Source organism: Helianthus annuus, chromosome 17 (genome assembly GCF_002127325.2).
Source record: "Helianthus annuus cultivar XRQ/B chromosome 17, HanXRQr2.0-SUNRISE, whole genome shotgun sequence".
NCBI lineage: Eukaryota > Viridiplantae > Streptophyta > Magnoliopsida > Asterales > Asteraceae > Helianthus > Helianthus annuus.
This window is the reverse complement of record NC_035449.2, coordinates 36,792,541-36,853,488: the sequence shown is the minus strand read 5'-3', so window position 1 is coordinate 36,853,488 and position 60,948 is coordinate 36,792,541. Positions and strand designations below refer to the sequence as shown.

Here is a 60,948-nt window from a genome sequence, read left to right as displayed (position 1 = left end):
ATGAAGATGATGAATATGGATGCGGTTGCGACTCAAAATTGGAACCGTGATGACTCGAAACCGTGGATATGATAGCTTTGGTTGCGACTCAGAAGATGTCGGACTTCAAATATTTGACTTCCAAACAATCACCTTTTTTTTTTTAAATTTTAACCGAACAATTTTCCAATATTTTTGGAACTTTAAATCTTTTTCAAAACAGAAAGATATATCTTTTAAAATTCAAAAAAAATTCGGATATCTTTAACACTATCAAAAGCAATTAACAAACCAAACTATAATGATTTTTGATAGAAGTTTGATGAACACAACCAAGAACACGAAGAACGCGATGAACACAAAACCAAAAACAACGAATATCTTGAATAATTGATATCAAACTGAGCCTAGAAATAGGTTCTAAAGGCTCTGATACCACTTGTAAGTCCCGTTTAACCGGATCTTTCAATGATATCAAACAACACCAAGTTTGTGCGGAATCCAAACTTGATGTGATTCAAGAACAAATCGAAAAATATGAAAATACGAACCGAAAATATGGAAACGAAGAACAAACCGAATCACTTTCAACACTTGCACACGATTCTATTACTATCAAGCAAAACCGTCTGGTACAAGTGTTCTTCACCACAATCGAATCGCCTCTCTCTAACTCTAGAACTTTTTCGTAACAAGAGGCTCCAAGAGGTTCAAACCCTAAAACAAGTAGAAAACTTGTTTTTATACCAAGTCAAGCCCACTTCCCTACATGGGCTCCCCTTGGACCTGCTTGGCCCACATGGCCTAAAGCTTGGCCCAAATGACCTATAAAGGTCCACAACCTAATATAAACTAACCCGGTAAAGCCCAGTTCGTAACCATAACCCGTTGTGTTAATTTGATGCGTCAGTCTCACACTTCAGGGCCTAACAATAAATGAGGGTATTTTTCTTTCATTGTGGACTCTAACTCCCATGTATAATCGGGGCCTCTGAGGGCATCCCATTTGACCTTGACAATAGGCACGTGCTTCCTTCAAAGCTTCTTTACCTGTCGATCCTCAATCGACACAGGTTTTTCCACAAATCTCAAGCTCTCATCTATGTGCACATCTGTATGTGGTATTCATCAGCTAGACATTTCTTTAGATTGCAGATGTGGAATACATTATGTATACCACTGAGCTCTTCAGGTAAGTTTAACTTATAAGCCACTGACCCTACACATTCGATGATCTCGAATGGTCCTATATACCTCGGGCTTAACTTACCTTTCTTACCAAATCGCATCACCCCCTTCCAGGGTGATACTTTGAGCAAAACTTTATCGCCAATCTCAAACTTGAGAGGTTTTCGCCTTTTATCAGCATAGTTCTTCTGCCTATCCCGGGTAGCTTTCAGACGATCACGAATCTGGACAATCTTGTCCGTCGTTTCAAAGAGTAGATCGGGACTTGATAATTGAGTATCTCCTACTTCTGCCCAACAGATGGGCGTCCTGCACTTTCTACCATATAATGCCTCAAAAGGCGCAGCCTGAATGCTGGTATGATAGCTATTGTTGTAGGAGAACTCGACCAAAGGCATGTGCTTATCCCAACTACCTCCTAAATCAATCACACATGCACGAAGCATGTCTTCAAGAGTTTGTATGGTACGCTCACTCTGCCCATCCGTCTGAGGATGGTAAGCCGTACTGAAGTTTAAGTGCGTGCCCAAAGACTGTTGGAAACTTTTCCAAAAGTGTAACGTGTATCTGGTATCTCTGTCAGAGATAATAGCCACTGGTACTCCATGTAGAGACACAATCTTATAAATGTACAGTTGGGCCAACAAGTCTGAACTGTAAGTCTCCTTAATGGGTAGGAAATGCGCTGACTTAGTCAGTCTATCAACTATGACCCATATAGTATCATTCCCTTTCTTTGTCTTTGGTAATTTGGTGATGAAATCCATCGTCACCATTTCCCATTTTCAAGTGGGAATCTCTGGCTGTTGTAGCAAACCTGACGGTTTCTGATGCTCCGCCTTTACTTGAGCACACGTCAGACATTTAGCTACATAGGCAGCTATAGACTTCTTCAAGCCTATCCACCAATAATTTGCCTTTAAATCCTGGTACATCTTGTCAGCTCCAGGATGAACGGAATATTTGGAACTGTGGGCTTCCTGGAGGATGACGTCTCGAAGTCCTCCATAAACAGGAACCCATATTCTTCCATTTAATTTCAGGATTCCATCCTTGTCATAGGATAACTGTTCTTCAGTTGCTCCTAGCTTTTCATTGGGATAGTTAGCTTCTAACACAGCTTCCTTTTGTGCAGCCAACAACCTTTCATTCAAGCTATTCTTGATCTCAATGCTCTTGGCATTGATTCTTATTGGCTTTATTCTCTTTTTTCTGCTCAAGGCATCTGCGACTACATTAGCCTTTCCTGGATGGTATCTTATTTCACAGTCATAATCATTCAGAGTTTCCATCCAGCGTCGCTGCCTCATGTTCAAATCCTTCTGATTGAACAAGTGTTGAAGGCTTTTGTGATCAGAATATATCACACACTTAGTTCCATGCAGATAGTGCCTCCAAAGCTTTAGTGCAAATACCACGGCGCCTAGCTCCAAGTCATGGGTGGTGTAATTCTTCTCGTGCACCTTTAGTTGACGTGAAGTGTAGGCAATGACCTTGCCTTTTTGCATTAACACACAACCTATCCCGGTGTGTGATGCATCACAATATACTACAAACTCATCAATTTCATCAGGCAATGTTAGTACAGGAGCATTGCTCAACTTCTGCTTCAAAATATCAAAGGATTCTTGCTGCTTAGGCCCCCAGTTAAACTTGCTATTCTTGCGAGTGAGAAGAGTCAGGGGTGCTGCAATTCTTGAGAAGTTCTCGGTAAAGCGTCTGTAGTATCCTGGCAATCCTAAGAAACTACGAATTTCCATAGGCGTTTTCCGCTCTTGCCAATTCATGACAGCTTCAACCTTAGCGGGATCCACTTGGATACCATGCTCACTCACAACGTGTCCAAGAAATTGGACTTCTCGAAGCCAAAACTCGCATTTAGAAAATTTGGCATAGAGCTTTTCTTGTTGTAGCAGTTTCAGAATACATCGAAGATGTTTCTCATGGTCAGCTTGACTCTTCGAGTAGATGAGAATGCCGTCGATGAAGACGATGACGAATTTATCTAAATAAGGCTTGCAGACGCGATTCATGAGATCCATGAATGTGACAGGTGCGTTAGTGAGCCCAAAAGGCATCACTAGGAACTCGTAATGACCATAACGAGTCCTAAATGCAGTTTTGTGTACATCTTCGTCTTTAACTTTCAACTGATGGTAGCCTGACCTTAAATCAATCTTGGAAAAGTAGATCGCTCCTTGAAGCTGGTCGAACAGGTCATCGATCCTGGGCAAAGGATACCTATTCTTTATAGTAACCTTATTAAGCTCACGGTAATCGATGCACAAACGCATCGAACCATCTTTCTTCTTGACGAACAAGATTGGCGCTCCCCATAGAGACGAACTAGGTCTAATAAAACCTTTGGCTAGCAGCTCATCTAGCTACATCTTCAATTCCTTCATCTTTGTTGGTGCTAGCCTATAAGGCGCTCTTGCAATAGGTGCAGCTCCTGGAATGATGTCGATTCTGAACTCTACTTGTCTATCTGGTGGCAAACCAGGTAGTTCTTCCGGGAAAACTTCGGGGTATTCAGAAATAACGGGGATATCTTCAATCTTGGGCTTCTGCTCATCAATGGTCTCCTGTGCCATATAAATGACACAGCCCTTCTTCAAACATCTGGATGCCTTTAGCATAGTCACTTGCTCAGGCAATCCATGCTGAGTATCTCCTTGAATGGTAAGTGGTTCACCAGACGGGGTCTTGATCACCACTTGCCTCTTATTGCACATAATCTGGGCTTGGTTATGCGATAACCAATCCATACCTATCACTACATCGAAACCGGCTAACTTAAATGGAAGGAGGGACAAGGGAAAAGAGTGGTTCCTAATGGATATGACACATCCATCTAACACAGTCGAAACTGTTTCCTTGGTCCGATCAGCTAATTCCACCTCATAATTCACACTTAAGGTTTTAACAGGCAGTCTTAGCAACTCACAAAACTTATTATCTACAAAGGATTTATCTGCTCCAGAATCAAACAATACTCTTGCGAAAACATCATTAATGAGAAACGTACAGGTTATAACATTGTCGTTCTGGATGGCCTCCTGAGCATTCATTTGAAAGACCCTGGCGTTGGTCTTCTTCCCTTCCTTAGCTTTCTTTGCCAATTTTGGGCAGTTGGTCTTGATATGCCCTTTTTCATTGCAACTATAGCAAGTTGCATCCTTCAGCTTTTTGCACTCAAGGGTCCTGTGCTCCGAAGACTTGCAAATCCCACATGCCTTCGGCTGGGATTGGGATTTCTGCTCATACCTGCACCTCCCGAAATGGTGCTTCTTGCAAATCTTGCACTTGGGCCTATTACCCGATTGTTGATCACCCTTCTTAGTTTCAGATCCTTTCTTGCGGTCATGGTTTCCTTTGTGCTTCTTGCTTGACCGACATGAATTATCATCTTCACGTTTCCTTTTCCCCGTGTCAGTATTTCTCAATGATCTCTGTCTCACTGCATCCAGTGTGAGGGACAGAGATATATCAGCTGCGGATCTAAATGTAGCGGGCCGAGAGGCCTTCACGCTTGCTTTTATTTCTGGGGCCAAACCCCCAATGAAACGTGCGATCCTTTTGGGTTCCGGGGTCACAAGGTACGGAACCAATCTTGACATGGTGTTGAAACTCGTGAGATAAGCCTGGCAATCCAGGTTCTTCATGACCAGAGATAGAAAATCAGACTCTATCTTTTCAACCTCATGCCGAGGGTAGTAATTCTCTTTGATAAGAGCAACAAATTGCTCCCATGACATGTTGTACAATGGAATTTTCCCAGTAGCCTGAATTAACGACCTCCACCAGGCCAGGGCTTCACCTTTAAATGACTGGGATACAAACTTTACAATGTCCCTTTCAGCACAACCACTGATGTCCACAACAGTGTCCATTTCATCCAGCCAAGTCATGCAATCCACAGCGCCCTTCTCTCCAGTAAAATTTCGGGGCTTGCATGAAACAAAGTACTTGTACGCGCATCCCTTAGCGCGAGGTGCATTATCGAACACTATCTTCTTGGGGTGAACACTGTTCTCATTTGAAGAATGTCGATCATCATCTTTCTTAGACTCATCCTTCTTAGACTTGGGTGGGGTAGGTGGTGGTTTGCTGTGAGCCTCAGAATGGGTCTTAGGCTTAGAATGTGGTGTAGACAGGGTTCTACTGTGGGTCCCAGAGGACTCACTGTTCTGCCTATCCAAAGCTTTTGCGATAGCATTATCAACTAGCGCTTGCAGCTCCGCACCAGTTAACTGTATTCTAGCGTTATCGTGGTTTCCCACCGGATGACTATTCGCTTCATCCGACCCGGCCATGTAGTTTCGATTGCTACATGTAAAAATAATGGGCAAGGTTTTATTTATAAGCTTTTACAGTAATTTATATTTTATTAACCATGGTTTTAAATTACCATTTTAGGTTAATTTGTTAAAATTTTAGGATCTTTATTATTATTACCCTAAATTTTAAATTAATAACAACACATAAGGCCTAGTCCAAGGACAATTTAATCTAATTATGAACCAGGATTTTACAGTATCCAGGTATTTAGGTTTGAACCACAGTTCATCACCTTTTCTTGACAGGGAGTCGTAAGCTACCATTGTCCTTAGTCCCAGAGGACATTTAATTATTGCCCACATGCACTTCGTCCCCAAGGGGCGGTTATATATAATTAAGGGAATTTAAATTAACCCTTTTCAAAGGATGGCCTGTGTGACTTTAATGATTCACAGTTTGCCAAGAATGCTAACATACTCACAGATGTTAACAAGAATTGGAATCTTTTGTGTGGATTCTACCATCTTGGCCAGGTATGCAACGACACATTAGCTAGGTTTTATCTCCAAGATTCTTTTAATAATTAACGCAGAATAGTCCTAGATTGAGATGTTATTATGGATCTTAATCTAATTATGGAACTACCATCTTGGCCTTGTTTTATGATAACATATGGCTAGGTCTTGTCCTTTTTAGATTTTTGCCATTTTAATATAATGGTAGATCTCTTTAATAAAAAGTTAATTTTTTTAATTATGTTATATTTCATGGTTATGCACATAATAATTAATAAGCAAAAATGAAAATTTTAAATTAAACATCTCATAAATAATTCTTCAAACAAGTACATTTTGCCCTAAACGGGACTTCTACAAAAGACATGCCCACGTAGGGGCGAAATAAACAACAAACAAACCCACGCAGGGGTTAACTAAAAGACATGCCCACACATGGGCAGAGTACAAAAAAAGATAAGCCCACACAGGGGCTGAGTACAGAAACAAAAGTCCACGCAGGGACTTGGTTACAACTAAATAAAATAAACTACAAAGGTCTTCAATGACCCCTTCTCTTAGACTTCCCTTTGATCAAGTCTGACAATCCCTTGAAGAAGCCTCGAGTGTTACTGCTCTCGGTTTAAATCTCCCGTCCACATCGGTCCAATCTTTCAAGGACCTCTTGCTGGCGCTCTGGCGGGATCAATTGCGGCTGCGGCGGCTGGTACAGAGGTTCAGGGGGTGGCTGTAACAACTGTCACGAAAATCCATAATTAGGATGATAATTAAGTAATAAGGAAACCCTAATTGAGAAACCCAAGTAATTCCGCATAAACCCTAAAATTTTCATAACAATCGGAATTAGGATCAGGGCCCCTAAAACTCAGAGGGAGTTAAACCCTAGTGACATTTATCTTCAAAACTTGCTGGAGAAGTAAAATTTTCGTTGATTAACAACTCATCCAAGCTACTGGGACACGAACCTACCCTACCCTAAATTGTTACCCGTCGCGACACGCGACAGGACCAGGTCTCCCTGTCGCGACACGCGGGGGAGTCAAATTTTCAGTATATATAGAGGGGGTTGGGACTTGAATTCAGGTGTTCGTTCGACGTTAAAATTCATAATATACGTCGAGTTATAAGCAACACAGTCCAACACACACACACTAATTATCGAAACGCTGCCGCAATCAGGGTAATAACTCGATCGCTATTACGATTCAACGTCCGATCGATTATAACTATCCAACGATAGTCCGGGTGCTGCTCAATTGAGCTTGTACTTTGATTATTCGTCGTGATTTCGACTTGAATATTTGAGTGCTGTTCGAATTCGGACTATGCTCTGTTATTCGTTGTGAATCCGACTGAATTATCGAGTATTGCACTGATTAATCGTTGTGAGGGTTTAATCTCGTGAATTGACGTAACTGCTGTATTAGTTACTAACCTGTCTGTGTGTGCATTGTGTTAAACTAGGTGTAATCAAGGCTAATCAGTAGGCTTATATCTATTGCTCGTTAATCTGCAATGTGAGTCATTCTTCTTTTTAAATTGTTTTCTCACAGTTTGTGAGTAAGTATTACAATACCTCAAATTATTTTCAAGGTTATAATTACAGGGATTAAGTCTTTGTAATCACCAAATTACAGCTGGTATGTGGGGTATTGTGCACATTACTATTTTTATCACTCTATGTGAGTGAATATTACTCTATGTGAGTAATTATTACTCTGTGTGAGTACACCGTCACTATTAGGGCAACAGGACCCAATAGTGGTATGACCACAGTCACAGAAATGAATCGAGTGACAAATACCCATTCTTGATAATTGGTTGATAGAAACATTGTAATCGCTCTTAATACTGCAAATTATAACTAATGGGTCGTTTTAGAAAACGGAATGATTCACTCAGTATTTCCCCGCTGACAAAACCATTTTCAAACATGTTTCAGGTGATCTGTGTGATCCAGGAAAAGTGCAGTAAAGCACTATCAAGCTCAGAGAAGTGGCTCAGTGTAAATAAACCAATAAAACGTGTTTTGAAAAATAAAGATTTCTGTGTGAAATCAACTTATTGTAAATTATGGGAATTATCCCTTAAACTTTGTGTAATATATTAAACGAGCATTTTCCGGTGAAAAGATCCTGTTGTAAAAAGACTTCCGCTGTCGCATAAATTAAATACCACGGGTACCACGGAAATCTGCACCGCGGGCCCCGACTCCGTACAGGGTGGGTCGGGGGCCGCGAGAGAAAAGGTGGTATCAGAGCTAATAATTAAATTGAGCCACTGATCGAGCCACTGATTAAGCCTAAATTAAGTATTTTGTCCAAATACTTAATTTTACTAATTGTTGTTCGGTGATTATATGTTTTGTTAACTGGTTATTTTTAGTTACAGTATGGGTAAGCAAAAGCTGTCTGCTATCTACCACAAATTAGATGTGGCATCTTCTTCTAGAAACCCAGTAAACCTAGAAGAAGGAATCTTTGTCCGCAAAGCAAACTATGAGAATCCTCTTTCCACAGAGAAAAGGGATTCGATACTTAAAAAGAGTCAGAAACCCCGAACCAAGAGAGTTAGGTTTAACCCAGAAGTTCAAGAATTGGGTAATAGTGCACCTTGGGAAAATAAAATAGATGGGAAATGGGCAAATCTCTATATGCTAGCTACTGTAGCAGAAAATGCAAATCCCTAAAATAACCGATAAGTTGGGGCTAGTAAGAAAAATCACTATCCAGTAAATAAATAAAGTCCTAAGTGTGTTTATTTCTGTTGTTCTTTGTATAAATTAGTATGCAATAAAACTTCAGTGTTTGTTTGTTAAACTTTGTTCCAAAGTTTTAACATTACATTCTTGTATTTTGCATATATACTATGCAGCATGAATGAGATGTCGGAAGCATTCCAGAATCTCAACTTATATCCAGTGCCTATCGAAGTCTCTCACGACTTTACTGGTTACATTGCTGACATAGAAGAACCTGTGGAATTCAAAGCTCCACCGCTGGAAAAAGCCAAACCTAAAAAGAAGAGAAGATACGTAGGGTGGAGGAAAGTACGCCGTAGGAAACCTGCCACTAGGAGACTCCCTAAAATAGAAAATCCTGTGATCATGAGCAAGGGAAAGGAAATAGAAACTGGAGAAAGTCCAAAACCACCCGAAAAGGAAATAGGAATAGATCTAAAACAAAAGGGAATAGAGATTGGCGAAAGCTCTAAACAGTCTGAGGAAATCACGTTCCAGGATGAAATAGATCGCCTACTGGAGAATTGTGATGTTTTAGAGCCTATCAACGATAATCTCTTTTCTTACCCGGCTACAGTTCAATTCCCACTAAACCTAGGACCAGCTATTCCAGACCCACTAGTTCATACCAGACCATTAGGCCAAATGGAAGAATGGTGGACCAATGACTGGCAATTCCAAAACATAGTCAACAGTCCTTATAGCTTACTTCCACAATTTGACCCAGAACCACTCCCAAATCCTCCCATGAGTAATGAAAACCTAGCTGAACTCCGTCAGTTCGGTGAAGAACTGATAGGTACAGGTAATAGGATCAGAGAAATGGGGGAGCATCTAACTTGGAAGTACGATGAGAGGGAGCATCGTTACTAGAACCGTCAATTAAACCACAGAAAGCCGTATTGTATGATAGTAACTTAAAATTCTGTAAAATGGGCAATAAAACTCTGTAAAATACGGTGTGTATGGATGCATATACAATATCCTAACAAAGTAAAAGTCGAGAAATCGACAATTTTGGTTATATTCGTATGTTGTGATAATCTATGTGTATCTATGTGAATTTTGTCATTTGATAAGTTAGACACTAATAATTTTACCAATTAGCAGATGGAAAACGCTAACAATGAACCAATTAATGAAGTAAATCAATCTGAGCAAGAACAAGAAGATCAATATATAACTCGACAAGATATCGAGCATTTTATCGCCCAAGGGATAGCTCATGCTATTCCAGAAATTGTAGCTGTTGTTCAGAAACCTGCCGAACCACAATTAATTCCTAGTAAACGTATTCCAGAAGATAACGGCAGTAACAGCATAAATGGAGGCGGCAATCATGACGATCATGATCCACAGCAGGCCCCACTCCCTAAAAGAATGAAAGCTGCAACGCCTGGTTGCACTTATAAAGAATTTCTTGCTTGCAAACCCGCTGAATTTGCAGGTAACGTAGGGGCAACTGCAACACTGCGTTGGTTAGAGAAAACCGAGGCAGTAATTGCAATAAGCAAATGTGCCAAAGAGGATCAAGTAATGTATGCATCAAATCTGTTCAAAGAAGGAGCACTCGAATGGTGGAACACGGTCCTCCAGGCAAAAGGAAGAAGGGTAGCCTATGCAATGAATTGGGAAGAATTTAAGAGTCTTGTTGAAAGAAAATTCTGTCCCGAATACGAGAAGGAACAAATGGCAAACAAGTTCCTAAGTCATCGTATGCTAGGAGTAGATTGTCGGGGATATACTTCGACATTCTTTGAATACGCAAGGGTAGTGCCATCACTGGCTTCGCCAGAACCGGTACTTATTTCTCGTTACATCTGGGGTTTAATTAGTGAAATCCGAAACATCGTTAAAGCTGCGAGACCTCGTACTATTGACGATGCTGTAGAATTAGCTAATACCCTAACAGATGAATTGGTACGCACAAGAGAAGAAGATCGCAAGAAGGAATTAGCTCAAAAGATTACCCAGGGATTTCGTGTGGGTAATGCCAAGAAAAGAGGAACCGGGCAATCCTCATCATCTCCTTTCTGCAAAATTTGCAAAAAGAAGCATTATGAACAATGCAACATGGTTTGCAATTTTTGCAAAATGAAAGGACATCGGGAAGAAGACTGCAGGAAGAAAACAAAAGTTTGTTATAATTGCAGAGAAAGGGGACACTTTCAATTTGAATGTCCTAAGTTAGCTAAACCTGTAGTTAACCAAGCCAAACCAGCTGAAGGAACAACCAAGAGAAATGCGCGAGCATTCCAGCTGACCACTCAAGAGGCCGAACTCATCCCCGATGTGATAGCTGGTACGTTCTTAGTTCACAACGTATTTGCAAAAGTATTATTTGACTCTGGTGCGAACCAAAGTTTTATAAATACTTTATTTTGCCAAGATCTTAAGTTACCAATAACCACTCTTAGACAAATCTTCACAGTAGAAACCGCAGAAGGAAATTCTGTGAAAATAGATAAAATCTGGCAAGAAGGAAAAATAGAATTATTAGGCCATAAGTTTTCTGCAAATTTGTTACCAATGAATTTAGCAAGATTCGATGTAGTATTAGGAATGGATTGGTTGATAGCCAACCATGCTCGAATCCTATGTGACAAAAATGCAGTAGAAATTCAAACCCCTTCAGGAGAAATAATTTTAATTACTGGAGATAAACCTCGAAAGCCACTGAAATTTATCTCAGTAATGAAATTGGCTAGTTATTCGAGAAAACAGGAAATGGTGTATATGATTTCAGTAATCATTAACACTAAAGATAAAGAACTTCAGGACATCCCCGTAGTCTCAGAATACCCAGATATTTTTCCAGAAGAATTACCTGGACTACCACCTGATAGAGAAGTAGAATTTAGAATTCATTTAATTCAAGGTACTGCACCAATAGCTAAAGCACCTTATAGATTAGCACCTACCGAAATGCTAGAATTGAAAAAGCAATTAGATGAATTGTTAAGCAAAAGATTCATACAACCTAGTTCATCCCCTTGGGGTGCACCAGTGTTGTTTGTGAAAAAGAAAGATGGGTCGATGAGAATGTGTATCGATTATAGAGAATTGAATAAGGTTACGATTAAGAATCGATACCCACTACCTAGGATTGATGATCTTTTTGATCAATTGCAAGGAGCTAGGTATTTCTCTAAGATAGATTTAAGATCTGGATATCATCAGCTGAAAGTACAAGAAGAAGACATACCTAAAACCGCTTTCAGAACTAGGTATGGTCATTATGAGTTTACAGTCATGCCCTTTGGATTAACGAATGCCCCAGCAGCATTCATGGACATGATGAATCGAATCTGTAAACCATACTTGGATAAATTTGTGATCGTTTTCATCGATGATATACTTATTTACTCCAAAAGCCAAAAAGAACATTGTGAGCATTTACACGTTCTCTTAACTGTGTTAAGAAAAGAAAGGCTTTATGCCAAATTCTCGAAGTGTGAATTTTGGCTGCAAGAAGTACAATTCTTAGGTCATGTGGTAAATCACGAAGGTATCCATGTAGATCCTGCTAAAATAGACGCAATTACGAAGTGGAAAGTTCCACAAACAGCTATGGAGATAAGAAGTTTTCTAGGCTTAGCTGGATACTATAGACGATTTATCAAAGATTTTTCTAAAATAGCCGTACCATTAACTAAGTTAACCTGTAAAGCCGCTAAGTTTGAATGGGGACCTAGACAAGAAGAAGCCTTTAAGATTTTAAAGCATAGGTTAACAAATGCACCAATCTTAGCTTTACCCGAAGGAACAGAAGACTTTGAAGTATATTGTGATGCTTCAAAATTAGGTTATGGATGTGTGTTAATGCAACGCAAGAAGGTAATTGCGTATGCTTCTAGACAATTGAAAAAGCACGAAGAAAATTATACGACTCATGATCTAGAATTAGGAGCCATAATCTTTGCCCTTAAAATCTGGAGACATTATCTGTATGGAAGTAAGTTTACTGTTTATACAGATCATAAAAGTCTAAGATATATATTTGGGCAAAAAGAGTTAAACATGAGGCAAAGAAGATGGATGGAGATGCTAAGCGATTACGACTGTGATATCCAATATCACGAAGGAAAGGCAAATGTGGTTGCAGATGCCTTAAGTCGTAAGTTCCATGAGAAACAGAAACGAGTCCGTGCTCTGAGATTAAATCTACAAGTAGATTTAATGGCACAAATCAAAGAAGTTCAGAAAACAGCAATCAAAGACGATGCTGAAGGAATGAAAGGTTACTTAAAGGAACTAGAACAAGGAAATGATGGAATTTGGAAATTCCATAAGAAACCAATTTGGGTACCTAAGCAAGGAGAGTTAAGAAATAAGATTTTAGAAGAAGCTCATAAATCTAGGTATACCATACACCCAGGAAATAATAAGATGTACCAAGATTTAAGAAATAATTTCTGGTGGATAGGAATGAAAAAGGATATAGCCGAATACGTATCCAAATGTTTAACTTGTTCACAAGTTAAAGCTGAACACCAGAAACCTTCAGGACTACTACAACAGTTAGAAATGCCTGTATGGAAATGGGAACTCATAACAATGGATTTTGTTACTAAGTTACCCAAAACAAAAAGAGGGAATGATGCAATTTGGGTAATTGTAGACCGATTATCCAAATCAGCTCATTTCTTACCAATGAAAGAAACCTTTAGCATGGAAAGGTTAGCACAACTATACGTGGACGAAGTAGTATCCCTACATGGAGTCCCACTCTCCATTGTATCGGATAGAGATAGTCGATTTACTTCTCATTTCTGGACAAGTTTTCAGAAAGCAATGGGAACTCGACTAAATCTAAGTACTGCATATCATCTACAAACAGACGGACAGAGTGAAAGGACAATACAAACCCTAGAAGACATGCTCCGAGCATGTGTAATTGACTTTGGTGGTAATTGGGATAGCCAATTGCCATTAATTGAATTCTCCTATAACAATAGTTATCATTCAAGCATCGAAGCTGCACCATTTGAAGCACTGTACGGACGTAAGTGCAGAACTCCAGTATGTTGGGCAGAAATCGGAGAAAGTCAATTATCAGGTCCTGAAATTGTACAAGAAACTACTGACAAGATAACTCAGATTAAGGAAAGATTGAAAACGGCTCGAGATCGCCAGAAGAGCTATGCAGACAATCGTCGCAAGCCGCTCGAATTCCAAGTAGGAGATAAAGTACTTCTAAAAGTCTCTCCTTGGAAAGGAGTAGTACGATTCGGAAAGAAAGGAAAGCTAAGTCCAAGGTACGTTGGACCATTCCCAGTGATTCAACGAATAGGACCAGTAGCTTATCGATTACAACTACCAGAAGAATTGGCTGGAGTACACGATGTATTTCATGTATCCAATCTCAAGAAATGTTTAGAAGATGAATCCCTGGTAGTACCTCTTCAAGATATAGAGGTAAACGAAAAGTTAAAATTTGTAGAGAAACCACTACAGATCGAAGATAGAAAAGTCAAGTTTCTCAAACACAAACGACTAGTGCTAGTAAAAGTCAAATGGGAATCCAAGAGAGGACCAGAATACACTTGGGAACTGGAATCGGAAATGAAGCGAAAGTACCCTCATCTATTCCAGTAAATCTCGAGGACGAGATTTTTCTTAAAGGTGGGGAGGATGTAACAACTGTCACGAAAATCCATAATTAGGATGATAATTAAGTAATAAGGAAACCCTAATTGAGAAACCCAAGTAATTCCGCATAAACCCTAAAATTTTCATAACAATCGGAATTAGGATCAGGGCCCCTAAAACTCAGAGGGAGTTAAACCCTAGTGACATTTATCTTCAAAACTTGCTGGAGAAGTAAAATTTTCGTTGATTAACAACTCATCCAAGCTACTGGGACACGAACCTACCCTACCCTAAATTGTTACCCGTCGCGACACGCGACAGGACCAGGTCTCCCTGTCGCGACACGCGGGGGAGTCAAATTTTCAGTATATATAGAGGGGGTTGGGACTTGAATTCAGGTGTTCGTTCGACGTTAAAATTCATAATATACGTCGAGTTATAAGCAACACAGTCCAACACACACACTAATTATCGAAACGCTGCCGCAATCAGGGTAATAACTCGATCGCTATTACGATTCAACGTCCGATCGATTATAACTATCCAACGATAGTCCGGGTGCTGCTCAATTGAGCTTGTACTTTGATTATTCGTCGTGATTTTGACTTGAATATTTGAGTGCTGTTCGAATTCGGACTATGCTCTGTTATTCGTTGTGAATCCGACTGAATTATCGAGTATTGCACTGATTAATCGTTGTGAGGGTTTAATCTCGTGAATTGACGTAACTGCTGTATTAGTTACTAACCTGTCTGTGTGTGCATTGTGTTAAACTAGGTGTAATCAAGGCTAATCAGTAGGCTTATATCTATTGCTCGTTAATCTGCAATGTGAGTCATTCTTCTTTTTAAATTGTTTTCTCACAGTTTGTGAGTAAGTATTACAATACCTCAAATTATTTTCAAGGTTATAATTACAGGGATTAAGTCTTTGTAATCACCAAATTACAGCTGGTATGTGGGGTATTGTGCACATTACTATTTTTATCACTCTATGTGAGTGAATATTACTCTATGTGAGTAATTATTACTCTGTGTGAGTACACCGTCACTATTAGGGCAACGGGACCCAATAGTGGTATGACCACAGTCACAGAAATGAATCGAGTGACAAATACCCATTCTTGATAATTGGTTGATAGAAACATTGTAATCGCTCTTAATACTGCAAATTATAACTAACGGGTCGTTTTAGAAAACAGAATGATTCACTCAGTATTTCCCCGCTGACAAAACCTTTTTCAAACATGTTTCAGGTGATCTGTGTGATCCAGGAAAAGTGCAGTAAAGCACTATCAAGCTCAGAGAAGTGGCTCAGTGTAAATAAACCAATAAAACGTGTTTTGAAAAATAAAGATTTCTGTGTGAAATCAACTTATTGTAAATTATGGGAATTATCCCTTAAACTTTGTGTAATATATTAAACGAGCATTTTCCGGTGAAAAGATCCTGTTGTAAAAAGACTTCCGCTGTCGCATAAATTAAATACCACGGGTACCACGGAAATCTGCACCGCGGGCCCCGACTCCGTACAGGGTGGGTCGGGGGCCGCGACAGTGGCGGACGCTGGTACCCATAAGTTGGGTAACCAGTGGTCCAAAGACCACCATAGGGTCCCTCTGGGTGACGAGCGTTGTAGTCCCATGCCTCCTGGTAGGGGTCCACATTGGCATAGTCATAATGGGTATGAGCCGGCTGCTCAAAAGGGTTATATGCCGTTGAACCGACATAGGTAGGGATTGGGTTATCAAAACCCAATGGTGGCGCTATAGGCGCAGAGTTGATCTCTGGGATGGGGTTGGATGGACCCCCCATCTGTTGGTCTTCTTCCTCCTCTTGGAGTGGCTGATAATGACTGCCACTCGAGGGCTGAGGAGTGCTGATGCGGAATCCTCCTCGCACGGACATCCGCGCGTTTGACCTTCTCCGCCTCGGTGGCTCCGGAGGCGGTTGCTGTTCCACTGGTGGTGGTGGTGGCGGAGTGACTGCCACAAATCGAGAATTCTCGGAAGGATCCTGTTGCTGTTGCTGTTGCTGTTGCTGCTGCTGCTGCTGGTAAGGACGAGTGGTGAGAGGGAGTAAAATACCAGTCAATCTGTCTGAACCTCGCCTCGTAGCTGTCAGGACCACGATAAGGTAATCCATGAAAAGATGACCCATCGGAGATTTCGATGGGGTGGTTCGGGGTCCCAGTGGCAGGCTCCATGGGATCCGTATCTTCATCCATGTCATTCTCACCCGAGAAGCGATCCTTGGGTCCGAGTGGGTTAAAACCCACGGGTTCTTGAATAAAATTAGTCGGGTTGAACCGGCTCTGGAAAGCAGGGGTAGGGTCACCAAAAGAATGGTGCGAGTTCGACCGCTGCAACGGTATGAAAGAAAACGGAGGGTGGTCGGGCTCGTTTTCGGATTGCGGCACGAAAGAATGCAAATAAGACGGCGAGGAACTTAAGGAGACTGATCGCCTCCCGAGTTCAACATAGACCCTCCATGGCTCCTGAGCGCTTGTACTCATGGTGATAGATGGGGTACGCCAGTGCGAAGGCCCGGCTTCATGGTCATGGCCCGTAACTGGGCCCTTGCCTCTTCCTCTCAAAAACCTTGGTGGCATTCTTACATGCAAACATGATTATGATAACGACCAATATATATAAAAAAAGACCGAAAACAAAAACAAAACAGAGTTTGTCCTATGTTCATTATCTAGACTCGGAACTCGAGGAATGTGCAATTTGTGCACTGAGATTAAACACAAATGGCTAGTGTTTAATTCACTCAGTGTTGGATCTGATACCAACCTGTCACACCCCAAATTTCCACGTGTCACCGGTGGGCCCGGTGGGGGAGTATCGTGACGTAATCGATATCATCATATTCAAACAACACAAAATTATAATGCACAGCGGAAGCAAAAGATAGATTTATTCCAACCAAATGATTATTGTAATATTTAAGTATCACAATGTAGTTGAAATAGATCCACAGGCGGATCAAAATAAAAAGGAGAATTGTTCAACAAATTCATTGCATCCAAGCTTGCGAGACTCTAACGATGCTAAGGAGAGGCCAGCCTATTACGTGTAGAACATGCACTTAATCTTTTTGGGGAAAATACGTCAGTTTACACTGGTAAATACAATTTAACTGACTCATTTTGAAAACATTTTAAAAATTGATTTAAATGCACATGGCACAAAACTTTTTATAACTTGGGATAATTAATCAAATTTAAACTTGTAAAATAATTACATGTTTGTTATGCGTTTAAGATTAATAGACATACCACATAGTACAAATCCGCGGCGGGAAACCAACGGTTATACCTTAATAAATATGGATACATTGTCGGGTGTACGCCTACACCCGCGTGTCAAGGTCGTGGCCATTTCATGAATGATGCCAAGGATATCCGGGACATGGTCATTAAACTCCCAAAGGCGTAAAACAATCAAAACCAGTTTTCAAACGGGTCATCTTGATAATACTTAACCACTAATCGATTAAGGGCAAATGCCCGACCAAGCGGTATTTTATATACCGTACCCCAAGCCCGTATAAGGGAAAATAAGTTAAAAGTATTTACCTGAGCAAGTACAAACCACAACAAGCAAGTGCAAGTTTCTTTTACTGGATCTCCTATTCTGGAACGAAGGTTTATAATAACCTATTAGAATCCTAACGAGTCTTTAATTTAGCTTAAGCTTAAACCGGTTAATCTTTCAAGGATGAATACGGTTCAATCGCATGGGAGGCGAGAACCGTCTTAGAATGTGGTTTTGACCCGACAAGCTGGCATGCTTATTTAATATGGGTAACATAATCACATTCTGGATTTTGAGACAAAAATGATATGGTTTGACCCGTTTCGGCTAATATGTGTAAACTAGTTACTTAAGCCGATCCGAACGCGAAAGTGCGTAACGGGTAACCATATAAATCATATACAAGTTTCCTGAGATTATATGCACTAAATATGTTGTGATATCAGTAAGATATGTCCTATTATCCCAAAATAATTTTAAACTCAAATTATGCCTCATAAGGGCATTTTGGTCATTTTAAAGGGTATAAAAGAGTTAAACTAGTAACCTAAGCTACATATCTGAATAAATCAGTAAATATACTTAGTTTACTATGTTATAACAGTATAGTATCAAATATATGTGAATTTTATTAATTATAACCATCTTATGCACCGAAAGGGCATTTTGGTAATTTCACATAAGCCTAAAAGGTCAAAACTGGAAACCTGAGTTTGAAACCTTAGTTTACTGTTATAATATAAAATTTTACTAACTATATCAGTAGGTATCAACTCTTATATATATAACTAGTTTTGATATATACTATGTCGTAAAAATGCCTAAAAAGGCGATTTGGAGCCATTTCCGGGTTTTGAAAGGAAAGCTGATATTTTTATAATCCAGAAGGCTCAAAATAATATATTTAACATAATAAATCAGTATAAAAAGGTTTGAGGTCAAAAGGATTTATAAAACTCATTTTATAGCCAAAAAGGGTAAAACCGGCAATAACCGAAATAAGCTTAAAATCTTAAGTTATGCTCAGCTTAAAAATAAATAAAAATCTCTAAAAATCCCCAAAATAATACTATATATCAGTGGGTATAAAGTTTGATATAAAAATTTGGGTTTAGATAGGCTATATGCTAATTATGCCAATTAATTACTAAGAAAGCTTTTAATTACGCTAATGAGCATAACTCTTAATCTAGACCTCAAACTGATGTCAAATTTTGGGTACAAGTCTATAATTCAGTAACTAAGATGTCTACTCTTTTATATTTTCAAAAATCCTATTTTAAGGTCATTGTGGCATAATGGTTAACATATGAGCATTTAACGGAAACTTGCATAATAATTAGACAACTAGTAAACCAGGTCGTATAAACATAGAGGGTTATAATAACATGTAACTAGGTCCAAAAGAAGCTCTAAGGAAATCCTAAACTTGGCTTAAACGGGTCAGAACTGAAAGTCAAAGCGAAAGTCAAACTATGCGACTTTCGGTTCCAAACCGGGTCTAAATTGAAAATTGTCGAGTTGAACATGTTGGAACACGTTCTTACATTAATTACCAAGTTATATTAGTGATCAAACAGGTTGCATGTATCCTACATTGCTAATTATGTATTAATTTGGATTTAAGCATTCTGTTGACTTTTTAAAGTAAGCTTTGACTCGACAATTTGCATGGCTAGAGTGGGAATCTGGAAATACCCTTTTAAGGGTTTGTTACCCACATAATTACCTACTTATAGGTATTTTTAATTCGAGATTTGACTGAGTAATTATTGTTTAATCTCGAAGTCAAACCTTAATTACGACGGTTTGACTTTTAGCTAATTAACTAAGCTAAACTGGATTAAGGGAGGTTAAGGACACTTACAAGAGTCCTAAGGATGCTTATTGAGCCTAAGAAGGTTTTGATGCTGTCCAGGAGCTCCAGAGAAAAGTCTTGAGTGCAAATGAGAATGAGCAAGTCCTTTTGTCACAACTCAAGTTCTTATATAATGAACAAGGGAGCTCAAGATCAACACATGGAAGTCTAGGATGGTTACAAGATCATCCCAGGTGTCCCTAATAAGCTAAATACTGCCTAGCAAGTCCCTGGTTTCGAAAACCATATAACTAAGGCGGTGCAACAGGCTGAACAGGCAGCTGTCCATTTTCTGCTAACAGCGACAGGCTTACGGACCGTAAGCCTAAGTCCTTGCGGTCCGTATGCTCCTCTTGCGGACCGTATGCTTGAATTTTTGCGGTCCGTAACTGACCCTTGCTGAAATCGCCCAGGTATGCACCTTACGGACCGTAAGCTTAAAGCCATACGGTCCGTAACCGATGGCCAGAAGCCAAAAATTTGCAAACATCCAAGTTTGACCATGCAACACTTTCAAGTCCGAATCCCATGCACTCCCTTTCAGTTGTGGGGCCATGTGGTCAGTCTTTGCATGCCTAGCTGTGCACTTACACCTTTGGCACTTTGTGGAAGGCTTTAATGTGACGGAAATGGCAAGAACTTACCATGAATTTGAGTAGTTCAAGTTTAATTCCTTTAAACTCAAGAATCTAGTTTCCTGGATGTTGTAGTAACACTCAAAAGAACTCAATTTCCATATAAGGATGAAATTTATTTATTTAGGACAACCGGTTAACATATTAGATGTTTATCATCATGATTTAAGGATCTTGGGATTTATAATTTGGGTCGTTCAGAGGTGTTTTAATAACATGTCGCCCTTGGGTCGTTCAGAGGTATTTTAATAACATGACGCCCTTTTTTAAAATCCTACCATACATCTTTTATTTGATCCGGGTTCCTGACACGTGTGTCTCACATGACACGTGTCTTTATTTTATTGGACAGGAATTTCCGAGGTGTTACATCCTCACCCCCTTAAAATAAATCTCGACCTTGAGATTTACTGAAATAAATGAGGGTATTTTTCTTTCATTGTGGACTCTAACTCCCATGTATAATCGGGGCCTCTGCGGGCATCCTATTTGACCTTGACAATAGGCACGTGCTTCCTTCAAAGCTTCTTTACCTGTCGATCCTCAATCGACACAGGTTTTTCCACAAATCTCAAGCTCTCATCTATGTGCACATCTGTATGTGGTATGACTAGTGATTCATCAGTTAGACATTTCTTTAGATTGCAGATGTGGAATACATTATGTATACCACTGAGCTCTTCAGGTAAGTTTAACTTATAAGCCACTGACCCTACACATTCGATGATCTCGAATGGTCCTATATACCTCGGGATTAACTTTCCTTTCTTACCATATCGCATCACCCCCTTCCAGGGTGATACTTTGAGCAAAACTTTATCGCCAATCTCAAACTTGAGAGGTTTTCGCCTTTTATCAGCATAGCTCTTCTGCCTATCCCGGGTAGCTTTCAGACGATCACGAATCTGGACAATCTTGTCCGTCGTTTCAAAGAGTAGATCGGGACTTGATAATTGAGTATCTCCTACTTCTGCCCAACAGATGGGCGTCCTGCACTTTCTACCATATAATGCCTCAAAAGGCGCAATTAATTGAAAGTTTGCGCAATTAAGGGTTAAAAGCGTCAACGGGTTAATTCTTACCTCTGAGTGACCTTTTAACAATCCGAGAGCTTCATGATATTTTATTATACTCTCGGGAATGCCAATCGTTGGCCGTCCAAGGCTTTTATGCCTTTAAGTGAAGTTACGTGCAACTTTGCAAATTAGAGGGATTAAAAGTGTCAATATGTTTAATTATACCTCTGAATGACCTTTTAGCGAACCCAAAGCATTGTGATGTTTAATAATACTCCCAAGAATGCTTAATATGAGTTGGATAACGTTTCGATACTATTGAACGATGATATGCGCAAGTTCGCGCATTAAAGGGACTATTTGCGTCAAACTGCAAAAGTATACCGATTCGTATGGTATCGAACCTTCCGGAGTATGACCATGAGTTAATCATACCCTATTTATTCTTTATATAGCTTAGATATAGGCTTAGAGGTGTTTGGTGGGCAAAAATAAACTTTTAAGTCATGTAGGGACTAAAAGTGTCAAAAATGCATAAGTTTGCATTTTCGCGCATATCTTGCATTCTGAATATCCCCGGACACCCAAAAATTTATGCAAGCACTAAAATATTTTATTTTAGTGTTTGGCTTGATAAAATTCCATTCGTCGCGTAATTTGGATCGTTTTTAGCGTCCGTCCGTGTTTCGTCGTAATTAGCCGAATAACGGGACCGTACCACCAAACGAACCGACATCCGAGATGTTTTTGAACATATTTTAAGTTCCCTATACTTTAACTTCAATTTAGAGCTTTGAAATGAGGTTAACGGGGCTTAAACGTGTCAAAAATGCATCGAAAACCAAGTTTGGGGGTGCAGGGGCCTGTTTTGCCATTTTTGAAAGTTGCTGACCTGCAAGGTCCTTACGGTCCGTAAGACATCCCCAGACCAGCAAAATGTGTTTCCAGCTATTTCCAGCTCATTCCAGCTCTTGCAAATGGTTTTTGATCAATCTATGGGCCAATTTTGATGGTTTTCAAGTGCCCCTTGTATTTGTAAACCATGTGCCCACATGGATGGTTGAGATTGAAGCTCGGTTTTCGATAAACGATCTTAACGGTTATACGAAAAGTATAAATACCCCCACCCATTTCACTCCCAACTCACACTTAATCTGAATTGTTCTAAGTTGGAGCCATTGTGCTTCATACCTGAGCATCCAAGATCAATTCCCTCCTTGCTTGGACCCCTTGTAAGTGTCCTTTCGTGCTTAGTTTAATCTTTAGCGGTTATAACCGAAGGTCAAGTGTTTTTTATAAACGCTTTGACTTTAAAACGGTTGAGCCATTGTTCGCGTCGAACATGGCTACGTGACCGTAATTAGGTAGGTGTTTAACCCTCAAACAGGCACCTCCTAATTACCACGTTTACTTAGTTTAATTGTCGGGTCAAATAAAAGTCAATCGGGTTAGTTTAAATAAAATTCATAGCTAATAATATAGAAGCTATAAAATCAGTTTTGTCACTTTAATAACTTGGTAAATATTAGTTGGACATGCCTAAGCATGATTCAACCCGACAATTCTAAGTATAGGCTCGGTCCAGAACCGAAAGTCGCAAAAGTTGACTTTTGCTTTGACTTTCAGTTCTGACCTGATTTAGATTAATTTAGATATGCTTTAGGATTCGATTAGGACCGTATTATAAGTTAGTATAACCCTCCAAGGTTATACAACTTGGTTCCATAGAAATCCTAGTTCATGCATGTTTCCGTTAAATGTCTAAATGTTGACCGTTATGCCTTTTTGACGTTAAAACGATATTTTTGAAAATGTGAGAGGACAGAAACCTTCACTACTGAATTATAAACTTGTACCTAAAATTTGACATCAGTTTGAGGTCTAGATTAAAAGTTATGCTCATTAGCGTAAACTAGTCATTTACCCGCGCGATGCGGCGGGAAATATATCACTTAGGTTGGTGAGTTTAGGGTTATGTACGGGGGTTGTTTATAGTTAGTTTATCAATCACTTTGTAATTTACTGTATAGTACGCATGTATCGTTTTGGTTCCTTATAGTACTGGTACGACATTCGGTATAGCAATCGTTTTGATTTTAATGTAAAACGTCAACAACCGTCCAACTTGCACTTTTAATGCTAAACCCTCTTTTAGTTATTTTATTCGGAAATATAGTTTAGGGAATATAGGTGATCATATCTAAGAGTAATTATTTATTAAAAAGATAAATATGTTGAACAAGTGTCTTGGATCAACGTAACGAGGCGTGTTTCAATCCACACAAAACCTATCAATCCAACCAGCCCATTTTCCCACCTCTAACATGTATGAAAGAAATTTATTAAAGATGTAATACTTTGCCATGTTCAGATACTTCTTATGAATTTTCAGTGCTTCTGTCAAACCCTTTTTTGCGTCCAAGCTTCCGGTTATATCACCCATGCTCTCTGAAACAATAAGCGATTATAAATTCCAAAATACCAAAAAGAATAAGAGTAAAGTTAAGATTGGAGCCAAGTGCCCCGCTATTATAACATAAAATTTATTAGCACATTTGAGTCTGTCTATGTCATAAGCATTCAATTAAACAAAAATAATCACATGTATACCATTAAATGTCTATAAAGATAACACAAATTCCTTTAGAAAACCCATATTGGTTGTTTAACTTATTTAACTTTACATAAAAGGTGTACTTTTTATAACTAAAAGATAAAAACTTGTTATAAGAATAAACTAAATACTTTTTAAGAAAATCGCATGCTTTTAGAAATATAGAGAAAACATAGTTCAGTTCATTCTCATGTATAAGCTTTATTAGTTAGATTAGAGAAAAGAAAAATAGAAAAGAACTATTTTCATAGGTCATGATTTCTTATATTGAACCTATTTAATCGTGAATGCTAGTTTATGAAACCTATTATGTAGGTTTTGTAGTAAGCAAAAAGTACAATAGGAAAACGTTGCAGTCTTGGAACTCTTCCTGACTATATTTCACATAAAGATTGTCCTAAAAACCATTTAAAACTTGAATTTTAACTTGGAAGTCTTGGAACTCTTCCTAACTACAGCCCATCGATAGCTCATCATTCACCTTGATCATTCACTTTAGACGGCTCACATCCATTGCTAAAAAAATAAGTACCGAAGATCAGCAGGTCCCATAACCTAAGACACCAAAAGAAGTTGATTAGAACAATATCTTATATACGAATCCAACATTTACATCAGTTGAAAATCCATAATTCCGTTTTTGACATGCTTGCAAAGATTGCACTTTGGGAAACTGTTGCTCATTTGACCCGTTTTATTTTAAGATAATAATTTCTTTTATTTTACCAGTGTGACCCATTAGTGAATAAAAAAACAAATCAACTCATATAAGCATGAAAAAAAAAATTTAAGTCTAGACTAACCTTTCAAACCACAAAACCGAATATGTAATTTGCTTCGGTTTTAAACAGCTTTTGGTTAAATCGGTTTAAAACCGAATAACAAACACCCCTATAGTTGGAATAACCGAAACGATACCTTTAGCGAGGCTCGGGTAGAGGTGCCCGTGTCACGTTAGCGCCATCATCACCTGCGGTAACCCGAGTGGCAGCTCATCACCTCTATCTACCTGCCAAAAGTGTATGGTCTTCCCATACGTTTTCGCCACTTTCTCGAGATCTTTTTGTTCAACCGGACCGGGAAGGAAGAGCACGCCGCTCTTCAGCTCGTACTCGTGGCTATGCCACATCGGTTTTTCGGTGTCCGGAAGAGTTAAAAACAGTTCTTCAGTTACTATGTATTCCAGCCCGATCAACCGCGCATTCTCATTTATCCTGCTCATTCTCCTCTATACAATAAAAGAAAAATAAATATATCTAAGAACCACCATATCCACAAACAAGAACAAAGATGAGCGAAACGGGGTTCGGGTTTTCGAACCATACGGTGAATCGCCCATAGGCATCTAGATCTAAGAACCAATTCGATGTTTCCCAATAACTGGCAACCATACTATGTGCTTACTTGATGCAGCCTAAAAAACCAGCAAGAATTTCTCATTCTAAGAAACTCATTTGTTATTTTACTTTTGTTAATAGAAATAATGAATTTGACTGTTTAAGAGATAAATACATAAGTGGAAACTATGGAATCGACTCATTTGTTGGGTTTTAATAAAGCGCGCCTGAGGCACAAGGCGCCCTAAGGAGCAACGCTCATCACCTCATCCTACACAAGGTGCACTGGTTACATGAAGTGCAACTGGGACGCACCTTTTAGCTAAAAATATACCACATAGGGCACCTCATGTATTTTCCATATTTGTGTGCAGCAAGTTGTTGTACAGCATGCTTTTAAGGTTGTATGTGTATGTAATTTCAATACTGAAACATATATAAAGCTTAAGTGCCCATTGATTTGATAGAGTTCGAAATTTTTTTGCATAAGACTGAAAAAAAGAAGCTAGTACCATTTGCTGCTAAATGCCACAAAGTACACAACCTGTAGTCATAAAAATTTTACCAGCCTCCATGTCTTGAAAAGAAATCATTGTCCAATGATAGTGCAAGTGCAAACTTGAGTTTTACTCCCCACAAAAAAGATTAAAAAGATAATTATTAACATATTACAAGGTTAACTTGCAGTTCTTAATCTAGTGTTGAAATAAGAAGTTTCAAGTAATCTCAAACTTTATATTAAAAAGAGCTTATTTCAAACAGTAGATAAACCTTAACACTATTCTTCGTCCAAACACTAAAAAAAGTTTATTTGATTTAAGAAACACAACAATCCTTCCATTGTAGCAACTGCTCCACTTTGAATATGCATATTATATATAGTATAGATAAATATATAGAGAGAGAGAAAAAGAGAGAGGAAAAAAGAAAAAAAGAAGTACCATATCAATAGAAAAGCCAGATGATTTATCACCCCCTGCTGATAGCTCCATAACACTACGAAATGTGCTTACGCTACATTTTTTTGCTATGATGTGAGATTGTGCAGTTGAAGTTGAAGCACACGTATCATTTGCACTGCAAAACGCAATAAAGTGAGGCAATTGAGTAAAGCATGTAGATTAAGAAAGATAAATGCGTATAGCTGTATAAAAACCATATGATGTACCCAGAACATTGCAGTTGCCTATCAGAAGCAAGCTTTACGAAAAAAGAAGAGTTATTTAAACCATCAGTATGATCAGCATTAATGTTTTCCTAAAATAATAATAGCAAACCAAAATTTGAAACACATTTTATCAAACAAGATTTTAGCAAATGAACATTGTATGATGCATTGATGCAGACCTTAGCATTTTTTTCACATATAGCATTTTAAGCCTCATGTTGTTTTTCCTACTGGGAAACAGTTCATCCACACGAGTGTCAATGTATCTGGGATTTTTTGGTAAAATCCATTAGTATTTCTGTGGAAAAAGAAGTGATTATGACTCCATTGATCTGCAAGTTTCCCAATACATCAGATGAAAAAAGCAAGCAAACAAATTTCACGATAAAAACCTAAAACGAACTGAGACTCCATTCTAACACTAACATATCATATTGAAATTGAAACAATAAATAAAAAAAGAATAACATAAACCCTATATTGTTATAGATTGACATACCTCTACAGTTCCCCTCAACAGGATGTAGCAGTGGCCTCACACGGTGTTACTCCGGCCGCCGCTGTTACTCCGGCCGTCGTGTACGGCAGAGATAATGTATGAAAACATGCTGAAATCTTCCCTTGAGAGAGAAAAGGACTCAGATCTGAGCTTAAAAAAACGTAAGATGCTAACAAAAATCAACAAAAACGTAACAATGGATGCAAAAAACTCAGAACCATACCTGTATCTATTACCGGTTGGTGTCAGATCAAGCACTTGAACAACAATTTCTGGAACATCAACGATTTTGAGTGTAGATGCCATAAACCCTAGATCTACAAAATCGTCTGGAGAGAGAAAAGGATGGGTTATTGGGTCGTTGAGAGAAGATGTCATAAACCCTAGATCTTCAATCCATGGCATTTCATGTTTTTCTTCTTTGATTTAAAGGTGATCGAGAGAAAGGGGCAGATCTAGATCTTAGATCTGTGGAATTTGAGAGAGAGAAAGAAAAGGAGGAGATGACAGGGTTTGAATTTTGAATTGTGATTTTTGATTTAAGTATGGTCGCCTAAGAGGGTATTATGGGAAAGATGAATATTCATGTGTTTTAAAAAGTTGTACATTATGCATTAAAGAAATTTTAAGGTAATTTAAATTACTTTAAGCTATCCTTTGGATATGCTTTATAATATAGTATAGATAGAAAGCTTTTTATTAATTAAATGGCGTAATTAGCGTATAGCCTATCTAAACCCAATTTTTGATATCAAACTTTTTACCCACTGATATAATATATTATTTTGGGATTTTTGGAGATTTTTAATTATTTTTAGGCTGAGCATAACATAGGGTTCTAAGCTTGATCCGGTAGTTGTCGGTTTTGCCCTTTTGGGCTATAAAATGAGTTTTACAAATCCTTTTGATGCCAAACCTTTTTCTACTGATCTAATATGATAAATAAATTATTTTAAGCCTCCTGGAATAATAAAAAACATCAGCTTTCCTTTGAAAACCCGGAAATGGCTCCAAATCACCTTTTTAAGCGTTTTTAACGCATAGTATGTATCAAAACTATTTTAAACATATAAGGGTTGATGCCTACTGATATATTCAGTAAATTTGTATATTTTAACAGTAAGGAAAAGTTTTAAACTCAGATTTCCAAATTTGACCTTTAAACCTTATGTGAAATTACCAAAATGCCCCTTCGGTGCATAGTATGGTTATAAATAATAAATTTCACATATATATGATACCCTACTATTATAACTTATTAAATTAAGTATTTTTACTGATTACATTAGATCTGTAACTCAGATTATTATTTAAACTCTCTTATAACCTTTTAAATGACCAAAATACCCCTTCGGGGCATAAAATGATCTTAAACTCGTTTTGGGCATAACGGAAGGTATCCTACTGATATCACAACATATTTAAGGCATATTAACTTAGGAAACTTGTTCATGACTCTTTTGGTTACCCGTTACGCACTTTTCGCGTTCGGATCGGCTTATGTAACTAGTTTGCATAAATTAGCCGAAACGGGACAAACCTTATCATTTTTATCTCAAAATCCAGAATGTGTTTAGTTTACCCATATTATACAAGTCTTCGTACTTGTCGGGTCTAAATCACATTCTAATCCGGTCTGCGCTTAATCATGCGTTTTGAACCGTATCCTCCTTTAAAACTAACCGGTCTAAGCATAGGCTTAAATAAGACCCGTTAGGAATCTATTAGGTTAATAAAACCTTCGTTCCAGATTAAGAGCCCCAATAAAGGTACTTGTGCTTGCTGATTAGGATATACGGCTGAGTATAAATTGCATTGCTAGCTCAGGTAAATACTTTTAACTTATTTTCCCTTATACGGGCTTGGGATACGGTATTATAAAAATACCGCTTGGTCGGGTGTAGAAACCTTTTAATTGGAGATGATTAAATTGCATAATCCCGTTTTAATCTGTATTGCTTGATAACAAATAACATTAGGGGTTAATGACCGTGTCCTGGATATCCTTGGCTCATTTAAAAAGTGAATGGCCACAACGTAAGCACAAGGTGTAGGCATAACAACTCCTGTTTCTTATGTAAAGCATATACTCACTCGTAAGGGTGTCTTCTTGTGAGATTATATTTGTGGTGTGTCTATTAATTTTGACCGGCTTGTATTATCACCGGCCCTAAATGTTGGACAAACATGTAAATCGGATACAAGATTTTTATTAAGAAAATTGTCCCAAGTTATAAAATGTTTTGTGCCTTGTGCATTCAAATTAATTTTCTAAACGTTTTCAAAATGAGTCAGTAAAATTGTATTTACCAGTAAAAACTGACGTATTTTCCAAAAAAGGTTAAGTGACAGGTACTGTACGTAATTGGCTGGGAGCTCAGGGCGTTAATAAGGAATCTTGCCAGTTCTAGATGCCTAAAGTCTGTTGAACAGTTTCTTTTATTTGATCCGCTTGTGGATCCCTGTACATACCGTTTGTAATACTTTGATATTCTCATTCGGTTGTAATCAAAATTATCTTTTGCTTCCGCTGTGCATTTAAATTGTGTTGTTTGACTATGATGATATCAACTACGTCACGATACTCCCCACCGGGCCCACCGGTAATACGTGGAAATATCGGGGTGTGACAGGTTGGTATCAGAGCCAACACTGAGTGAATTAAACACTAGCCTTTTGTGTTTAATCTCAGTTACACAGTAGCACATTCCTTGACCTTCTGAGTCTAGATTTAACATAGGAATACCCTTATCCTTATTAGGAAATCTATTGCTTCCAATTTTATAAATATTTTGAATATGTCGCCAAGCGAAGAAGCCGTATTAGAAATCCTCTACAACTGGAGCCTAAAAATGCTGAGCTTCGAACCGCGGCTAGAATGAAACGTGCATCCAGGGAGAAAACATTCAGAAATAAAGTAAAGAAGAAAACTCCTTCTGCTGAAGATCGTTTCCTTAGTAGTCCCTATAAGGACATATTTATATTTCAGTCCCTACCCTTATTCCTAATTTTCGTAGTGGAATGTTTAAATTTAAATTTCCATTCTAAAATGAAATAAATGAAAAATAATGTTCCTTTTATAAGATCTACCATTATAATAAAATGGCAAAAAAAAGGGGGGGACAAGACCTAGCCACGTGTCATGTAAAGACAGGGCCAAGATGGTAGTTCCTCAATTAGATTTAGATCCTTATTAACATCTCAATTTAGGATTGTTCTGCGTTAAATATTAAAGAGAATCTTAAAGGGTATAACCTAGCTTGAATGTCATTAAAGACCTGGCTAAGATGGAAAAACCTGTTTAAAAGAGATTTAGATCCTTGTTAACACCTAATAACGTGTTAGCACTACTGACAAAAGTGATTCGAGAAAATCACAATAGTCATTCCTATATTGGAATTCTTCAAACTTCCTGATCTAGCCTAATGATCCAGAAATCAGGGCTTATATCATCCTATAAGATAATCATATTATAAACATCCATTAGTGATGAAGTGCCTACGGGCTAAACTTGTTGTCCGATAAGACAATGACGGTGGTGGTCTTTGACCCCTATCTAAAGATGTTGGACTGCGTCCAAGCATAATAGTCAGTAGGATCCGTACGATCTCGACTAATAGCATCTGAAAAGATGATCATACCATAAACATCCCTCAGAAGGGAAATGCCTACGGGCTATATCTATTGTCCTAAAAGACAAAAGACAGTTGTAGTCTTCGACTCTCTGTCAAGAAAAGTAACCAACTATGTCCATACCCTAAATGCCTCGATCCCATATGATCATGGCTTATAAATTCAAAAACTATCCTTGTGATTAGGCCTTTTGTGCCACTTTAATATCCTTAATGTTTTATAACTAGGATAAATTATAATGAAAATACTAATTAAATATAATTAACAAATTAACCCATATGGTTCATATTACCATCGTTAATGAATCATCAAAAATGATAATTCCATAATAACCTTCAAATAAATTATTATCAATATTTATGTAGCAATCAAGCTACATGGCTGGATCAGATGAGGTTAACAGCCACCCGAAGGAGAACAATGATACTACCAGAATTAATATAACTGGAGCGGAACTACAGGCATTAATAGATAATGCTGTCACTCGAGCTCTTGACAGACAGCATAATGAATCAAATGATACCCACTCTAAGACTCTATATGTGGCTCGTAGTAAGCCCCCTTCTGAAACGCATGAGTCAAGGGAGGACGATGTTCATCACTCATCAAATCAGAGGAGTGTTCCGTCTAGACAGGTTGTGCTTCATCAAGAGGCACCAGTTAAGACCTGCTCATATAAATATTTTCTCTCCTGCAAGCCCAGAGACTTTACAGGAGAGAAAGGAGCCATCGATTGTATGACATGGCTTGATGAGATGGACACTGTTGTTGACATCAGTGGTTGTGTAGAACAGGATGTTGTGAAATTTGTTTCACAATCATTCAAAGGAGAAGCGTTGGCATGGTGGAGATCATTACTCCAAGCCACGGGAAAGACCCTACTCTATAACTTATCTTGGGATCAATTCGATGCATTAATCAAGGAAAACTATTGTCCTCAGCATGAGGTAGAAAAGATAGAATCGGACTTCTTAACTCTGGTCATGAAGAATTTGGATTGTCAGGCATATGTGACAAGTCTTAACACTATGTCCCGCTTAGTTCCTTATTTAGTCACCCCTGAGCCTAAACGCATAGCGCGTTTTATTGGAGGCCTAGCACCAGAGATAAAAGGAAATGTTAAAGCATCTAGGCCTACCACATATAGGTCCGCGGTGGACTTATCCTTATCTCTCACCTTAGATGTAATCAGAACTAAGTCTGTTAAGACCTCTAGCGAGGGAAAAAGGAAAGAAGAAGAGGAAAGCTCTCATCAATCTAACAAAAAGAAGAAGGGAAGTTCAGAGCATAGGAAAGATTCCGAGTTTAGGAAAAACTCGAGTCAGTCTAATGACAAACCCAAATGCAGTAACTGCAGAAAGCAACATTTTGGAAAATGTACAATTGACCCAAGTGCTAAACTGTGTGGAATTTGCAAGACCAAGGGTCACAAGACTTTAGATTGCAAGGAATTGAAGAATGCGACATGTTACAATTGTAACGAGGAGGGGCACATCAAAACCAACTGCCCAAAACTTATAAAGAAGCATGGAGAGGCCAGAGAAACAAACGCGTGAGTCTTCCAGAGGAACGCTCAGGAGATGGTGCAGAATGACGACAATATAGCAGGTACCTTTCCTTATCAAGAGTTTATGCAGAAATTTATTTGATTCTGGCACAGATAAGTCTATTATGGACAATAAATGTTGTAAGCGGTTGTATCTGCCTAGAAGGACCTTAGGCATATAGCGCAAGGTGGAATTGGCCGATGATACTCTAGAGACTGCTTCAACAACCTTAGATAGATATTTTATACTAGGAATCACTCTTATCAAACAACCCTATGTCAAGCTTTCAAGCTATCCAAAATCATCAATATGCTCAAGACAGATGTGACGTTTGATTCCCTGTCAAAAAGGTGACGGACTAGATCCAAACCTTAATTGCCATTGATGGTCTTTTATGGCCTAGGCTAAGTATAATTAATATATATACATATCTAAATAACGTTCATTAAGAATGTTTGTACTATATTGGCCTATATGGTTTAATGGTACCATGGATAGTATATGTTGAGTCATCAGGATGATGAATAGCGGTTGTTGGATTGCAACTAAGTAATTGTTTTATTGGTGTTAGGAACCAATATCGAGTATGGAAAACTCGGATAAGACAGCCGTTGATCGTATTATGGATGATGTGACACGTGCCAATGATGCTACAATTGTGAACCTTAGAATTTCCAATTATGTTCTTCAAACTATGATAGACGCAGCTGTTGGAAAAGCTGTGAAGAAGGCTGTGAAAAAGTTCCAGGATCCTAATGCTAATTGCTCCAAATCTCATCCAAGACCACACTTCCTTACTCACAAGAATGATCGCGTCCATGCCTCTAATGCAAAGGATGAACTAAAAAGGAAAAGGGAGGAAGGTAACTCCCAGAGTTCTAAGAGAAAGAACAAACAAAAGTCCAACCAGAAACCTGTATGCAAGACATGCAAGAAGCGCCATTATGGGAAATGCAGATACGAACCAAAATCCCAGTCACAGCCTAGGGCTTGCGGGATCTGCAAATCAAGGGAGCATAAAACATTGGATTGCAATGACATAGAAAATGCAATCTGCTTCGGCTGTAATGAGAAAGGCCACATTAAGACTACATGCCCTAAATATGTCAAAGGAAATGTGGCTAAGAAAGGAAAGCCTATGAATGAAAGCTCCTAAAATGTTTGAGCTAGTTCATAAATAATGGCATCAGGTACATTCCTTGACATTTATCAGTGATATAAATGCTAAGTGTTTTTATTTTGGTTCGGGAACCAATAAATCCTTCATAAGCTATAAGTATAGCAAGCTTTTAAAACCTTTCATAGGAACTATAGATATTAAGAGTAAGATAAAACTTACAAACAAAATCATAGGAACCATTTCTTTTGTTCCTGTCAGAAATCTCCAGTCGTGAAATTCTAATGTACCCTTTCTCCAGATAAAGTGCATTCATATGTAATTGATATCTCCTTGACCCCTATTGATTACGAATACCAAGTGGTATGACAAAAGCGCCATATGAGGATTGGTGTATCTTAATATGTTCCATAGATTGCTTCCATGCCTGATCAGTATGGAGGTTTAATGCATGGGACCACAAAGATATTCCGATGGTCATATGGTACTAAAGTCAACTAATGGTATTCAAAGAAGATATCCAGAATGGAATTGTCCAAGTAAATGTTCCCAATTACGGAATTCATGGACTTGTAACATAAACGTGTCACTTAATTGACACAAGCAATGATGGGTGAACTGAAGCCTGAGATTTGGAAAATCTATGTAATCTCCGTGTGTCTTGATTATCTTCTCCAAAGATTACCCTGTTTACCTCCTTAGAGGCAAGTAGAGTTAAGATCAACATCCCGCTTAGGGCTGCATTATTGCGAAACCTCCATGATAACTGGTATCATCATTGGAAGAATCGAAACCCTGATTAAGTAAGTTTTAAATTAGAGGATTCACATAGCCTAACTCGATATTCTGAGGATTTGATATAGTTAATTAAGAAAGACGGTTCATTTTGCTTATGCATTGATTACCGCAACCCTAATTAGGCAACAATTAAGAATCGCCATTAGCTGCCCAGGATCGTCGAATTGTTCGACTAGCTGTAAGAATTAACTATTCCTTAATATTAGTATTAAGCAATGGTTGAATATAACCATCTCACCTTAGAATAAGATTTTTATAATAATTGTTATGTAAGAATCAAGGCTGCTCCTTTGGGGACCTTGTATAGATGGAATGTTAAACATCTATTGTTCTGGTAAGTCCAATTATCAGGATCTGAAAGTTGCATTGGAAACAACAAATAAGATCATTCGAATTCATAATCATCTTAAAGTTGCCAGTAATCGGTAGAAATTGAGGATTGACAAAATTCGCAACCTTCTTAAGTCCTTAATAAGGAATAAGGTTCAATCGAAGGTGTCGCCCTAAGAAGGGTGTGCTGAATTTTAAATTTCTCAGGGTAGGTTAAGTCCTGAATATATAGGAGCATTCAGAAAATCGAATGCAACAAAGGTCAATAGCCTATAAGCTAAAACCTATGTAAGGAGCCTAGTGGAGCTCGCAATGCGACCCACACTGATGATTTAAGGATAGGTTTCGCCAATAAGTCGAAACACATTATCGCGTAATGATAGGCAGATTAATGAAACTTTATGATTGGACAAGAAACCCGTATCAATTAAGGATCAGCAAATTAAGAAGCTCCAAAAGGATACATGTACTTTTTATAGAGGTCAACTTGGGTGCTTGGACAGGCCCCAAATATACTATGAAAATTAAGTCCAATATAAGACAGAAAGTACTTCCATTACATTAGCAAATCTCGAGGTCGAGATTTCTTTTAAGGGGGTGAGGACGTAACACCTCGTAAAATCACGTCCAATGAAGTATTGACACGTGTAATAAACCCTAATAAAGTCAAACCTTGAATTTAAGGGACTAATTTTTCGAAAAATCGAAAAACATTAATTATAAAAGAACTGGAAGTATTATCATACCTAAAATAAATTTTTAAATAACCTTTTACGGTTTTATATTCACAAATGAGCCACTTGTTAATCAAGTTTAGCCGTTTGCGGAATTAATTGAAAGTTTGCGCAATAAAGGGTTAAAAGCTTCAACATGTTAATTCTTACCTCTGAGTGACCTTTTAACAAACCGAGAGCTTCATGATATTTTATTATACTCTCAGGAATGCCAATCGTTGGCCGTCCAAGGCTTTTATGCCTTTAAGTGATGTTACGTGCAACTTTGCAAATTAGAGGGATTAAAAGTGTCAATATGTTTAATTATACCTCTGAATGACCTTTTAGCGAACCCGAAGCATTGTGATGTTTAATAATACTCCCAGGAATGCTTAATATGGGTTGGATAAGGTTTCGATACTATTGAACGATGATCTGCGCAAGTTCGCGCATTAAAGGAACTATTTGCGTCAAACTGCAAAAGTATACCGATTCGTATGGTATCGAACCTTCCGGAGTATGACCATGAGTTAATCATACCCTATTTATTCTTTATATAGCTTATATATAGGCTTAGAGGTGTTTGGTGGGCAAAAATAAACTTTTAAGTCATGCAGGGACTAAAAGTGTCAAAAATGCATAAGTTTGCATTTTCGCGCATATCTTGCATTCTGAATATCCCCGGACACCCAGAAATTTATGCAAGCACTAAAATATTTTATTTTAGTGTTTGGCTTGATAAAATTCCATTCGTCGCGTAACTTGGATCGTTTTTAGCGTCCGTCCGTGTTTCGTCGTAATTAGCCGAACAACGGGACCGTACGACCAAACAAACCGACATCCGAGATGTTTTTGAACATACTTTAAGTTCCCTATACTTTAACTTCATTTTAGAGCTTTGAAATGAGGCTAACGGGGCTTAAAAGTGTCAAAAATGCATCGAAAACCAAGTTTGGGGGTGCAGGGGCCTGTTTTGCCATTTTTGAAAGTTGCTGACCTGCAAGGTCCTTACGGTCCGTATGGACCTTTGCTTATGGTCCGTAAGACATCCCCAGACCAGCAAAAAGTGTTTCCAGCTATTTCCAGCTCATTCCAGCTCTTGCAAATGGTTTTTCATCAATCTATGGGCCAATTTTGATGGTTTTCAAGTGCCCCTTGTATTTGTAAACCATGTGCCCACATGGATGGTTGAGATTGAAGCTCGGTTTTCGATAAACGATCTTAACGGTTGTACGAAAACTATAAATACCCCCACCCATTTCACCCCAACTCACACTTGATCTGAATTGTTCTAAGCTGGAGCCATTGTGCTTCATACCTGAGCATCTAAGATCAATTCCCTCCTTGCTTGGACCCTTTGTAAGTGTCCTTTCGTGCTTAGTTTAATATTTAGCGGTTATAACCGAAGGTCAAGCGTTTTCGATAAACGCTTTGACTTTAAAATGGTTGAGCCATTGTTCGCGTCGAACATGGCTACGTGACCGTAATTAGTTAGGTGTTTAACCCTCAAACAAGCACCTCCTAATTACCACGTTTACTTAGTTTAATTGTCGGGTCAAATAAAAGTCAATCGGGTTAGTTTAAATAAAATTCATAGCTAATAATATAGAAGCTATAAAATCAGTTTTGTCACTTTAATAACTTGGTAAATATTAGTTGAACATGCCTAAGCATGATTCAACCCGACAATTCTAAGTATAGGCTCGGTCCGGAACCGAAAGTCGCAAAAGTTGACTTTTGCTTTGACTTTAAGTTCTAACCCGATTTAGATTAATTTAGATATGCTTTAGGATTCCATTAGGACCGTATTATAAGTTAGTATAACCCTCCAAGGTTATACAACTTGGTTCTATAGAAATCCTAGTTCATGCATGTTTCCGTTAAATGTCTAAATGTTGACCGTTAGGCCTTTTTGACCTTAAAACGATATTTTTGAAAATGTGAGAGGATAGAAACCTTCACTACTGAATTATAAACTTGTACCTAAAATTTGACATCAGTTTGAGGTCTAGATTAAGAGTTATGCTCATTAGCGTAAATAGAAAGCTTTTTATTAATTAAATGGCGTAATTAGCGTATAGCCTATCTAAACCCAATTTTTGATATCAAACTTTTTACCCACTGATATAATATATTATTTTGGGATTTTTGGAGATTTTTAATTATTTTTAGGCTGAGCATAACATAGGGTTCTAAGCTTGATCCGGTAGTTGTTGGTTTTGCCCTTTTGGGCTACAAAATGAGTTTTACAAATCCTTTTGATGCCAAACCTTTTTCTACTGATCTAATATAATAAATAAATTATTTTGAGCCTCCTGGAATAATAAAAAACATCAGCTTTCCTTTGAAAACCCGGAAATGGCTCTAAATCACCTTTTTAAGCGTTTTTAACGCATAGTATGTATCAAAACTATTTTAAACATATAAGGGTTGATGCCTACTGATATATTCAGTAAATTTTTATATTTTAACAGTAAGGAAAAGTTTTAAACTCAGATTTCCAAATTTGACCTTTAAACCTTATGTGAAATTACCAAAATGCCCCTTCGGTGCATAGTATGGTTATAATTATAAATTTCACATATATATGATACCCTACTATTATAACTTATTAAATTAAGTATTTTTACTGATTATATTAGACCTGTAACTCAGATTATTATTTAAACTCTCTTATAACCTTTAAAATGACCAAAATACCCCTTCGGGGCATAAAATGGTCTTAAACTCGTTTTGGGCATAACGGAAGGTATCCTACTGATATCACAACATATTTAAGGCATATTAACTTAGGAAACTTGTTCATGACTCTTTTGGTTACCCGTTACGCACTTTTCGCGTTCGGATCGGCTTATGTTACTAGTTTGCATAAATTAGCCGAAACGGGACAAACCTTATCATTTTTATCTCAAAATCCAGAATGTGTTTAGTTTACCCATATTATACAAGTCTTCGTACTTGTCGGGTCTAAATCACATTCTAATCCGGTCTGCGCTTAATCATGCGTTTTGAACCGTATCCTCCTTTAAAACTAACCGTTCTAAGCATAGGCTTAAATAAGACCCGTTAGGAACCTAATAGGTTAATAAAACCTTCGTTCCAGATTAAGAGCCCAAGTAAAGGTACTTGTGCTTGCTGATTAGGATATACGGCTGAGTATAAATTGCATTGCTAGCTCAGGTAAATACTTTTAACTTATTTTCCCTTATACGGGCTTGGGATACGGTATTATAAAAATATCGCTTGGTCGGGTGTAGAAACCTTTTAATTGGAGATGATTAAATTGCATAATCCCGTTTTAATCTGTATTGCTTGATAACAAATAACATTAGGGGTTAATGACCGTGTCCTGGATATCCTTGGCTCATTTAAAAAGTGAATGGCCACAACGTAAGCACAAGGTGTAGGCATAACACCTCCTGTTGCTTATGTAAAGCATATACTCACTCGTAAGGGTGTCTTTTTGTGAGATTATATTTGTGGTGTGTCTATTAATTTTGACCGGCTTGTATTATCACCGGCCCTAAAAGTTGGACAAACATGTAAATCGGATACAAGATTTTTATTAACAAAATTGTCCCAAGTTATAAAATGTTTTGTGCCTTGTGCATTCAAATCAATTTTCTAAACGTTTTCAAAATGAGTCAGTTAAATTGTATTTACCGGTGAAAACTGACGTATTTTCCAAAAAGGTTAAGTGACAGGTACTGTACGTAATTGGCTGGGAGCTCAGGGCGTTAATAAGGAATCTTGCCAGTTCTAGATGCCTAAAGTCTATTGAACAGTTTCTTTTATTTGATCCGCCTGTGGATCCCTTTACATACCGTTTGTAATACTTTGATATTCTCATTCGGTTGTAATCAAAATTATCTTTTGCTTCCGCTGTGCATTTAAATTGTGTTGTTTGACTATGATGATATCAACTACGTCACGATACTCCCCACCGGGCCCACCGGTAATACGTGGAAATATCGGGGTGTGACACATGGGGTCAGTCTTTGTATGCCTAGCCATGCACTTACACCTTTGGCACTTTGTGGAAGGCTTTAATGTGACGGAAATGACAAGAACTTACCATGAATTTGAGTAGTTCAAGTTTAATTCCTTTAAACTCAAGAATCTAGTTTCCTGGATGTTGTAGTAACACTCAAAAGAACTCATTTTCCATATAAGGATGGAATTTATTTATTTAGGACAACCGGTTAACATATTAGATGTTTATCATCATGATTTAAGGATCTTGGGATTTATAATTTGGGTCGTTCAGAGGTGTTTTAGTAACATGTCGCCCTTGGGTCGTTCAGAGGTATTTTAATAACATGACGCCCTTTTTAAAATCCTACCATACATCTTTTATTTGATCCAGGTTCCTGACACATGTGTCTCACATGACACGTGTCTTTATTTTATTGGACAGGAATTTCCGAGGTGTTACAGGGAGGTTTGGTTTTGAGATGTTGCAACATGGACGGACTGGGTGGTCTTTTGGCGGGCTTCTTGTCGAATAACTTCAATCTCCAACATGCTCCTAGCAAGATCCCAATCTGCATTATTGGCGTTAATAAGAGAGGCAGTCGTGTCATATTCTGCATGCAGCCCCTGAACAAGTTGAAGTACCAGACGTTCTTCAGTAACCCGATGGTCCACGTCCTCGAGCTGGTTTGCGAGATCTTTGAGGCGCTGACAGTAGTCATCCAAAGACGAGCAGGCGGACAAGGTGAGGTTGCAAAACTTGGTTTCAAGCGCCCCGACCCGAGCTTTCTTGTTGCTCAGGTATATTTTTTCGAGCTTCACCCACGCATGGTGACCTATAGGGCCGCTTTCAAGAACCCGTGGCAGGAGATCGTCAGACACGGTGCTATAAATCCATTGGAGAACGAGAGCATCCAGTTCTTTCCATGATTGGTATTCGGCAGCGGTTTTTGGTGGGGGTTCGGATCCGTCGATGTGATCGAAGACCTGATATACCACAGCATGGAGTCGGAAAAGTTTAACCCAGGAAGTATTCGTAACCTTAACGCCATCAAAGGTACGTATCTTGGACTGCACGTTTATTACTGAGTAGGCTGGGTGCAGATTTTTGGTGAGTTTATCGGAATTGGATGACTCAGGTTCATCGTTCTTGTTATCGGGATCCATAGGATAGAAGTGCTAGGTAATCAGAAAAAAGAAGAGGTTGTCGAAACAACAGGTTATCGAAAAAAAAAAGAGAAAGCAGGAAGAGGGTATTCAGAACCTAGGGCTCTGATACCATAAAAGTGGTTATGAATTGTATTTTCTGAATGAATAATAAGATTACAAAGGATCCCTTTATACAGGGATTGAACCCTAGCACTAAATATGGAAACAATAATCATAACCTAAATATAATACAATCATGAATATATAGAAACACAATCACATGCATAATTCTCGGCTAATAAAATAAACAACCATAAGCTACATAAGCATACTTGGGTCTGGCGTTCTATATAACGATGTACGACACCGCCTATTTAAAAATAAGGCCGACATGCAACCAAATCAGAAACGCTAGAAATGTTGGTAATTGTAGACGTGTACTTTCTACGTCAGCCTTTTAACAACGATAGCAGACTTTTATTTGACACTCTGTAGAAACTTCTTAGCCAATTCTCCTGGTTCCACCACTACAAATACATCATTTTGCCAACTCTAACAGAAAAAACACAACAACTTAGAACCACGAGTTAAGTAAAAGTTAAAAACAATACTCAAAATAAGAAATTGCAAAATCTTTCTTAAGTGCCAAATTGGGAAGGTTGGGTAATGCATCTGGGTCAACATGGATATTTTAGGTTTGGGTCAGGTTGGGTGACCCGAAACACTTTTTATCCATTTTTAAAAAATCTGTTAATAAATGCGTTAAATATAATTTATGTTATTACAATAATAATCTACATTTCTTAAAGAGACAATTTAGGAAGTTTATAAGCGTTGAATACACCATGGGCAATTTCAACCCGTTTGAATCATTTGACCCGTTTTCTTTTAAGCTTTACCCAATGAACATTGGAGATAAAAAGATAAATCAACTTGTTTACAAGTAAGATGGTTTATGGGCAATCTTCAACCCGTCTGAATCATTTGACCCGTTTTCTTTTAAGCTTTACCCATTGACCATTGGAGACAAAGATAAACCAAGTCAACTCGTTTACAAGTAAGACAGTTGAAATTGCCACTTCTAGTTTTCTAAAGGGAAAAACTTTTTTCTGCAAACTATTTGGATAAACATGTTTTTAATACTTATAGCTAATAATTTTCATTAAAGTAAGGAGGGGAATAAAGGATTTAAGTAAATGACCTTAAAATTAAACCGGTGGTATCATTTTGGAGAGCCAAGTGTACAACTCCAACTTGGCGGCTTTTGTACCAGACAAATGACGGGCTGCAATTAATGGCTAAGATAAAGAGATCTATCAGATGAACTCTCAGTTCTTGTCCAATTAGGCATTTGTGTGTTTCCAGCTGTGATAGAGTTGAAATAATCAGCTACTACATTGAGTGAGTGAGGAAGAAAGTGTCGATAAATTTGGATCATGTTTGTGTTTTATCCAAGCTGCTTCAAACTGTTGGCCTTTGCATCTGAAAATGATTGATAAAAAAGCAGATCAAATCAAGTAAGTAGTATTGGTTATGGTACATTGGTACCCATAAAACAATCAGGATTTGAATATTACTATTGAAGCAAGATGAGTATTTGAAGTATACGAGCTCGTATATTCTCTCTTTCAACTTTCATTGATGCATCCTTGTATAAAATCACCAACTCATCTATCAATCTAAGAGAATTTAGAACACGTTATTAAGATGGGCAGATGGGAAACCGAGTGTGTCTTTCCTTATACTTTACCCACTAAGTACTGTTAAGCAGAGAAGATAAACATTACTTGTCTTAATACGGTGAATATCTTATCCATGTGAACTTTATAACTGTTTTGATACTGCCGAGGACCTGCAAATTGGATGAACTGAAACTTTAAATCTTTACACTTAACATATTTAGCAACAAAAACAGAATTTTTTAATATTTATATTATTTACATCATTTTCCTATATGATCTTCCATGCTTGGCAATTCAAACATATATGTTCCTTTGTAATTTTGACATCACTAAGAAACAGGACTTTTAAATATTTAAAGCAATAAAAAAGAAAGAATCCTATACACTACGTTGTTTCAAAGAAACTCAAAAATTAGACGGTTAACGGTTTATATGCTAGTTTAGCCTTTAAACTTTGGCGTCATCCTCCATGTGTTCTGGGCCATGTAACCCATTTATATAAACTAATCAAAGGGGTTACAGACCAGTGGATATATCATGTTGTAAATGGGTTATGAACGAGTTGGGGGCTGTGATAAATGGGTTATAGGGATCGTAAAGGAGTGGGTACGATGATCTCCTAAAAAATATGTTCTTTATTCTAGTTTCTAACTTTCAACGGGATAATGTTCTTTTAGAGTTAATCTTATCAATAGAACACTTGCATCATCATCAGCATGCAACCACTTGGAAAAAAGGGGAAGAAGGCGCCTGAAATGACCCAACAATACAATACCCATACCACTGAAAAGCGGTTCAATGCGTTTAAGGCAAGCAAGACGCCGCTCCTTAGATCTCGGTTATCGCCATAGGTGGCTCAACATCTCATCCAAATTAATTTTCAAGTTGTAGATAATGTAGCATACCATGGGCTACGAGGATTGTTCTGTTGTGTACAAGTCACAAGGAGCATCGACATCTCAACCGTATGCTCCCATATTTCATCAACAAGGATTTGTTCATGAAACCCTTCACATGCCATCTTAATCGTTCAAGCATTTCATTGAACACGTTCCAAGCATTTCCAAGATCACCATGCTTAATGTACATCATCACCAATTCCAGCTTGTGTTTCCCAAAGAACTGAAGATATAAATCGAAACTAACACCATATTATATATATTATATGATCCAAAATCAGACTGTTGTTCGACAAAGAAATGAATGCTGGAAAATTAAAAATGAATAGAAAAAATCATGATATCAAGGATAACAAAGTGAAAGCTCATACTTACATCATCAGTTGACTTGATTAGCTAAGATGACTAAAATAAGATAGAAAAACATTTTGATTAAGTGGCTATGTGAATTTGAGTTAACCTGTATGGAATTCTGAATTTGCCTAATTTAGGCGCCTTAAATTTAATTGAAATTCCCAATCCATTGTTAGTTTATCCTATGGGTAGACCAAACCAAAAAGTCAAATTTAGCAGTAAGATACAACAAATCAAGTCTAGAAATAAGAATTATATATAACAAACTAATAATCAAAGAACCAGATGCAAGAATTGATGAATAACATAAACTAATCGAGTTTAAAAAACAAGAAAGAAAAACGAAAATAAAAATCTTACAGAAGTCTTGAAATCGAGCTTCAAAGGTAGCTCCGTTTTCCCCAAAGGATTCAAAGAACTTAACTCCGAACCAAGAACAATGCCCTACATCCTCCAATCGCCTGTAACTGCAAAACAAAAAACCAATAGAATTAAATATGACTCCATGATCAATATTTGCTTCACATATCATCACATTTTCCGTGTTGAGACACCAAGAAACAATAAAATTGTTATCAGTTACCAATATAGCAGTAAGCACTATTGCAATTTGGAACGGATGAGGCGTTTCGAATAAAATTATCAGTTCTAAACCATAAATTGAGTGGGTGGGATGGAAACGCACGACGCTTCAAGTGCAACATTCAATTAGGATTAACTTTCGCATTCATTGACATGATTGATGAGGGTTGTGGTGGGATGTGGAAGAGATGATGGAAGCTCAGGTAATCCAAAATTCCAATTATACCCCTAAAGTGTCTTAAAACTTTGGACAATGCGCAAGTTTACCCCCTCTAAAATAGTTTGGCTCTCTTGTACATGTTGTTTCAAAATGTGTACACAATGTAAAATTACCATAAGGGTAGAAAACCAAGAATGCTTAATAAGCTAGTATAGATTTTAAAATTGACGAGTTTTATACCTATTGTTTGAAAATCTTGCATGGTATGTCTTTTGAGGCTAAATCAGATATTTTTTTGGATCATGTGCCATGAACATAAGGGCGTATTTGTCATTTCACTCTTTCGGGACTATTTTGTAAATAATATATATCTTGTAAAAAATAAAATATATATACACAAATAAAACATATTTCACCACCTGTTTTTCAACATCGGAGGAGACCGTCGTGTAGGGTGTTTGCCACCCCTCCTCCTTCGTCCCTACCCACAACTCAGGCAAGTAATCTCATCACATATACAAACTTCTTCCACTTGATTTTCAAGAAAAAACAACAGTGTAGATGTTTTAGGGTTCTATGACTGAAAATGAGGCCAAATTTATGCTAATAATATTTGTTTCGAATGATGATCAGAGGGAATTGCTTTTTATTGATTATTGTTTTTTGTATTATACAAAGAAAAAGATAGCCTCTATTTATAGGCTTACAGAAACTTGTTACAAAAGAAACAAAGAGAATAACACGGCTGGGATTGAGAAATCATAAGCTGGCACATCGGTTATTTTTGGAGATGATGAATGCCAATCCATAATTCCCTCTAAAAATATATTTTCCTTTTTAACACTCCACCTCAAGTTGAATAGTGGGATCACCAATGTTCAACTTGTCCAAACAATTTGCAAAGATTCTTCTATTTGTGGCTTTTGTTAAAATGTCAGCTAGTTGGTCTTCGGATCGAACAAAGGGAAGCTCTATGATCTTTGCCTCCAACTTTTCCTTAATGAAATGCCTGTCAACCTCCACATGTTTAGTACTATCATGTTGCACTGGGTTCTCAGAAATTTGTATGGCTGCTTCATTGTCACACATGATTTTAATAGTTTTATTTTGTAAGACACCCACCTCAGTTAAAAGTTTTTGTATCCACAGTATCTTAGCTAGACCTCGTGCAATCCCTCTGAATTCGGCCTCAGCACTAGATAGAGCAACAAGCTTTTGTTTTTTACTTTTCCACGTGACAAGTTTTCCTCCAACCAGAGTAAAGTAACCAGAGGTTGACCTTCAATCTCCTTCATCTCCTGCCAAATCTGCATCAGTGTATGCCTGAACCGTTAGTGTAACACCCCGAAAACGGGTTTGGTAATCAAACCACGTTAATACTAAAAGACGAGTAAAGTACCGTTAGTGGTAAAAGTAACCCGGTGAATATTAGGATTTTAAATAAATAAACATAATATTAAATAAAAGTTGGATAAAGGCTTTTGAGGAAATAAAGTTTATAAAAGGCCCGAGTTAACGGGACTTAAAATAAACTGAGTCATAAATTCCCCGAACCCACTAAGTTAACTAGGAATGTTTAACCTAGTTAATAAGTGAGAATAATGTTAGAAATAAGTAGGTTGTAGCCTAATTAATAACTAACTAAACATAAGGGGCCAAATATGGATAAACTTGAAAGTTTATTTAATAAAAAGGAGGTTTAAGACAAAACACACACATATATGTGTTCTGTTCGACCTCAGGAGACTCCTTGGAGCCAAAACCCTAAGTTCCAACCAAATCATCAAATTGAAGGCTCAAATGAAGCTCAAATTCACAATTGAACGTGAATTAATGATCACCTAAGCTAGGGGATCATAAGGTATGTAAAATTTTGATGATTTGTGAAGTTGTGAAATTTGAAGAAACATTATAATCGTGAATTATGTATGAACTATAGAAGCTATGGCTGAATTAGTGATGTATACTTGCTTAGGAACAAAACCCTAAGTGAAAATTATACATATGATGCTAGGAATTGAAGGTTTAGATGATTTACCACACTAGGATAAGTGGGGTTTAATCATAGGATGAAATTGATGACATAACTGTGTTTAGAATTATCATACATGATACTAATAAGGAAATACTTGAACAAATTGTGTGTTTGAGTATATAATCATACTTACTATGAAATGGGTTTGATATGATAAAATGAAAATGAAAATGATGATAGATTCATGTTAAAATGATGTTTGATATCATCATGTGTTAAGAATGATTGATGTAATGATAATTCAATAAGATATGATTTCGATAACTTGATTTAATAAGTAGTTAAAATGGTAGCATAAGAATGATGCTTACCGGATATTGACAAAGTAATAAAACGAGCAGTTGAGCTACATCGTGTAATTACTTTCGTTAATAACCAGTTTGACTTTTAAAAGTCAAAATGACCAAAAATATGATCGAATGATAATTTCGACGTAAACCCGTAAGATGGAGTAGTCATGATTGATAATGACTAAGCTAACCATCTTACGAATTATGATATAGTTTGATGCTCGACAAGCTAGGTGGAAGCTTGAGAAGGAAGCGGGTCAAACGAATCAAGTAATGAAGGAAAAGCGTAATTCGGATGCAAGGTAAGTATAGCTTACACTCTTCTTAAATTGTAGAATATTCTCTTATTGTATTAATTATGAATAAGACAAATAAGTAATTGATATATGATGTTCCGACGTATAGTCGTACGGAAAGAAATAAGGGAAAATGATAAGAAACCATGCTAATGGTTAAAAAGAGAATAATACGATTAATTGGTTATACAATGACGAATACATAAGGAGTTTAGAATGGTTACCTTATAGGGTAAACCAAAAATAAATAAAAAGGGTAAAACGGTAATTCGGTCACGCGTTGACAATAACCGTTAGTTTTTGAAAAGACACTTTATGGAGTAAGCCCTAATGGGTCAAAAGATTTAGAAAATGGTTTATAAGTAAAATGACCGTACAGTGTAAACCGAAGCGAGTCATGTAGATGAGATGGTAATAAATATTATCTCGCAAAGATGAACGGTCACTTAGACCAAAACGGGTCAAAAGGTGAAAATATCACCCTTTGACAATATTGACTAATGATTATTTGTCGAGTTATGTGCTTACAGGAGAAAATATCTAATGGATATTCGTGTCGCTATTAATTAGCGGTTATTAAAGCAAAGTATAAAACGGGTCAATATATTAATCCGAGCCAGGTATGTGTAATAGGGTAATTACTCATTTAGAACTTGAAGTTCTATGAGAGTTAGACAAAGTAAAAAATAGACATTTGGTTACTTTAATAGGTAAACCGAATGATTCAAATTATAGTCACTGTGTTTGAAAACATAATGACTTTTCAAACAAAATCATAGTTAAAAAGAAGGATTTTGGTCAAACATGCCTTCAAAAGTCCTTCATCGTAAATGAAAGGCTAAAATGGACCAAAATGCCCTTGATCGATAAATCAAGCAAACGACCCTTACGGGTTGGTTAGAAATAACTATTTCTATCAAATAAATCACTAGGATAAGTGTAAAAGCGAAAGGCATGATCCTTGTGAGACAAATGCCTTAAAATGCGTCTTTGTCGTAAAAAGACAAAACGAGGTATAGAACTCGGAATAAGTAGTCTACCACATTAAATCCACCACAATTATAGTTGTGGTGGAAGACTAATCAATATGGAAATGTGGAATTATGATGCAAATAAGAAATGAGCGCGATTTAAGCTAAAAGTGCTTAAACACTCTTAACGGGTCAAAATAAGATTATAAGTAAACACGGATTAAGGATGTGTAAAAACCCGTGAATCGAACCTTGTATAATAGGAAACAATTATAATAATATGTTCATGAGAAATTGAGTTGCGACAAACAAGTTTGTTTGATAAAAAAATCATGAACGGGTCATTATTTTGTAGAAAAATTATAAGCCGAGAGCTTAAAAATCAAGAATTTTATTAGTCCGGATGACGAATTTTAACTCCATGTGATGGAGAATCAAATTACAATCACATAGGAAAAAAAATCGTGTAAAACGGATCAATAACGAATAAGTTATGGTAATTTCTGTAAAAACTAGTATTGCTGGGAAAATGCAGGTCTGTAAACCAACCTGCTGGAAAAAGGTACTCCTCACGCCACGCGAAGGAGCAATGTGGTGGCGGCGCGACACGCGACGACGACCAGTTTTGGCAAAAATTGTTTGTTTAATCAGTTTTGTCTCGCGAACTCGTTTAACTACGTTTTAAACTACGTATGACTAATTCAATTCATGTTTTATGAATTGTAGGTATAATTTACCGTACCGGAGGACGATCAAGCTCAACGAAGAACCGAACACGATCAAGTTACAAGCTTCCACGATACATGTCGTCGTCACATTTTAAATGACGATATCAATGTATGATGTTGAAATATTTAAGTCAATAAAATGTTTTAACAAACTCGAATTCACATATAAGTATGTGTAATCGTTAATACACATGAATTTAGTCTAAATTTATAAGGAAACCTTTAAATATTGGTAAGGGTCTTACCGTTAGATGCCCATTTGATCTGAATAACATTCCGTGTCCTACTGTTCCCTTAAGATATTTAATAATCCTCCAGACTGCCTCCATATGAGCAGCTTGCGGTTGATGCATGAACTGACTAACTACCCCTACTGCATATGCAATGTCAGGACGGGTATGAGACAGGTATATTAGTTTTCCCACCAATCGTTGGTATCTCTCTCTGTCAGCTATCATCGGGGTATCCACAGGTTTATAGTCGATCATCCCTGTTTCTGCCAATAAGTCAAGGATGTATTTTTTCTGGCAAATGAAAATTCCCTGTTTAGACCTAAGTACTTTAATACCCAAGAAGTACTTAAGTCTACCCAAGTCTTTCATTTCAAACTCGACAAGTAATTTTTCTTTTAATTTCTTCATCTCTTCTTCATCATTTACCGTAATAATCATGTCATCGACATAAATAATCAGACACGTTACCAGCTTTTCTCTTCGTTTAAGAAACAAGGTATGATCAGAATTGCTTTGTTTGAAACCATATTTTTTCATTGCCACAATAAACCTCCCAAACCAAGCTATAGGGGATTGTTTCAGCCCATAGAGAGATTTCTTAAGATAACAGACTTCACCATCTTTAAAGTATTTTGAAAAACTGGGAGGAGCTTCCATATACACCTCTTCTTTTAATTCTCCATGCAAGAAGGCATTTTTAAAATCCAGTTGATGGAGAGGCCAATCTTTGTTTGCTGCTATTGAGAATAGGACTCTTATTGTATCAATTTTGGCAACAGGAGAGAAAGTTTCGGAATAATCAATCCCGTAAGTCTGAGTATACCCCTTAGCCACCAATCGGGCTTTGTACCGTTCAACTGTCCCATCCGGCTTATACTTCGTAGTAAACACCCAGTGACATCCTACAGGTTCTTTTCCTGGAGGTAGGATACATTTTTCCCATGTTTCATTTTTCTTTAGAGCATCCATCTCCGTCTTCATTGCTTCTTTCCAAATTTGTGATTCTAGTGCCTCATTGATCGAAGTTGGTATTTCTTCAGAGAGAATAGCAGACATAAATCCATTTGCTTCTTTCGTCAGATTTCCCTTTGCAATATTCGCCATGGGGTATCTGGAGCTTCGACTTTCCCTTTCTGGAGAAAATCTCTTCGGTAACATTTTGAAGTTGTTCCTCTTGTGTCAAATCAGTTGGATCAGTTGTTTCTTCATCATGATCCACTAAATTCTCAGAGCTACCAACATCATTAGTATTGAAAACATCGGTATTGGAATGAATATTGTCTTGAGAAGTACTTACCTTGGACATTCGGTTGGGAAGATCATGTTCAGTGACACTGATTGTAGGTTCGGTAGATGGGGGTGACTCAGCTTGTGTACTATGACTAGCTTCCTCGGATGATGATATCCAACTTAGCCAACTCAGTGTGATCTCCCCCTGACCAGTGTGTTGGGTGAGGTAGAAGTATTCAGTTTCAAGGAAGTCACAAGCCATTGTAGTGTATATGTGACGTTTCTTTGGATTGTAACATCGATACCCTTTCTTGTCAACACCATACCCCACAAATACACATTTCTTGGCGCAAGCATCGATTTTGGTACGTTCGGTTTTAGGTATGTGAACAAAAATAGAACATCCAAAAACGCGAAGTTCTAAGGTAAAAGTTGGAGGGATTTTTGTATGTTCAGATAAGGTTTGTAAAGGGTATTTTGAATTTAAGGATCATTGTAGGAAGCCGATTGATGAGATATGTTGCTGTGGTAGTTGGGACTTGTGATCCGATTATGAGGGCTCGGGTTATCTCTAGAAGTATACTGTTCTTCCGTTCGGCAACTCCATTTTGTTCTGGAGTATGTCGACAGGAAGTTTGGTGAATCATTCCTTTTGTTTGAAAAAATTGTTTCATGGAGGTGTTCACAAACTCTCCCCCATTACCAGACCGAAGAACTTTGATATCTCATTGAAACTGGGTTTTGATTATGTATGAAAAAAACAAATTTATCAAATTCTTCGGATTTGTTTTTCAGGAAGTACGTCCAAGACATACGAGTTCAATCATCAACAAACAAAAGAAAGTATCGAAAATTTTGACCCCCATTAACTAGCGCAAGACCCCACACATCAGAATGAATCAAATCAAAGGGACAATCAACTCTAGTATTATTTGGTTTAAAAGTGTGCCTATGACTTTTGGCCAAAACACAAGTTTCACAGTTTAATGATTTATTTGAACAAAAGAGTATAGGAAATAAGCAACGTAAATAACCCGAAGACGGATGTCCAAGTCTTCTATGCCATAACTAGGCCTCCCTGTCAACGGTTTCATGAGCTAAAGTCGCAGTACCTTGCTGAGTCACTTCATCTACATAATACAACCATTGCCTTTCAGTGCCACGTCCAATAATCATTCGCGTCCTGATGTCCTGCAGTATACAAAACGTAGGATGCATCAGAAGTGTACAATTTAACTCCTTTGTTACGTGACTTACAGATAAAAGTTTGTGGGACAAAGATGGTATATAGAGACAATATTTTTAATCTCAATTTGGGTGACAATTCTATTGTACCCCCTCCCTTCACTTGCATAACTTCTCTGTTTGCAGTTTGTATGTGCGTTCTTTGGGGTTTTGAGGCAACATCAATGCCGGAAGGATCGTTCATCATGGTGTCAGTGGCACCACAATCCCAAATCCAAGACCCGGATTTACAATCGTGTCTTGCCATATTAACCCTTCCAACATTTGCCTAATTTGTTTTATTAATAACTTGCGGGGTGGTTTTTGAACATTGGCATAACTTGTGATGGTTATAAGAAACAAATGTAGGGTTAATAAATACCCCCTTATCTTTATTCCAAGTTGAGTCACCTGAGTTATCTCCATAAGTTTCAGCCGCCACAGCCATAAAAGCTCCGGTCAGATTGTCACCGCCGCTGGCGGCCTCAAGGTTGCCCAGGGAAGCAGACACCGCCGCGTCTCCTACTTCCTTTTTTCCTTTCTTGTGACCGTCGGCCCACTAATCCGGGTAACCTACTAACTGAAAACATTGCTCCTTTATATGTTTGGACATGCCATAATAGGTGCATTTCAACTTCGATTTGTCAACCCGTGTTGTAGTTCCGGAGACTTTTACGCCTGAACCGGTCCTACGTTGTGAGACATATCCAGCCCCTTCTGTTCCGGTGGTAACAAATCCGGTGGCAATGCCCTGTGAAGATGAGGAACCAGCCCCAAGAATATTTAGGTGAGCCGCTTCTTTCCGAACAACGGCGTATGCCGTCTCCGCCGTTGGTAGGGGATCCCACCTAAGAATCTCCCTTTTAATGGGATCGAATTTTGGGTCTAAGGCATTCAGGAATCGGAAAAGTTTCTGTTTTGCCCTAATAGTGTTGTAGGTGGTGATATCAGTAGCACAGGTCATCGGATTTAAGTCTCGTCTTTCAGTCTCGCCCCATATCCCCTGCATTACTATCCAGAAGTCTTCAAGTGGTACGCCATTCTGTTTAAACTCGTTAGCTTTAACGTGTAAATCAAAAGTCTGCAACTTGTCTTTCGCGCTACTATACGTGACCATTAGAGCATCCATAGCGTGTTCACTATAGGGAATTCGGTTAGGTTGCTGGCTAGCGACAGTTCGATATTTTGGATGAGCCAAGAGAACACCACCAGGTCATCTTGTTCCCATTGTTCGTATTTCTCGTCTGTTCGGTCTGGTGGTTTCTCAAAAAGACGTTTCAGTAAGGCTTTTAATTTTTCGCCGATAGCTACTCTGGTCATTCTCGCCCAAAGGGTATAACAACCCTCCTAGAACCCTTAAAGTGACCCTAAATGTCCTGAAATATATCCCGTACGCGAGAAACAGACCCAGAATACCCTTATACTTATAAAAAACAAGTAAAGCAAAATTCATGGGTTTGTCGCGGACCGTGACCAAGACCCCTTTGCTCTCTTGCGGGGCGCGAGCCCCGGTTGCTTGCCGGACACCCTTGCTGACATGTGTCGACATGTGTCAAAGCTAGGTTCGCTGACTAGCCAACCCTAAGCCCTAGTCTACTCTCTCGCGGGCTGCGAGAGAGTTAACTTATGTCTTCGTGGGCCGCGAGCCACCATACGGAAAGCCTATAAATTGGATCGATCGAGTTCATACGGGCCGTATAGCTTATGTCTTCGTGGGCAGCGAGCCACCATTCGTGGCAGCAGACTTTGTCAGTTTTTTACATTCCATACGGGCCGTATAACTGTATACGACCCGTATACACCATGTGTAAATAATTTGCCTGGTCGTATACAATGTATACGAACGATGTATACGGACCGTATAACCGTATACAGCCCGTATGAAATGGAAATTAGATTTTACCCAAAGTATTTAAGGGATTTAAGGTGTCAATCACACGAGACATTTTACAGTCGTTAGGTGGTCAAATCTTTCTAAAAGCAGAAAAAAATAAAACATTAACAAGTAACAAAGATTGAAGAACAAAAAAACGTGTCGTATGACTGTAATAAAAAGGAAGGTGAGGCATTTGATGAGAGTTGTAAGGAGAAGCGTTTTAATCAAGGGTGCCATCATTACAACCACTTGTTTTCAACGGGGATGTAATGCAATGATTCTGCTAGTGGTCGGGTGTCACACCCCTAATTTCCACGTGTCACCGGTGGGCCCGGTGGGGGTTCCGTGACGTAGTTGATATCGTCATAGTCAAACATACAATAATCAAATGCACAGCGGAAGCAAAAGAAAGATTTATTTCAACATAAATTATCGTAATATTCAAGTATCACAAAATGTCGAAATAGATCCACAAGCAGATTCAAACAAAAAGGAAACTTCATTTCAACAGACTTCATGCATCCTAAGCTTGCGAGACTTCTATGGATGCTTAAGGAGTGACCAGCCTATTACGCGTAGTACCTGCACTTAGCCTTTTTGAAAAATACGTCAGTTTACACTGGTAAATACAATTTAACTGACTCATTTTGAAAATGTTTAAAATTGATTTAAATGCCCGTGGCATAAAACTTTTTATAACTTGGGATAATTATTTGCTCAATAATCTTGTAAAAGAATTACATGTTCGTTATGCGTTCAGTGGCCTGGGTCGTGCCGGGTTAAAGTTCAATAGACACACCACTTAATATAATTCCGTCGCAAGACTTCTCTCGGCCGACGATTATACAATAATGAAATACATAACGGGTGTACGCCTACACCCGTGTGCTAAGGTCGTGGCCATTCTTTGAATGATGCCAAGGATATCCGGGACATGGTCATTAAACCCCCAAAGGCGTTAAACAAACAAAACAACATTTTTAAACGAGTTAATTTGACAACACTTAGCCATCAACTGGTTAAGGTCAATTCCCCGACCAAGCGGTATTTTATATACCGTACCCCAAGCCGTATAGGGAAAATAAGTTAAACGTATTTACCTGAGCAAAGTATAAATCAAAAACAGCGAGTGCACGTAGCTTTTACTGGGCTCCTAGATCTGGAAATTAAGGTTTTTAATAACCCTAACGGATCTTAAGCTTAGACCGGTTAGTTAAAAAGGAAAATTACGGTTTTAAACGCACAATAAGGCGAAGACCGTTTTAGAATGTGGTTTTGACCCAACAAGCTTGCATACTTGTTTAATATGGGTAATATAATCACATTCTGGATTTTGAGACCGAAAAGATATGGTTTGACCCGTTTCGGCTAAAATGGACAAACTAGTCACATAAGCCGATCCGAACGCGTATAGTGCGTAACGAGTAACCATAAGAGTCAAATACAAGTTTCTGAAGTCAATATGCTCAAAATATGTTGTGATATCAGAATGATACCTTCCATTATGCCCCAAATGGTTTTAAACCAAAACTATGCCTCATAAGGGCGTTTTGGTCATTTTATAAGGTGTAAAAGGGTTAAAATGATAACCTGAGTTACAGGTCTGAATAAATTAGTAAATATGCTTAATTTACTAAGTTATAACAGTAGGGTATCAAATTTATGTGAAATTTATTATCTTTAACCTTACTATGCACCGTAGGGGCATTTTGGTAATTTCACATGTGCCTAAAACGTCAATTCTGAAATTCTGAATTCAAAACATTTGCCTACTGTTTAAAATATAAAAATTCACTAATTACATCAGTAGGTTCAATCCCTTAAGCTTAATAAGGTTCTAGAGCACACTTATGCGTTAAAAATGCCTAAAAAGGCGATTTGGAGCCATTTCCGGGTTTTCTGTAAAAAGCTGATATTTTTAATATTTCAGAAGGCTCAAAATAATTTATTTATCATAACAAATCAGTAGAAATTGGTTTGAGGTCAAAAGGTTTTGTAAAACTCATTTTATGGCTAAAAAGGGCAAAACCGACATAAACCGAATTAATCTTAGAACACTAAGTTATGCTCAGCCTAAAAATAAATAAAAATCACCAAAAATCCCAAAATATTATTTTATAATAGTGGGTAAAAGTTTGGTATAAAAATTTGGGTTTTGATAGGCTATACGTAATTTACGCCATTTAACTAGTAAAGAAGCTCTTAATTACGCTATTGAGCATAACTCTTAATCTAGACCTCAAACTGACTTCAAATTTTGGGTGCAAGTTTATAAATCAGTAGCTAAGGTGCCTACCCTATTACATTTTCAAAAATCACGTTTTAAGGTCAAATGGGCATAATGGTCAACATATAAGCGATTAACGGAAACATGCACGTGAATAGGATATCTAATGAACCAAGTTGTATAATTTCAGAGAGTTATACTAACATGTAAATAGGTTCAAAAGAAGCTCTAAGGCAATCCTAATCTTGGCTTAAACGGGTCAGAGCTGATAGTCAAAGCAATAGTCAAACTTTGCGACTTTCGGTTCCAAACCGAGCCTAAACTGAAAATTGTCGAGTTGAACATGTTGGAACATGTTCTTACATTAATTACCAAGTTATTTTAATGATCAAACAGGTTGCATGTACCCTACATTGCTAATTATGCATTAATTCGCAAATAACCTTTTTGTTGACTTTTTATAATAAGCTTTGACTCGACAATTAGCATAGTTAGAGTGAGAATCTGGAATACCCTTTTAAGGGTTTGTTACCCACATAATTACCTACTTAAAGGTATTTTTAATTCGTGATTTGACAGAGTACATTTTAATTAATCACGAAGTCAAACCTTAATTACGACGGTTTGACTTTTAGCTAATTAACTAGGCTAAAACGGATTAGGAAGGGTTAAGGACACTTACAAGAGTCCTAATTGAGATTAGAGATCACTAGGAAGATGGCTTGAAGTCCAGAGAGCTCCAGAAGTGAACTTTTGAAAGTGGGTGTTCAAATGGTTACAACATGAGGTCCTTATATAGTGAATTTAATCTCCTAAGATGGTGCCACAAGAGTCTATGAGTGTAACCAGATGAAGACAAGTGCCCCCTATTGCATGAAAAACCATTGGAGAGGCTCTGGTATTAGAAAACAAGCCATTGAAGTCGGTTACAGACCTGAACAGGCAGTTGCCAAAACTTTTCTGTCGCTGGCACCCTGACGCGGCCCGCGTGAGGTTATAGGGGATTCTAATGCGGGCCGCCTGGACCGGCAAAACCTGCCAAACAAGTTTCATCTTTTGCACTTTTGGTCCCTGGTCCTTTGTAACGTGGTTTTAAGCTTTGTTTTTGCACTTTTGACCTCTTAACCTTATTTTTAAGGGCCTTGGGACTTTTACTAACTTGGTTAAGTCCTTGACCAACCTTGTAACCACTCATAAGGCCATAGAATTCAATGTTGACGCTTTTAACCCCTCGAACACGAATTTGATCATAACTTTCTCATACGATAACGAAACTTTGTGAAATTTTAACCACATATTCTAGTGAGTATATTTTATTGTTACAAAGCTTCGGGTCTGCCAAAAGGTCACTCAGAGGTATACTTTGCACATGTTGACACTTTTAGCCCCTGTAGTTTGTAATTCCTCACTTTCTTTCATGTTTAGCTTCGTATGATCCATGATTCATTCGTTGGGAGGTATAAACATTATGTAGGGCTATTTTAGAATATATTTATCCATTGTTGACACTTTGGACCCTTATATTCGCATAGTTTCCCCGTTTGTCAACTTTAGTCCCTCCAAAGTATTCTTTCTCACGTTTAGAGTTTATGACACGTGTTTATACATTATTGGACACAAATTTTCAAGGTGTTACATCCTCACCCCCTTAAAGAAATCTCGTCCTCGAGATTTAAGGAAACAGATGAGGGTATTTCTCTTTCATTGTGGATTCTAGCTCCCACGTGTATTCGGGACCTCTGCGGGTATCCCACTTCACCTTGACAATAGGCACAAGCTTTCTTCGCAGCTTCTTTACCTGTCGATCCTCAATCGACACAGGTTTTCCACAAATTTTAAGCTCTCGTCTATATGCACATCTGTGTGTGGTATGACTAGTGATTCATCAGCTAGACATTTCTTCAGATTGCAGACGTGAAATACATTATGAATACCATCGAGCTCTTCAGGTAAGTTTAACTTGTAAGCCACTGATCCTACACATTCGTTGATCTCGAATGGTCCTATATACCTTGGGCTTAACTTACCTTTCCTACCAAATCGCATCACCCCTTTCCAAGGTGATACTTTTAGCAAAAATTTATCGCCAACCTCGAACTTGAGAGGTTTTCGCCTTTCATCCGCATAGCTCTTCTACCTGTCTCGAGCAGCTTTTAGGCGGTCGCGAATTTGGACAATCTTGTCCGTTGTCTCGAAGACAAAGTCAGGACCTGATAATTGGGTATCCCCTACTTCTGCCCAGCAGATGGGCGTTCTGCACTTTCTACCATATAGTGCCTCAAAAGGCGCAGCCTTAATGCTAGTATGGTAGCTATTATTGTAGGAGAACTCGACCAATGGTAAATGCCTGTCCCAACTACCTCCTAGATCAATTACACATGCACGCAGCATGTCTTCCAACGTTTGGATAGTACGCTCACTCTGCCCATCCGTCTGAGGATGGTAAGCCGTACTGAAATTCAATTGAGTGCCCAGAGACTGTTGGAAACTCTTCCAGAAATGAGATGTGTATCTAGTATCCCGATCTGAGATAATAGATACTGGTACGCCATGCAAGGACACAATCTTATCCACATACAGTTGGGCTAACATGTCAGAGCTGAAGGTCTCTTTAATGGGCAGGAAATGTGCTGACTTAGTCAGTCTATCAACTATGACCCATATAGTATCATTTCCCTTCGGCGTCTTAGGCAGTTTGGTGATGAACTCCATCGTTACCATTTCCCATTTCCAAGTGGGAATTTCAGGCTGTTGCAGCAAACCTGACGGCTTCTGATGTTCAGCTTTGACTTTAGCACACGTCAAGCATTTAGCTACATAAGCAGCTATAGACTTTTTCAAACCTATCCACCAATAATTTGCCTTTAAATCCTGGTACATCTTATCAGCTCCAGGATGGACGGAATACTTGGAACTGTGGGCTTCCTTGAGGATAACATTCCGAAGTCCTCCATATACAGGAACCCATATTCGTCCATTTAACCTCAACATTCCGTCCTTGTCGTAGGACAACTGTTCTTTAGTTACTCCTAATTTCTCCTCAGGATAGTTAGCTTCCAACACATCTTCCTTTTGTGCAGCTAACAACCTTTCATTCAAACTATTCTTTATCTCAATGCTCTTGGCATTGATCCTTATCGGCTTCACTCTTTCCTTCCTGCTCAAGGCATCTGCGACTACATTAGCCTTGCCTGGATGGTATCTTATTTCACAATCATAATCGTTCAAGGTTTCCATCCATCGTCACTGCCTCATGTTCAAATCCTTCTGATTGAACAGGTGTTGAAGGCTCTTGTGATCAGAGTAGATTACACATTTAGTCCCATATTGGTAATGCCTCCAAAGCTTAAGTGCAAATACAATGGCACCCAATTCCAAGTCATGGGTGGTGTAATTCTTCTCGTGCACCTTTAGTTGACGTGAAGCGTAGGCAATGACCTTACCCTTTTGCATTAATACACAACCCATTCCGGTGTGTGATGCATCACAATACACCACAAATTCTTCAATGCCTTCAGGTAGAGTCAGCACTGGAGCGTTACTTAACTTCTGCTTCAAGATATCAAAAGATTCTTGCTGCTTAGGCCCCCAATTAAACTTAATGTTCTTACGCGTTAACGAAGTCAAGGGTGCAGCAATCCTTGAGAAGTTTTCAATAAAACGCCTATAGTATCCAGCCAAACCTAGGAAGCTACGAATCTCTGAAGGCGTCTTTGGCTCTTGCCAGTTCATAATACCTTCTATCTTTGCGGGATCCACTTGAATTCCATGCTCACTCACAACATGTCCAAGGAACTGGACTTCGCGAAGCCAAAATTCACACTTTGAAAACTTGGCATAGAGCTTCTCTTGATGGAGCAGCTTAAGAATGCACCGAAGATGCTTCTCATGGTCAGCTTGGTTCTTTGAGTAAATGAGGATGTCATCGATGAAGACGATGACAAATTTATCCAGATAAGGCTTGCATACGCGATTCATGAGATCCATGAATGCGGCAGGTGCGTTGGTGAGCCCAAAAGGCATCACTAGGAACTCGTAATGACCATATCGAGTCCTAAACGCGGTCTTATGTACATCCTCCTCCTTGACCTTCAGTTGATGATAGCCTGACCTGAGATCTATCTTGGAAAAGTAACTCGCTCCCTGTAGCTGGTCGAATAGATCATCGATTCTAGGCAAAGGATATCTGTTCTTGATAGTAACCTTGTTTAGCTCACGGTAATCAATGCATAGACGCATTGATCCATCCTTCTTTTTAACAAACAGGATTGGTGCTCCCCATGGAGACGAACTAGGTCTAATAAAACCTTTAGCTAGTAAATCATCTAGCTGCGTCCTTAATTCCTTCATCTCCGTTGGTGCTAATCTATATGGTGCTCTGGCCACTGGTGCAGCTCCGGGGATGATGTCAATCCTAAATTCCACCTGCCTATCTAGTGGCAAACCAGGTAGTTCTTCCGGAAAAACCTCGGGATAATCAGAAATGACTGGTATGTCTTCGATCCTGGGCTTCTTTTCGTCAATGGTTACTTGTGCCATATAAATGACACAACCCTTACTCATGCATCTGGATGCCTTAAGCATCGCCACTTGCTCTGGCAATCCATGCTGAGTATCTCCCTGAATAGTGAGTGGCTCACCAGATGGGGTCTTGATTACTATCTGCTTCTTGTTGCACATTATCTGGGCTTGGTTATGTGATAACCAATCCATTCCTATTACTATATCAAAGCCTGCTAGCTTAAAGGGTAACAAGGACAAAGGAAAAGAGTGGTTCCTAATGGATAGGACACATCCATCTAATACAGTCGAAACTGTTTCTATTGATCCATCTGCTAATTCCACTTCATATTTCATACTTAGGGTTTTAACAGGTAATTTCAATAATTCACAAACTTATTATCTACAAAAGATCTATCCGCCCCAGAGTTAAACAATATCCTTGCGTAGACATCATTAATGAGAAAAGTACCTGTTATGACATTATCATCCTGGATAGCTTCCTTTGCATCCATGCGGAAGACCCTTGCATTAGTCTTCTTTCCCTCCTCTGCTTTCTTGGCAAGTTTCGGGCAGTTGGGTCTAATATGCCCCTTCTCATTACAATGGAAGCATGTGGCATCCTTGAGTTTCTTATAGTCTATTGCCTTATGATCCGGGGACTTACAGATTCCACATGCTTTTGGTTGGGACTGCGATCTGGACTCTTGCCTGCATTTCCCAAAGTGGTGCTTCTTACAAACCTTGCACCGGGGTTTATCACCTGACTGATGATCACCCTTTTTAGATTCCGACCCTTTCTTTTGGTCGTTGTTTTCCTTACGCTTCTTATCTGAGCGTCGCGAACCATCATCTTCGCGTTTTCGTTTCTCGGCATCTGCAGCTCTCAGGGATCTCTGTCTAACTGCGTCTTGTGTAAGGGATAGAGATATGTCAGCTACTGATCGAAATGTTATGGGCCGAGAGGCCTTGACGCTTGCTTTAATTTCTGGGGCCAGACCCCCAATGAAACGGGCTATCCTCTTCGGTTCAGGTGTTACAAGATAGGGAACTAGCCTTGACAAGGTATTGAAGGTTGTGAGGTAGGCCTGGCAGTCCAGGTTCTTCATCACCAGAGACAGGAAATCAGACTCTATTCTTTCGACCTCGTGCTGAGGGCAGTAATTCTCCTTGATCAGGGCAACAAATTGTTCCCAAGACATGTTGTATAGAGGTACCTTTCCGGTTGCTTGAATCAACGACTTCCACCATGATAGGGCGTCACCCTTGAAAGATTGTGACACAAACTTCACAATATCTTTTTCAGCACAGCCACTTATATCTACCACTGTTTCCATTTCATCAAGCCAAGTCATACAGTCTACTGCCCCCTTCTCCCCAGTAAAATCCCGGGGTTTACAAGACACGAAGTATTTATACGTGCAACCTTTGGCACGTGG

General features: G+C 38.3%; 2 protein-coding genes across 12 annotated transcripts; both read right to left on the bottom strand.

Annotated features, from left to right (window-relative positions):
* Positions 1-24,253: 24,253 nt before the first annotated feature.
* LOC110921941 (oil body-associated protein 1A) lies at positions 24,254-27,472 on the bottom strand. 11 transcript variants are annotated; one of them, XR_002582731.2, is made up of 7 exons: positions 27,187-27,472; positions 26,964-27,108; positions 26,644-26,796; positions 26,465-26,553; positions 26,238-26,373; positions 24,878-25,187; positions 24,254-24,514 (listed from the first exon to the last, which is right to left on the bottom strand). XR_002582731.2 is itself a non-coding variant. In XM_035986961.1 (5 exons), the coding sequence occupies exons 2-4, from the start codon at positions 26,679-26,681 to the stop codon at positions 24,909-24,911; spliced, it is 453 nt and encodes a 150-aa protein (XP_035842854.1). In that variant the 5' UTR covers positions 26,682-27,108; positions 27,187-27,472; the 3' UTR covers positions 24,254-24,514; positions 24,878-24,908. The 11 variants fall into 11 exon arrangements, 2 of the variants coding, with proteins under 2 accessions (XP_035842854.1, XP_022021958.1); XR_002582734.2 differs by having other exon boundaries at positions 26,465-26,496; XR_004886879.1 differs by having other exon boundaries at positions 26,465-26,796.
* A 12,060-nt stretch (positions 27,473-39,532) lies between these two features.
* Positions 39,533-40,240, bottom strand: LOC110924016. Its single transcript, XM_022168061.1, has one exon. The coding sequence runs from the start codon at positions 40,238-40,240 to the stop codon at positions 39,533-39,535; it is 708 nt and encodes a 235-aa protein (XP_022023753.1).
* Positions 40,241-60,948: the final 20,708 nt, after the last annotated feature.

What these genes read in the sequence shown, in the direction of transcription:
- LOC110921941 (XM_035986961.1), bottom strand. Translation starts at nt 26,681, where the DNA reads ATGAGGCTTAAAATGCTATATGTGAAAAAAATGCTAAG. An exon ending in TATGTGAAAAAAATGCTAAG is followed by an intron (nt 26,374 to 26,643) that starts GTCTGCATCAAT and finishes TGCGTTTTGCAG; the next exon opens with TGCAAATGATACGTGTGCTT. An exon ending in CTGGCTTTTCTATTGATATG is followed by an intron (nt 25,188 to 26,237) that starts GTACTTCTTTTT and finishes TTTATTGTATAG; the next exon opens with AGGAGAATGAGCAGGATAAA.
- LOC110924016 (XM_022168061.1), bottom strand. Translation starts at nt 40,240, where the DNA reads ATGGATCCCGATAACAAGAACGATGAACCTGAGTCATCCAATTCCGAT.